The 67,605-nt window shown below is 41.6% G+C and overlaps 2 protein-coding genes across 2 annotated transcripts in view; one reads left to right on the top strand and one right to left on the bottom strand.

Annotated features, from left to right (window-relative positions):
- Positions 1-7,713: 7,713 nt before the first annotated feature.
- On the bottom strand, positions 7,714-27,531 carry actr5 (actin related protein 5). The gene is made up of 9 exons (XM_061889249.1): positions 27,110-27,531; positions 18,530-18,756; positions 15,274-15,443; positions 12,105-12,322; positions 11,889-12,053; positions 11,745-11,828; positions 11,365-11,504; positions 11,173-11,305; positions 7,714-8,442 (listed from the first exon to the last, which is right to left on the bottom strand). The coding sequence occupies exons 1-9, from the start codon at positions 27,485-27,487 to the stop codon at positions 8,203-8,205; spliced, it is 1,755 nt and encodes a 584-aa protein (XP_061745233.1). The 5' UTR covers positions 27,488-27,531; the 3' UTR covers positions 7,714-8,202.
- A 24,235-nt stretch (positions 27,532-51,766) lies between these two features.
- Positions 51,767-67,605, top strand: part of LOC133544536 (vesicular inhibitory amino acid transporter-like) — a 21,927-nt gene continuing 6,088 nt past the window's right edge. Inside the window, exon 1 of the mRNA XM_061889979.1 lies at positions 51,767-52,461. Within this exon, the coding sequence (XP_061745963.1) occupies positions 52,090-52,461 (372 nt within the window). The 5' untranslated portion in view covers positions 51,767-52,089. The remainder of the gene's footprint in view (positions 52,462-67,605) is intronic.

The raw sequence follows: 67,605 nt of genomic DNA, 5'->3' as shown, positions 1-67,605 counted from the left end.
ACAAGGTGCCGCAGGAACAAAGACACTACAGTCCTCACATGCTCTAGTACACCATAGTACAGCAAAGTACAGTCTAGTACAGTAAAAGTACAGTCTAGTACAGTAAAAGTACAGTCTAGTACAGTAAAAGTACAGTCTAGTACAGTAAAAGTACAGTCTAGTACAGTCCAATACTGGCAAAGGACATTCAAGGACAAGAAAGTACAGTCAATTACAGTCTAATAGGGTAAAATACACTCTAGTACAGTCTAGTAGAGTATAATAAGTACAGTCTAGTAGAGTAAAGTACAGGCTAGTACAATCGAGTAGAGTATAGTAAAGTACAGACTAGTAAAGTAAAGTACAGTCTAGTAGAGTCCAGTACAGTCTAATAGAGTAACTTAAGGTCTAGTACAGTTTAGTAAAGTCTAGTAGAGTAAAGTACAAGCTAGTACAGTCTAGTAAAGTACAGTCTAGTACAGGCTAGTATAGTCAAGTACCCTCTAGTACAGTCAATTACATTTTAGTAGTCAAGTACAGTCTAGTAGAGTCAATAGAGTATAGTACAATTTAGAACAGTCTAGTACAGTCAGAGTACAGTCCAGTAGTCTAATAGTGTAACTTAAGGTCTAGTACAGTTTAGTACAGTCTAGTACAGTAAAGGTACAGGCTAGTACAGTCTAGTAGAGTCAGTTAAGTAGAGTAGTACAGTCAACTACCGTTTAGTAGAGTAAAATAGTGGCTAGTACAGTGTAGTACAATCTAGTAGAGTAAAGTACAGTCTAGTGGAGTCTAGTAAAGTACAATCTAGTACAGGCTAGTATAGTGAAGAACAGTCTATTACATTCTAGTAGAGTCAAGTACAGTCTAGTAGAGTCAGTAGAGTCTAGTACAGTTTAGTACAGTCTAGTACAGTCAAAGTGCAGTCCAGTACAGTCTAATAAAGTACTGTCTAGTAGAGTCAGTAGTGTAGCACAGTCTAGTAGAGTGTATTAGAGTCAAGTACAGAGTAGTACAGTCTAACAGAGTAATGTACTGTCTAGTACAGTCTAGTAAAGTAGCATGTAGCACAGTCTAGTAGAGTGTATTAGAGTCAAGTACAGTCTAGTACATCTAGTACAGTCAAGGTGCAGTCCAGTACAGAAAAGTAAAGGCTAATGCAGTCTAGTAGAGTCTAGTACAGTGTAGTACAATACAGTACAGCCTAGTACAGTCTAGTAGTGTAAAGTACAGACTGGTACAGTCTAGTAGAGTCTAGTAAAGTAGAGTCTACTCCAGTCTAGTACAGTTAAGCACAGGCTAGTACAGTCTACTAAAGTGCAGTCTTGTACAGTCTAGTAGAGCAAAGTACAGACTAGTACAGTCTAGTAAATAAGTGTCTACTACATTAGTACATAAATACTTACATCATGTATATATTACATATTATGCTACAAGATTACTTATATACTTAAAGTATGATGAAAATATGTAAATATGACATGTTATTATGAATGTTACTAAATACTCCATATATACTTACAGTATGATGAAAATATGTAAATATTAAATATTATGAATGTTACTACATGACATACAGTATGATGAAAATATGTAAATATGACATGTTATTATGAGTGTTACTAGATACTACATATATACTTACAGCATGTATATATTACATGTTATTATGAATGTTACTACATGACATATATACTTACATCATGTATATATTACATGTTATTATGAATGTTACTACATGACATATATACTTACATCATGTATATATTACATGTTATTATGAATGTTACTACATGACATATATACTTACATCATGTATGTATTACATGTTATTATGAATGTTACTACATGACATATATACTTACATCATGTATATATTACATGTTATTATGAATGTTACTAGATACTACATATATACTTACATCATGTATATATTACATGTTATTATGAATGTTACTAGATACTACATATATACTTACATCATGTATATATTACATGTTATTATGAATGTTACTACATGACATATATACTTACATCATGTATATATTACAAGTTATTATGAATGTTACTAGATACTACATATATACTTACATCATGTATATATTACATGTTATTATGAATGTTACTACATGACATATATACTTACATCATGTATATATGACATGTTATTATGAATGTTACTAGATACTACATATATACTTACATCATGTATATATGACATGTTATTATGAATGTTACTAGATACTACATATATACTTACATCATGTATATATTACATGTTATTATGAATGTTACTAGATACTACATATATACTTACATCATGTATATATTACATGTTATTATGAATGTTACTACATGACATATATACTTACATCATGTATATATTACATGTTATTATGAATGTTACTACATGACATATATACTTACATCATGTATATATTACATGTTATTATGAATGTTACTACATGACATATATACTTACATCATGTATATATTACATGTTATTATGAATGTTACTAGATACTACATATATACTTACATCATGTATATATTACATGTTATTATGAATGTTACTACATGACATATATACTTGCATCATGTATATATTACATGTTATTATGAATGTTACTAGATACTACATATATACTTACATCATGTATATATTACATGTTATTATGAATGTTACTACATGACATATATACTTACATCATGTATATATTACATGTTATTATGAATGTTACTAGATACTACATATATACTTACATCATGTATATATTACATGTTATTATGAATGTTACTACATGACATATATACTTACATCATGTATATATGACATGTTATTATGAATGTTACTAGATACTACATATATACTTACATCATGTATATATGACATGTTATTATGAATGTTACTAGATACTACATATATACTTACATCATGTATATATTACATGTTATTATGAATGTTACTACATGACATATATACTTACATCATGTATATATTACATGTTATTATGAATGTTACTAGATACTACATATATACTTACATCATGTATATATTACATGTTATTATGAATGTTACTACATGACATATATACTTGCATCATGTATATATTACATGTTATTATGAATGTTACTAGATACTACATATATACTTACATCATGTATATATTACATGTTATTATGAATGTTACTACATGACATATATACTTACATCATGTATATATTACATGTTATTATGAATGTTACTACATGACATATATACTTACATCATGTATATATTACATGTTATTATGAATGTTACTACATGACATATATACTTACATCATGTATATATTACATGTTATTATGAATGTTACTACATGACATATATACTTACATCATGTATATATTACATGTTATTATGAATGTTACTACATGACATATATACTTACATCATGCATATATGACATTATGAATGTTACTAGATATTGCATATATACTTATATCATGTATATATTACATGTTATTATAAAAGTTACTACAAACTCTGTTTCCATATGAGTTGGGAAATGGTGTTAGATGTAAATATAAACAGAATACAATGATTTGCAAATCCTTTTCAAGCCATATTCAGTTGAATATGCTACAAAGACAACATATTTCATGTTCAAACTCATAAAAATGTTGTTGTTGTTGCAAATAATCATTAACTTTACAATTTGATGCCAGCAACATGTGACAAAGAAGTTGGGAAAGGTGGCAATAAATACAGATAAAGTTGAAGAATGCTCATCAAACACTTATTTGGAACATCCCACAGGTGTGCAGGCTAATTGGGAACAGGTGGGTGCCATGATTGGCTATAAAAGCAGCTTCCATGAAATGCTAAGTCATTCACAAACAAAGATGGGGTGAGGGTCACCACTTTGTAAGCAAATTGTCAAACAGTTTTAGAACAACATTTCTCAACAAGCTATTGCAAGGAATTTAGGGATTTTACCATCTACGGCAGTGGTCCCCAACCACAGGGGGGCCGCCGCCCAATTTTTATTAAAAAAAACATATATATATATATATATATATATATGTTTATATTTTTTTTATCAAGCCAGCATAAAAAACACAATATACACTTACAATTAGTGCACCAAACACAAAAACCTCCCTTTTTCATGACAAAAAAAAAAAAAAGGATTCTCTTTGGGGTGCATTAGTGGCCAAGGCATGGGTAACTTACACATGTGTGATGGTATGGGGGTGTATTAGTGCCCAAGGCATGGGTAACTTACACATCTGTGAAGGCACCATTAATGCTGAAAGGTACATACAGGTTTTGGAACAACATATGCTGCCATTTAAGCGCCGTTTTTTTCATGGACGCCCCTGCTTATTTCAACAAAACAATGCCAAGCCACATGTTACAACAGCGTGGCTTCGTAGTAAAAGAGTGCGGGTACTTTCCTGGCCCGCCTGCAGTCCAGACCTGTCTCCCATGGAAAATGTGTGGCACATTATGAAGCGTAAAATAGGACAGCGGAGACCCCGGACTGTTGAAGGACTGAAGCTCTACATAAAACAAGAATGGGAAAGAATTCCACTTTCAAAGCTTCAACAATTAGTTTCCTCAGTTCCCAAACGTTTATTGAGTGTTGTTAAAAGAAAAGGTGATGTAACACAGTGGTGAACATGCCCTTTCCCAACTACTTTGGCACGTGTTGCAGCCATGAAATTCTAAGTTAATTATTATTTGCAAAAAAAAAATAAAGTTTATCAGTTTGAACATCAAATATGTTGTCTTTGTAGCATATTCAACTGAATATGGCTTGAAAAGGATTTGCAAATCATTGTATTCTGTTTATATTTACATCTAACACCATTTCCCAACTCATATGGAGACAGGGTTTGTACGTTATATATATGTAAATATGACATGTTATTATGATTTTATTAGATACTACAGATATGCGTAGAGTGTGTTATAAAACCTTGATGGAGATGCTTTATAGACGCAACAGAATGATTCCTATTACCTCCATTGTTAGCTGACTCTTGCTAACTTCTTTTCCACTATTTACGAGACATAAGAAAAAAGGCAAATGTCTTCTTGTCTCACATAAGGAGAATGAATGACAGGCAACATTCAAAAGTACATCTTCACCATCAGACTGCAGAACATTGTGTTGACTTCCTCATGAATGTTAGCTTCTTCTTCTTCTTTCATCTCAGACTAAACATCCTGCAGTCACATCACCGCCGCTAGGCTACGATTAGACTCTCTCTGACCCTCTATTTGCACCCCCCCGTGTACGTGTGTGTACGTGTGTGTACGTGTGTGTGCGTGCGTGTGTACGTGTGTGTGTGTGTGTGTGTGTGTGTGTGTGTGTGTGTGTGTGTGTGTGTGTGTGTGTGTGTGTGTGTGTGTGTGTGTGTGTGTGTGTGTGTGTGTGTGTGTGTGTGTGTGTGTGTGTGTGTGTGTGTGTGTGTGTGTGTGTGTGTGTACGTGTGTGTGTGCGTGCATGCGTGCGTGTGTCTTGAGGAGAAACAGTACAAGCCGGCAGAAGGTTTGAAGTCTGAGCTGTCACAGTTTAATATTATTATCACACGTCTGCTGTACTTTAATAAGTGAATAATAATCTCAGACGTGTGCTCTACTTGATATTTGTGTTAAATAGTGTTTGGCTCCCCCTGCAGGTTTTAGGTGGAATGCTTCAAAGTGCAGGTAATGGCCTGGAAAAGACCAACTATTATTGTTATTGTCCCGACAAGGTGTGAGGTCAGAAAAGTCCCACAGACGTCATTGGAGTTATTGTCAGGAGCATGCGTTACACCTGTCGTCCAGGTGGGGGCAGTGATGGGCTCACTAGAGGGCGTGCAGTGTCCGGCCAGACGGCCATGAAGAAGAAAGCTGATTTAAGAAGAGAAACTTTGCCAAATTTGAAGGCGCTAAAGTAAGAACATTTTATTTGTTTTATTACTGACACGTTAATGTGTTGATGTAATGTGGAATTATGTCATATTTCACCATATATTTGTACAAAAGCAGTGAAGTAGTCAGCTTGTGTAAATGCTAAATAAAAAGAGAATACAACAAATCCTTTTCAACTTATATTAAATTGAATAGACTGCAAAGACAAGATATTTCATCTTCACACTTTCTTTTTTTTTTTTTGCAAATATTAGTGCATTTGGAATTTGATGCCTGCAACATGTTTCAAAAAAGCTGGCACAAGTGGCAAAAAAGAGTGAGAAAGTTGAGGGATGCTCTTATTTGGAACATCCCACAGGTGAACAGGCTAATTGGGAACAGGTGGGTGCCACGATTGGCTATAAAAGCAGCTTCCATGAAATGCTCACTCATTCACAAACAAGGACGGGGTGAGGGTCACCACTTTGTCAACAAATGCCTGAGCAAATTGTTTAAGAACAACATTTCTTAACAAGGAATTTAGGGATTTCACCATCTACGCTCCGTAATATCATCAAAAGGTTGAGAGAATGTGGAGAAATCACTGCATGTAAGCCATGATATTACACACCTTGGATCCCTCAGGCATCAAAAAGCCAGATCAGTGTGTAAAGGATATCACCACGTGGGCTCAGGAACACTTCAGAAAACCACTATCAGTAAGTAAAGTTGGTCACTACATCTGTAAGTGCAAGTTAAAGCTCTACTATGCAAAGCCAAAGCCATTTATCAACAACACCCGGAAACCCTTTGCTGGGCCCAAGCTCATCTAAGATGGACTGATCCAAAGTGGAAAAGTGTTCTGTGGTTTGACGAGTTTACATTACAAATTGTTTTTGGAAACTGTGGACCAAAGAGGAAAAGAACCATGGGGACTGTTGTAGGGTGAAAGTGTTCTAGGCAGCATGTGTGATGGTATGGGGGTGTATTAGTGCCCAAGGCATGGGTAACTTACACATCTGTGAAGGCACCATTAATGCTGAAAGGTACATACAGGTTTTGGAGCAACATATGTTGCCATCCAAGCATCGTTATCATGGACGCCCCTGCTTATTTCAGCAAGACAATGCCAAGCCAGGTGTTACAACAGCGTGGCTTCATAGTAAAAGAGTGCAGGTACTAGACTGGCCTGCCTGTAGTCCAGACATTGAAAATGTGTGCAGGCTAAAATATGAGGCAGGAGACTGTTGAACAACTTAAGCTGTACATCAAGCAAGAATGGGAAATAATTCCACTTCAAAAATGTGTCTCCTCAGTTCCTAAACCTTTACTGAGTGTTGTTCAAAGCAAAGGCCATGTAACACACTGGTAAAAATGCATTTTTTGCAATGTGTTGCTGCCATTACATTCTAACTTCATGATTATTTGCAAAAAAAAAAAAAAAGTATGTCAGTATGAACAGTAAATATCTTGTCTTTGCAGACTATTCAATCGAATATAAGTTGAAAAAGATTTGTTGTATTCTCTTTTTATTTAGCATTTACACAACTTGACTACTTCACTGCTTTGGAGCTTTTTAGATACAGTAGTATTGTACATTCAGTAGTAATGTAGGTACAACTCTATTGTACATACAACTGTATTGTAGAGACATTTGTATGGAATACACAGTAGTATTGTAGATACAGTAGTATTGTAGATACAGTAGTATTGTAAGCACAGTAGTATTGTAGCTACAGTATTGCAGTTTCAAAGTTGTCACAATAACACTGAAGAGTCAAACAATAACCTAGTGAGTGTAGTTTTATACTGGCACTTTTAAATTGGCGGATGTAAAAACCAACATGGGGTGACACTTTGTCTTGTTTATTCACATGTACACAAATATTAATCATGTTTATTTACATGTACACAATTATTAATCATGTTTATTTACATGTACACAATTATAATACCCTGATATTTCATCCCCACTTAGGAGTAGAAACATGTCTAAGTGGAAATACACAGCACAGATATGAATGGACATATATACATACACATATATATATATATATATATATATATATATATATATAAATAAAATGTACTGTACTTTATATCTGACTTAGATGTAATAATATTTGAGTTAATGTACAGTGAATGTCTGTGATTCAGTGTACACTTGCTACATCTAGTGGTGAAACCATGGTACTGCACATGTGTAAAAGTCCATATAGTTGAAGAGTCAAGTGTGTATTTACAAAAGTACAAACATGGTACCTGTCTGCTGATTGGCCGGGAGACATCACATGGCTGCGAGGGCGTCCATTTTGCATGTCGCTGTACTCCCACACTCATCACAAAGGGGATGTTACCATGGCGACGGGAGCTTCAAGCGGCCGAGCGGGGACATTTCTGTTGACCTTGATGGGGACGTAGACGTTGGAGGCGCAGTGCTCACTAAGATACTCGCCTCCTTTCTCCTCGTAGTCCTGCCGGCTGATCCAGCCCTCCCCCCCGCCACCAGGGGGGTGCTCCAGGGCCCAGTCCCTGGCCCCCAGCCAGGCGTCCAGGGCCGGCCGTGTCGCCATGGTTACCTGGGACAGGACGGACACAAATACTGTCAACTACTGCTTGATGGAAGCTGAAAAGCTAGCATGCTAATGATAGCATGTAAGAATGGCAACAGTTAGCATACATGCAAGTTGGAGACAATTCTATAAATCCTTCAATTCTGGGGTTTGTACCTTAAAGTGTGACTGAAAGGGTCTGATAGTGGAGTGTGTACCTTAAAGTGTGACTGAAAGGGTCTGATAGTGGAGTGTGTACCTTAAAGTGTGACTGAAAGGGTCTGATAGTGGAGTGTGTACCTTAAAGTGTGACTGAAAGGGTCTGATAGTGGAGTGTGTACCTTAAAGTGTGACTGAAAGGGTCTGATAGTGGAGTGTGTACCTTAAAGTGTGACTGAAAGGGTCTGATAGTGGAGTGTGTACCTTAAAGTGTGACTGAAAGGGTCCGATAGTGGAGTGTGTACCTTAAGTGTGACTGAAAGGGTCTGATAGTGGAGTGTGTACCTTAAAGTGTGACTGAAAGGGTCTGATAGTGGAGTGTGTACCTTAAAGTGTGACTGAAAGGGTCTGATAGTGGAGTGTGTACCTTAAAGTGTGACTGAAAGGGTCTGATAGTGGAGTGTGTACCTTAAATAGTGACTGAAAGGGTCTGATAGTGGAGTGTGTACCTTAAAGTGTGACTGAAAGGGTCTGATAGTGGAGTGTGTACCTTAAAGTGTGACTGAAAGGGTCTGATAGTGGAGTGTGTACCTTAAAGTGTGACTGAAAGGGTCTGATAGTGGAGTGTGTACCTTAAAGTGTGACTGAATGGGTCTGATAGTGGAGTGTGTACCTTAAAGTGTGACTGAAAGGGTCTGATAGTGGAGTGTGCACCTTAAAGTGTGACTGAATGGGTCTGATAGTGGAGTGTGTACCTTAAATAGTGACTGAAAGGGTCTGATAGTGGAGTGTGTACCTTAAATAGTGACTGAAAGGGTCTGATAGTGGAGTGTGTACCTTAAAGTGTGACTGAATGGGTCTGATAGTGGAGTGTGTACCTTAAGTGTGACTGAAAGGGTCTGATAGTGGAGTGTGTACCTTAAATAGTGACTGAAAGGGTCTGATAGTGGAGTGTGTACCTTAAAGTGTGACTGAAAGGGTCTGATAGTGGAGTGTGTACCTTAAAGTGTGACTGAAAGGGTCTGATAGTGGAGTGTGTACCTTAAATAGTGACTGAAAGGGTCTGATAGTGGAGTGTGTACCTTAAAGTGTGACTGAAAGGGTCTGATAGTGGAGTGTGTACCTTAAATAGTGACTGAAAGGGTCTGATAGTGGAGTGTGTACCTTAAAGTGTGACTGAAAGGGTCTGATAGTGGAGTGTGTACCTTATAGTGTGACTGAAAGGGTCTGATAGTGGAGTGTGTACCTTAAAGTGTGACTGAAAGGGTCTGATAGTGGAGTGTGTACCTTAAAGTGTGACTGAAAGGGTCTGATAGTGGAGTGTGTACCTTAAAGTGTGACTGAAAGGGTCTGATAGTGGAGTGTGTACCTTAAAGTGTGACTGAAAGGGTCTGATAGTGGAGTGTGTACCTTAAAGTGTGACTGAAAGGGTCTGATAGTGGAGTGTGTACCTTAAAGTGTGACTGAAAGGGTCTGATAGTGGAGTGTGTACCTTAAAGTGTGACTGAAAGGGTCTGATAGTGGAGTGTGTACCTTAAAGTGTGACTGAAAGGGTCTGATAGTGGAGTGTGTACCTTAAAGTGTGACTGAAAGGGTCTGATAGTGGAGTGTGTACCTTAAAGTGTGACTGAAAGGGTCTGATAGTGGAGTGTTTACCTTAAAGTGTGACTGAAAGGGTCTGATAGTGGAGTGTGTACCTTAAAGTGTGACTGAAAGGGTCTGATAGTGGAGTGTGTACCTTAAAGTGTGACTGAAAGGGTCTGATAGTGGAGTGTGTACCTTAAAGTGTGACTGAAAGGGTCTGATAGTGGAGTGTGTACCTTAAAGTGTGACTGAAAGGGTCTGATAGTGGAGTGTGTACCTTAAAGTGTGACTGAAAGGGTCTGATAGTGGAGTGTTTACCTTAAGTGTGACTGAAAGGGTCTGATAGTGGAGTGTGTACCTTAAAGTGTGACTGAAAGGGTCTGATAGTGGAGTGTGTACCTTAAAGTGTGACTGAAAGGGTCTGATAGTGGAGTGTGTACCTTAAAGTGTGACTGAAAGGGTCTGATAGTGGAGTGTGTACCTTAAAGTGTGACTGAAAGGGTCTGATAGTGGAGTGTTTACCTTAAAGTGTGACTGAAAGGGTCTGATAGTGGAGTGTGTACCTTAAAGTGTGACTGAAAGGGTCTGATAGTGGAGTGTGTACCTTAAAGTGTGACTGAAAGGGTCTGATAGTGGAGTGTGTACCTTAAAGTGTGACTGAAAGGGTCTGATAGTGGAGTGTGTACCTTAAAGTGTGACTGAAAGGGTCTGATAGTGGAGTGTGTACCTTAAAGTGTGACTGAAAGGGTCTGATAGTGGAGTGTGTACCTTAAAGTGTGACTGAAAGGGTCTGATAGTGGAGTGTGTACCTTAAAGTGTGACTGAAAGGGTCTGATAGTAGAGTGTGTACCTTAAAGTGTGACTGAAAGGGTCTGATAGTGGAGTGTGTACCTTAAAGTGTGACTGAAAGGGTCTGATAGTGGAGTGTGTACCTTAAAGTGTGACTGAAAGGGTCTGATAGTGGAGTGTGTACCTTAAAGTGTGACTGAAAGGGTCTGATAGTGGAGTGTGTACCTTAAAGTGTGACTGAAAGGGTCTGATAGCCAGCAGCTCTCTCTCCATCCTCTCCTTCATGCCAGGATACTGCATGTTTCCTCCAGTCAGGAAGACGTTGCTCACCAGCGCCTCCTGCTGCTCAGGAGTGTACCTGAACACAGCCTTTGAATGGGACCTGGTGTTTGGGCGCCGGCGGCCATGTTTGTTTACCTGGCCAGCACGTACTGCAGCGTCTCCATCAGGCCCATCTGGTCCTCCCCGGTCAGCGAGGGCTGGAAGAGGATCTCAGGGCAGCGCAGACGCTCCGTGCCCACAAACAGTTGGTGATATTCGGCCATGTTGAAGGCCGGCTGCAGCGGGTGTGATGGAGGAAGGAAATACACCAACAACAGGAAATAGTCACAGTGATACAACTCAACACACCAACAATAGGAAATATATATACACATACAGTACATTAATATATACATACATACATATTTATATGCATATATACGCATACAGTAGATACATATATATATACACACACACACACACACACACACACACACACACACAGGAAGATTATTTCTGGAAATGATTATTTGTACCTGCAGCACATGAGCAGCTTTCTCTGGCAGCGTGTCCTCAGGGAAGTCGGCGTACATGTTGTCACCCTCCTCCAGCTCAGACGCCTGACAGGAAGTAGAAAGCCCCTCAGGTCACATGACAGGCCTGAGGGTGTAGAGGCCTACCTCGGTCTTTGCCTCTGCCGTGTCACTGTGCAGCAGCTTGTGTCTGCTCTGCTCCACCGCCTGCTGGAGCTTGGTGATGTAGGACTGCAGCTCCTCGGCAGAGTCCATGTTGAGTTCCTGCAGACTCTTGTGGAAGTGGTCCAGCAGGCCGTCCTCCAGCAGCTCCTGCACACACCTCGATGACTATTCATTTGAAAGTGATCTCCAGACTCTCACCTGCACCGCCGTCAGTCTGTCCAGCCTCTCCTGGTCCTGCTGCAGCTTCTCTCCACGCCGCCGAGCGTTGATGTCCTGAAGGCGCCTCAGCTGCTGGGCCCGCCTCTCCTGCCTCTCCTCGGCACTCACGCAGCCGCCGGGGAGCTTGCCCGAGAAGGGGAGCTGCATCCTGTGGACCTCGCGCTCGTAGAACTCCGGGCTGCGCCACTTTTCTAGTTCTGACACAAGGAAACATCAAGTCTTAGACACGCTCTACATTCCACTTCCACCTTTTAACGACCATATTTGGCATTAATCCCCATCATTATCTTTTTTTTTAATAACTACAGCAGCAGATACTACACACATACATACACACACAAACATATATATGTGTATATATACACACACACACATACATATATACATATAACAGGGTTTCCCACACATACATTTATTTGTGGCGGCCCACCACGAAAGAGTTACGGCCGCCACAAAACAAAAACTTTTTTTCTTTTTTTTTTCCGGCTTTTGACTTGCTTGATCGCTCATAAAAGCAATGGGACTCTGTCTGTGAATGGAGCTTGTAGTTACATATTATATAAATATGTACATAAAGTGTTGTGATTATATTCCAACTCCGCGTTCTTCTTGGTCATCGCCGCCGCCTCACCTGCCACCAGGTGGCTTAACCATGAGATGTTACAAAACAAAGTAATAAAATAAAACAAGTTTTAGTATTTCTCTTTTGGTTTATGCTTTATGTGATTTTGGTGTGGTTCCTGTATATTTTGACAATTTTCATGGTCAAAATCACGGAAATTCCATGTTTCCTGATCAGAACAATGCAGCAGATAAGAAGTGAGGCAGACACAGGCGGTGCCTCCACGGCTACACACCGTGTGTATTGGGCGTGCGTGCTAGGGGGCGCATGCTTGTTGCCATGGGGAAAAGGCAGGTCTTGAGGCAGCAAGTACCTCTGCCTCAAGGTATGGGGCGATACATTGTCAACTTGCAGTTGAATGCTTCAACAGAAGAAGTAGGAGAAGTGGGGGCGCTCAAGCTAGCAGACACAGGTCTCTTCAGCGGAAGCCAGCATTTTTTTTTTTGTTTTTGTTTTTTCAACTGTATTTATAACAAACATGGCATTTTTATTAGAGTAAGCGAGCGTTTATGGTTGTTTTTTGTCAGATACAAAAATATTGTTCAATTTCTTGGAATGAAATTGAAATAAATGAATGTGTCTGCCAATGTGGAGGATTATATACTGTATCCAAGATGAAATACTTCTCTAAACTGGACTTTAAGACAAAATGAATGCGATCATACAAAGTACGTTTTCATGGATGATAGCTATTGCTGCTTCACATACAAATACAGAAAGGTAATATACACTCACAATACTTGATTTATTTTGTTAAAACCAAATGGGACCAAAAAGTATTAATAACAACTTTATCAAATAGTTTTTGGACCCATTTACCATATCATAATATCATGATGATTTTATATATATATATATATATATATATAAATATATATGTATATATATATATATATATATACACACACATATATACATACATACATATATATATACATACATATATATACACACATACATATATATATACACACACACACACATATACATACATATATATACACACACATGTATACATACATATATATACACACATATATATATATATACACATATACATATATACTTTATATATATACTTATATATATATATATATATATATATATATATATATATACATATACTTCTATTGTCATGCCTATTAAGCAAGGTTTATGTTTTGTCATGTTATGTTTTGATTTTGGACATTCAGTCATGTTTTGCACTTCCTGGTTTTGTTTGTTTCCATGCCAAGCCATTAGTTTCCACCTGGTCCCCTTAAGTCGCGCCCCGATCCTCAGCCTCTCACACCTGTTTTCTATTACCACAGCCAGTACTTAAGTCATTTGCTTTCTGTTCATCATTCTGGGAACTTTGCCTTTTGTAGATGCCTGCATATTTTGACCACGACCACGCACTCTTCATGCCTTGCCATGCTGCTACTTTATTTTGACTACGCCACGTAAGCCTTTTGTATTTTTTGCCTCAGTGCTAGTTTTTGGTTTATTGAGTATCGTTGATAGTATCTTTTGTTTATTCATTATCATTCATGCCAATACAGCAAGTGTTCTTGTTTATATTTTTGTAGCCAAGTTCTGTACCTCATTATGAGCACCCTTAGTTTGTTTATTTTTTATTATAGTGTTTAAATAAACAAATATGTACCTGAACTCATGCCTGCCACGCCTTAGTCCTGACATATATATATACATATACATATATATATATATATATATATATATATATATATATATATATATATATATATATATATACATATATACATACATACATACATACATACACACATTTGGAATCAGTTGAAAAATTATGTTGACGTAGCAACAGTTTGAAATGACAATAGGTATTTCGAAATTCCTGGAATTTCAGGAAAATGTGAATGTTGGACATTTACACATAATAATCATAACATCAATAATAATAAATATATGATTTTGGGGGGCTTCGCGGTGGCAGAGGGGTTAGTGCGTCTGCCTCACAATACGAAGGTCCTGCAGTCCTGGGTTCAAATCCAGGCTCGGGATCTTTCTGTGTGGAGTTTGCATGTTCTCCCCGTGAATGCGTGGGTTCCCTCCGGGTACTCCGGCTTCCTCCCACTTCCAAAGACATGCACCTGGGGATAGGCCCCTCCCACCTCCAAAGACATGCACCTGGGGATAGGTTGATTGGCAACACTAAATTGGCCCTAGTGTGTGAATGTGAGTGTGAATGTTGTCTGTCTATCTGTGTCGGCCCTTCCATGAGGTGGCGATTTGTCCAGGGTGTACCCCGCCTTCCGCCCGATTGTAGCTGAGATAGGCGCCAGCGCCCCCCGCGACCCCAAAAGGGAATAAGCGGTAGAAAATGGATGGATGGATGATTTTGGGGTGTAGAATATTATATATATGATATTATATATATGATATTATATTCATGGTGTGAATGTCCGAACATTGACACCATGAATATTGAGCCTAAATATCTTCTGGTGTGCCTTGACTACAACTACTGTACACCCCCTCTCCTGCCCTGGGGTGGTGCCACACCTTGTTGATAGTCCACAGCGGTGTAGCTGTGGCCGTGCAGCAGCTCCTCCATGCGGCTGAGTGTGATGGCGGCCAGGTGACCTGGGTACTTCAGCTGCAGGAGCCTCTGCAGGTAAGCTGCCGCCTGGCCTCCGGCGACGTTCACGCGCTTGCAGTTCACCCCGTCCAACCTAGGGGGCACACCACAAGACACCATTCAACAAATACATATCTACAATATTCATTTAACATGAGAATCTGGAGAAATCACTCTACGTAAGCGGCATTGCTGGAAACCAACATTGAATGACCGTGACCTTCCATCCCTCGGACAGCACTGTATCAAAAACCCACATCAATCTCTAAAGGATATCACCACATGGGCTCAGGAACACTTCAGAAAACCACTGTCACTAAATACAGTTGGTCGCTACATCTGTAAGTGCAAGTTAAAACTCTATTATGCAAAGCAAAAGCTATTTATCAACAACATCCAGAAACGCCGCCGGCTTCTCTGGGCCCACGAGTTCATCTAAGATGGACTGAAGCAAAGTGGAAAAGTGTTCTGTGTTCTGACGAGTCCACTTTTCAAATTGTTTTTAGAAATATTCGACATCGTGTCATTCAGACCAAAGGTGAAGCGAACCATCCAGACTGTTATGGACGCAAAGTTGAAAAGCCAGCATGTGTGATGGTATGGGGGTGCATTAGTGCCCAAGGCATGGGTAACTTACACATGTGTGAAGGCACCATTAATGCTGAAAGGTACATACAGGTGTGTATATATATATATATATATATATATATATATATACATAGTAGGGATGCACCGAAATGAAAATTTGTGGACGAAGCCGAATAAAATTTAAACTCTTGGCCGAAGGCCGAATACCGAATAATGAATGCAGTTTTTCACAATTTTTTTATATTGCATAAATAGCCTAGAATAAATATTCAGACATGTTTTTCAAATAAAGTAATTTTTTTATTGAATATTGACATTTTTTAAATAATCCAGTAGCCTTTGCTTTTCAAAAAAAGCACAAAGTTTTTCATTTATATTAGGCCTTCAAACAAAACATGCATTGCAAAAAAAAATAAAAGTGCATTAAAGTGGATAAACCCACAACAAATGAATTATTGTCCTTTTGGCAAAAGTCTGCTTAGCCACAGTAGATATGCTAATAATGTAAACAGAAGGCTCAAGTAAATCTCAATAAGTGTGTGCTTGTAACCTCATACACTTATACAGGTAGCCTACACAACAGGCTAATAATGTAAACAGAAGGCTCAAGTAAATCTCAATAAGTGTGTGCTTGTAACCTCATACACTTATACAGGTACACAACATATCCCAATGTAACCTCATACACTTATACAGGTACACAACATATCCCAATGTAACCTCATACACTTATACAGGTACACAACATATCCCAATGTAACCTCATACACTTATACAGGTACACAACATATCCCAATGTAACCTCATACACTTATACAGGTACACAACATATCCCAATGTAACCTCATACACTTATACAGGTACACAACATATCCCAATGTAACCTCATACACTTATACAGGTACACAACATTGTAACCTCATACACTTATACAGGTACACAACATTGTAACCTCATACACTTATACAGGTACACAACATATCCCAACGTCACTGCACGTTGGTCGATTGCGTCACTGCGTCAAAAAATTGCGTCACACGCCACTATTCGGCCTTGTTTTTAACTCATTCCACCGAAGGCCGAATGTAGCTTTTTTTGCCATATTCGGCCGAATATACTCGGTTACCGATTAATCGGTGCATCCCTAATTTATAGATATACATTTTTTATTTTTTTGGGGGGGGGAACAACATATGCTACCATCTAAGTGCTGTCTTTTTCATGGACGCCCCTGCTTATTGCAGCAAGACAATGTTAAGCCACATTCAGCACGTGTTACAACAGCGTGGCTTCGTAGTAAAAGAGTGCGGGTACTTTCCTGGCCCGCCTGCAGTCCAGACCTGTCTCCCATAGAAAATGTGTGGCGCATTATGAAGCATAACATACGACAGCGGAGACCCCGGACTGTTGAAGGACTGAAGCTCTACATAAAACAAGAATGGGAAAGAATTCCACTTTCAAAGCTTCAACAATTAGTTTCCTCAGTTCCCAAACGTTTATTGAGTGTTGTTAAAAGAAAAGGTGATGTAACACAGTGGTGAACATGCCCTTTCCCAACTACTTTGGCACGTGTTGCAGCCATGAAATTCTAAGTTAATTATTATTTGCAAAAAAAAAATAAAGTTTATGAGTTTGATTATCAAATATCTTGAATATGGCTTGAAAAGGATTTGCAAATCATTGTATTCCGTTTATATTTACATCTAACACAATTTCCCAACTCATATGGAAAGAGATTTTGGATATATATATATATATATATATATATATATGTATATATATACATATATATATATGTGAATATATATATATCTATATATATATATACATATATAAATATATATATGTATATATATACTGTATATATATACATATATATATGTGAATATATATACATGTATATATATATATATATACATGTGTATATATATATATGTATATATATATATATATATATATATTCACATATGTATATATATATATGTATATATATATATATATATATATTCACATATATATATATATATATGTCTTGGATTAGATGGATTAGATAATACTTTATTCCTTTAGAAGAGTTCCTTCAGGAAAATTAAAATTTTCAGTTATATATACACACATAGTTTTAAATTAAACATTTAAATAAAAAGTAATAATTTGTCAATGTTCAATAAAATGAATTAAATTAAACTCTGCTGGAAAATAAATATGACTATTAAATAAAGTGTTTTTAACATATTTGACAGTTTTTTTTTTTTAATGTTGCATAAAATAAATGAACATTATATTTCCAAATAAATATTGGATGTATAAATGTAGCTAGTGTTCAATAAAAGAAATTAATTCAATTTCAATGAACACATAACTGTGACATATTGGACAATAAACTATTTTAGATGTTCTGTCAAATAAATGAACATTTTATTCCCAAATAAATGAAGTGTATAAAGTGTGCTGGACAATAATGTGTTGATGTTCATCAAGCAGGAGACAAATATGTGACATATTGACATGTTTTCTTTGCATATAAGACATGAAGAAGGATCCTTGTGTGAATATTCAGTATGTATGAGGATGGAAGATGGAGGCCCTCACCTTCCGTCCAGCACAGGCAGGATGTGAGAGCAGTGGTACCCTGAGGACAAGACCACGCCCGTCTGGGGCGGCTGCCTGTTGTTGTGATGGAAGCTGTAGAGGGCGTCCACGCCGTAAGACACGTGAGGGACGCCGTAGCACTCGAACAGCAACTCTGACATCATCTGCCGGCAGTGCAGGGGGTTGCAGGGCGCCTCCGTCAGCACGATGGGGTGATCCACGCAGCCCTGGGACCCCAGAGGAGGAAGGTCAGAGGTCAAACAAGCTAACTTTCTTTCTTCATGTGATTGACACATTTGATATATCCATCCATTTTCAACCGCTTATTCCCTTTGGGGCGCTGGTGCCTATCTCAGCTACAATCTGGCGGAAGGCGATGTACACCCTGGACAAGTCGCCACCTCATCGCAGGGCCAACACAGATAGACAGACAACATTCAAACACTAGGGACAATTTAGTGTTGCCAATCAACCTATCCCCAGGTGCATGTCTTTGGAGGTGGGAGGGGCCTATCCCCAGGTGCATGTCTTTGGAGGTGGGAGGGGCCTATCCCCGGGTGCATGTCTTTGGAGGTGGGAGGGGCCTATCCCCAGGTGCATGCCTTTGGAGGTGGGAGGGGCCTATCCCCAGGTGCATGTCTTTGGAGGTGGGAGGAAGCAGGAGTACCCGGAGGGAACCCACGCATTCACGGGGAGAACATGCAAACTCCACACAGAAAGATCCCGAGCCCGGGATTGAACCCTGACTACTCAGGACCTTCGTATTGTGAGAAAGACACATTAACCCCTCTTCCACCATGCTGCCATATATATATATATATATATATATATATATATATATATTTTTTTTTTTTGCCCCACTGTGTGTATATATATATATATATATATATACATGTTAATTTTTTTTAGGGCTGTCAAAACTAATCACAATTTAGCTTTTGGATTAATCACAATTAATCACAATGTGGAGTGTGGATTAATCTTGTTTAATCACAATTTGGAGTTTGGGTTGATCACAATTAATCACAATATAGAATTTGGATTAATCACAATTAGAAATTTGGATTAATCACAATTTAAACATTTCGGTTATCGCGATTAATCACAAAATAGAATTTGGATTAATCACAATTAGGATTTTGGATTAATCATGATTACTCAAAATTTGGAATTTGGATTAATCACAATTTGGAATTTGGATTAATCATGATTACTCATAAAATTTGGAATTTGGATTAATCACAATTTGGAATTTGGATTCATCAGAATTTGGAATAATCAGAATTTGGAATTTGGGATGATCACGATTAATCACAATTTGGAATTTGGACTAATCACGATTTAAAATTTCGATCCATCATGATTAATCACAATTTGGAATTTGGATTATACACCATTTGGAATTTAGATTAATCGTGATTAATTACAATTTGGATTATACACAATTTGGATTAATTGCGATTAATCACAATTTAGAATTTGGGTTATTCACGATGAATTTCAATTTGGAATTTACGGTGGCAGAGGGGTTAGTGCGTCTGCCTCACAATACGAAGGTCCTGCAGTCCTGGGTTCAAATCCAGGCTCGGGATCTTTCTGTGTGGAGTTTGCATGTTCTCCCCGTGACTGCGTGGGTTCCCTCCGGGTACTCCGGCTTCCTCCCACCTCCAAAGACATGCACCTGGGGATAGGCCCCTCCCACCTCCAAAGACATGCACCTGGGGATAGGCCCCTCCCACCTCCAAAGACATGCACCTGGGGATAGGCCCCTCCCACCTCCAAAGACATGCACCTGGGGATAGGCCCCTCCCACCTCCAAAGACATGCACCTGGGGATAGGCCCCTCCCACCTCCAAAGACATGCACCTGGGGATAGGCCCCTCCCACCTCCAAAGACATGCACCTGGGGATAGGTTGATTGGCAACACTAAATGGTCCCTAGTGTGTGAGTGTGAATGTTGTCTGTCTATCTGTGTTGGCCCTGCGATGAGGTGGCGACTTGTCCAGGGTGTACCCCGCCTTCCGCCCGATTGTAGCTGAGATAGGCGCCAGCGCCCCCCGCGACCCCTAAAAGGGAATAAGCGGTAGATTAATCACAATTTGGAATTTAGATTAATCACAATTCCAAATTGTGATTAATTATAATTAATCACAATTTGGAATATGGATTGATTGCGATTAGTCACGATTAAGAATTTAGATTATCATAATTAATTCCAATTTGGATTATTCACGATATGGAATTTGGATTAATTACAGGTGATTACTTGCTTGCGTAATTAAAATTTGCTTAAAAAATATTTGTACAAAAACGCAATTATATTGTCAGAAAGTCATCCAGGGAGGTTTTTAAATGTTTTACTTGAAAGCATGACATTTATTTGCACAATACTTGGTGACACTTTGAGCTAAAGTCCTTTCAGGATGTGTGTTGGAGTGACAGTTGTATGACATTGTTGTATGTGATATATGACATTGTTGTATGTGATATATGACATTGTTGTATGTGATATATGACATCTATGACATTGTTGTATGTGATATATGACATCTATGACATTGTTGTATGTGATATATGACATCTATGACATTGTTGTATGTGATATATGACATCTATGACATTGTTGTATGTGATATATGACATCTATGACATTGTTGTATGTGATCTATGACATTGTTGTATGTGATATATGACATCTATGACATTGTTGTATGTGATATATGACATCTATGACATTGTTGTATGTGATATATGACATTGTTGTATGTGATATATGACATCTATGACATTGTTGTATGTGATATATGACATCTATGACATTGTTGTATGTGATCTATGACATCTATGACATTGTTGTATGTGATCTATGACATCTATGACATTGTTGTATGTGATCTATGACATCTATGACATTGTTGTATGTGATCTATGACATCTATGACATTGTTGTATGTGATCTATGACATCTATGACATTGTTGTATGTGATATATGACATCTATGACATTGTTGTATGTGATCTATGACATCTATGACATTGTTGTATGTGATCTATGACATCTATGACATTGTTGTATGTGATCTATGACATCTATGACATTGTTGTATGTGATCTATGACATCTATGACATTGTTGTATGTGATATATGACATCTATGACATTGTTGTATGTGATATATGACATCTATGACATTGTTGTATGTGATATATGACATCTATGACATTGTTGTATGTGATATATGACATCTATGACATTGTTGTATGTGACATCTATGACATTGTTGTATGTGACATATGACATCTATGACATTGTTGTATGTGATATATGACATCTATGACATTGTTGTATGTGATCTATGACATCTATGACATTGTTGTATGTGATCTATGACATCTATGACATTGTTGTATGTGATCTATGACATCTATGACATTGTTGTATGTGATCTATGACATCTATGACATTGTTGTATGTGATCTATGACATCTATGACATTGTTGTATGTGATATATGACATCTATGACATTGTTGTATGTGATCTATGACATCTATGACATTGTTGTATGTGATCTATGACATCTATGACATTGTTGTATGTGATCTATGACATCTATGACATTGTTGTATGTGATCTATGACATCTATGACATTGTTGTATGTGATATATGACATCTATGACATTGTTGTATGTGATATATGACATCTATGACATTGTTGTATGTGATATATGACATCTATGACATTGTTGTATGTGATATATGACATCTATGACATTGTTGTATGTGACATCTATGACATTGTTGTATGTGACATATGACATCTATGACATTGTTGTATGTGACATATGACATCTATGACATTGTTGTATGTGACATCTATGACATTGTTGTATGTGACATCTATGACATTGTTGTATGTGACATCTATGACATTGTTGTATGTGACATCTATGACATTGTTGTATGTGATATATGACATCTATGACATTGTTGTATGTGATATATGACATCTATGACATTGTTGTATGTGATATATGACATCTATGACATTGTTGTATGTGATCTATGACATCTATGACATTGTTGTATGTGATATATGACATCTATGACATTGTTGTATGTGATCTATGACATCTATGACATTGTTGTATGTGATATATGACATCTATGACATTGTTGTATGTGATATATGACATCTATGACATTGTTGTATGTGATATATGACATTGTTGTATGTGATATATGACATCTATGACATTGTTGTATGTGATATATGACATCTATGACATTGTTGTATGTGATCTATGACATCTATGACATTGTTGTATGTGATCTATGACATCTATGACATTGTTGTATGTGATCTATGACATCTATGACATTGTTGTATGTGATCTATGACATCTATGACATTGTTGTATGTGATCTATGACATCTATGACATTGTTGTATGTGATATATGACATCTATGACATTGTTGTATGTGATCTATGACATCTATGACATTGTTGTATGTGATCTATGACATCTATGACATTGTTGTATGTGATCTATGACATCTATGACATTGTTGTATGTGATCTATGACATCTATGACATTGTTGTATGTGATATATGACATCTATGACATTGTTGTATGTGATATATGACATCTATGACATTGTTGTATGTGATATATGACATCTATGACATTGTTGTATGTGACATCTATGACATTGTTGTATGTGACATATGACATCTATGACATTGTTGTATGTGATATATGACATCTATGACATTGTTGTATGTGATCTATGACATCTATGACATTGTTGTATGTGATCTATGACATCTATGACATTGTTGTATGTGATCTATGACATCTATGACATTGTTGTATGTGATCTATGACATCTATGACATTGTTGTATGTGATCTATGACATCTATGACATTGTTGTATGTGATATATGACATCTATGACATTGTTGTATGTGATCTATGACATCTATGACATTGTTGTATGTGATCTATGACATCTATGACATTGTTGTATGTGATCTATGACATCTATGACATTGTTGTATGTGATCTATGACATCTATGACATTGTTGTATGTGATATATGACATCTATGACATTGTTGTATGTGATATATGACATCTATGACATTGTTGTATGTGATATATGACATCTATGACATTGTTGTATGTGATATATGACATCTATGACATTGTTGTATGTGACATCTATGACATTGTTGTATGTGACATATGACATCTATGACATTGTTGTATGTGACATCTATGACATTGTTGTATGTGACATCTATGACATTGTTGTATGTGACATCTATGACATTGTTGTATGTGACATCTATGACATTGTTGTATGTGACATCTATGACATTGTTGTATGTGATATATGACATCTATGACATTGTTGTATGTGATATATGACATCTATGACATTGTTGTATGTGATATATGACATCTATGACATTGTTGTATGTGATATATGACATCTATGACATTGTTGTATGTGATATATGACATCTATGACATTGTTGTATGTGATATATGACATCTATGACATTGTTGTATGTGATATATGACATCTATGACATTGTTGTATGTGATATATGACATCTATGACATTGTTGTATGTGATCTATGACATCTATGACATTGTTGTATGTGATATATGACATCTATGACATTGTTGTATGTGATATATGACATCTATGACATTGTTGTATGTGATATATGACATCTATGACATTGTTGTATGCGATATATGACATCTATGACATTGTTGTATGTGATATATGACATCTATGACATTGTTGTATGTGATATATGACATCTATGACATTGTTGTATGTGATATATGACATCTATGACATTGTTGTATGTGATATATGACATCTATGACATTGTTGTATGTGATATATGACATCTATGACATTGTTGTATGCGATATATGACATCTATGACATTGTTGTATGCGATATATGACATCTATGACATTGTTGTATGCGATATATGACATCTATGACATTGTTGTATGTGATCTATGACATCTATGACATTGTTGTATGTGATATATGACATCTATGACATTGTTGTATGCGATATATGACATCTATGACATTGTTGTATGTGATCTATGACATCTATGACATTGTTGTATGTGATATATGACATCTATGACATTGTTGTATGCGATATATGACATCTATGACATTGTTGTATGTGATATATGACATCTATGACATTGTTGTATGTGATATATGACATCTATGACATTGTTGTATGTGATATATGACATCTATGACATTGTTGTATGTGATCTATGACATCTATGACATTGTTGTATGTGATATATGACATCTATGACATTGTTGTATGTGATATATGACATCTATGACATTGTTGTATGTGATATATGACATCTATGACATTGTTGTATGTGATATATGACATCTATGACATTGTTGTATGTGATATATGACATCCTTGACATTGTTGTATGTGATATATGACATCTATGACATTGTTGTATGTGATATATGACATCTATGACATTGTTGTATGTGATATATGACATCTATGACATTGTTGTATGTGATATATGACATCTATGACATTGTTGTATGTGATATATGACATCTATGACATTGTTGTATGTGATATATGACATCTATGACATTGTTGTATGTGATATATGACATCTATGACATTGTTGTATGTGATCTATGACATGCAGGTTTCAGAGTTACAAAAAGTAGGAATAAGAATAAATGAAAAAACAAGTTGGAGAAAAGTGTGTCAAATGGAGTTAATCAGCTTAAAAGCTCCATAAAAGAGTTAGTTCCCAGTAGAAGTGACTAGAAGACTATTAGTTGCCGGTATAAGTGGCTAGAAGACTACCAAGTTCCCAGTAGAAGTGACTAGAAGACTACTAGTTCCCAGTAGAAAAGCCTAAAAGACTACTAGTTCCCAGTAGAAGTGACTAGAAGACTACTAGTTCCCAGTAGAAAAGACTAAAAGACTATTAGTTCCCAGTAGAAGTGACTAGAAAACGACTAAAAGTGACTAAAAGACTACTAGTTCCCAGTAGAAGTGACTAGAAGTCTACTACTTCCCAGTAGAAGTGATTAGAAGACTACTAGAAGTGACTAAAAGACTGCGAATTCCCGGTAGAATACTACTAGTTCCCGGTAGAAGTGACTAGAAGACTACTAGTTCCCAGTAGAAAAGACTAAAAGAATACTAGTTTCATTAGAAGTGACTAGAAAACTACTAAAAGTGACTAAAAGACTACTAGTTCCCGGTAGAAGTGACTAGAAGTCTACTACTTCCCAGTAGAAGTGACTAGAAGACTACTAATTCCCAGTAGAAGTGACTAGAAGACTATTACTTCCCTGTATAAATGACTAGAAGACTACTTGTACCTGGTAGAAGTGACTAGAAGACTACTAGTTCCCAGGAGAAGTGACTAGAAGACTACTAGTTCGCAGTAAGTGTGACTAAAGACTAATACTTCCCAATAGAAGTGACTAGAAGACTAGTAGTTTTCGATAGAAGTGACTAAAAGACTACTAGTCCCCAATATAAGCAATCAACACACTACTTGTTCCCGATAGAAGCGACGAGAAGACTACAAGTTCCCAGTAGAAGCAACGAAAAGACTACAAGTTCCCAGTAGAAGCAACGAAAAGACTACAAGTTCCCAGTAGAAGCGACGAGAAGACTACTAGTCCCCAGTATAAGCAATCAACAGACCACTACTCCCCGATAGAAGCGACTAAAAGACTGTTAGTCCCTGATAGAAGCGACTACAAGACTACTAGTTCCCGATAGAAGGGACTAGAAGACTAATAGTTCTGGGTAGAAGTGAGTACAAGACTAGTAGTCCTGGGTAGAAGTGAGTAGAAGACTAGTAGTTTTGGGTAGAAGTGAGTAGAAGACTAGTAGTTCTGGGTAGAAGTGAGTAGAAGACTAGTAGTTCTGGGTAGAAGTGAGTAGAAGACTAGTAGTTCTGAGTAGAAGTGAGTAGAAGACTAGTAGTTTTGGGTAGAAGTGAGTAGAAGACTAGCAGTTCTGGGTAGAAGTGAGTAGAAGACTAGTATTTCTGGGTAGAAGTGAGTAGAAGACTAGTAGTTCTGAGTAGAAGTGAGTAGAAGACTAGTAGTTCTGGTAGAGGTGAGTAGAAGACTTGTAGTTCTGGGTAGAAGTGAGTAGAAGACTAGTAGTTCTGGTAGAGGTGAGTAGAAGACTAATAGTTCTGAGTAGAAGTGAGTAGAAGACTAGTAGTTCTGAGTAGAAGTGAGTAGAAGACTAGTAGTTCTGGGTAGAAGTGAGTAGAAGACTAGTAGTTCTGAGTAGAAGTGAGTAGAAGACTAGTAGTTCTGAGTAGAAGTGAGTAGAAGACTAGTAGTTCTGGGTAGAAGTGAGTAGAAGACTAGTAGTTCTGGGTAGAAGTGAGTAGAAGACTAGTAGTTCTGAGTAGAAGTGAGTAGAAGACTAGTAGTTCTGAGTAGAAGTGAGTAGAAGACTAGTAGTTCTGAGTAGAAGTGAGTAGAAGACTAGTAGTTCACCTCCGAGGTGACGTGGAGGTGGCTGAAGACGTGGTCGAAGATGAGCTCCTGGACCTCCAGGTTGACCACCACATTGCGGTCGAACTGGCTCTTGAGCAGCCAGCGCAGAGGCTCCATGTTGGGGATGTCGTTGCCGACCTGGACCTGCGTGTGGCTGCGGGCGGAACCTCTGCTGCGCGCCGCCACCGACCTGAAGAGCAGCCGGGGAGCTCCGGCGTCCCGCGTCGCCCAGTCGGCCCTCGTCTGGAAGGAGCCATTGTCGATGACGATGGGGCACATCGATCCGCAGGAGGCCGGGGGGTGGAAGCTGGGGTCCGGGGAGGCTTTGCGGTCTTGGAAGGAGAACACCTGGCACACCGCGCTCTGCTGGGCGGCCATCTTGGAGTGGTGTCGCAGCAAAATAGGCACACCGCGCGCTGCCGGGCGGCCATCTTGGAGTGGTGTCGCAGCAAAATAGGCACACCGCGCGCTGCTGGGCGGCCATCTTGGAGTGGTGTCGCAGCAAAATAGGCACACCGCGCGCTGCCGGGCGGCCATCTTGGAGTGGTGTCGCAGCAAAATAGGCACACCGCGCGCTGCCGGGCGGCCATCTTAGAGTGGTGTTGCAGCAAAATAGGCACACCGCGCTCTGCTGGGCAGCCATCTTGGAGTGGTGTCGCAGCAAAATAGGCACACCGCGCTCTGCTGGGCGGCCATCTTGGAGTGGTGTCGCAGCAAAAAAGGCACACCGCGCGCTGCTGGGCGGCCATCTTGAAGTGGTGTCGCAGCAAAATAGAGCCGAGTCCAAACTGGCTTTAAGGCGCACTTTCTCTCCGGATGAGCCAAATGTTTGTTCGAAACAACAACGAAATATCATGTCAACGGCATTTACACGATCTACAAAAGTTTAACAAATTACAATTTGTTGAGCTTGTTTGGATTGATTGATTGATACTTTTATTAGTAGATTGCACAGTACAGTACATATTCCCTACAATTGACCACTAAATGGTAACACCCCAATAAGTTTTTCAACTTGTTTAAGTCGGGGTCCACATTAATCAATTCATGGTACAAATATATACTATCAACATAATACAGTCATCACACAAGTTAATCATCATAGTATGTACATTGAATTATTTACATTATTTACAATATTTACAATAAATACATCAATTTGACAGCCATTTACTTTATTATTTTTCGTTTATTCTTGTTTCTTCGGTCAGTGGTCAATGAAATAAAGAGACAGTCGGACATAAACAAACATTTGTACATTCATACATTGAAAATGTTGCAAAACGAAAGGGTTTAGGTTGGACTTGAACACTTATTGTGCCTAACCCTATAAACAATGTCAAATACAAGATGAGCTTCCTAAAAATATGACATTTCCTTTGCACAACATATTATAAATACACAACATAAACACTGTTCAATTATATACGCAATAAAGACATGTAAAATATCCTTGTACACGTCTTAGTTTAACCGTTGTATCATCCATCCATCCATTTTCTACCGCTTATTCCCTTTCGGGGTGGCGGGGGGCGCTGGCGCCTATTGTATCAATTATATACAAATAATTATACTTCCATTATATCCCACATTTAGTTTGTAATTAACATGGATCATAATATTAACTGCAATGTTGAGTCAATATTGATATATTTTTCCAAGACATTGGTCTAAAAGTGTTTTTTAAATATGTGAATGGAAGTGGAACATTTGAAGCAATGATCCAAGCTGTTGACAGGAACACATCTACTTTTGAAGCTCCTTCTTAGGTTTGCTTTGTGAAAGCCAGCTGAAGCACTGAGGTCGCAGGTCGTAGGTCGCAGGTCGTAGGTCGCAGGTCGTAGGTCGCAGGTTGTAGGTCGTAGGTCGCAGGTCGTAGGTCGTAGGTCGTAGGTGGTAGGTTGTATGTCGCAGGTCGCAGGTTGTAGGTCGTAGGTCGCAGGTCGCAGGTCGTAGGTCGCAGGTCGTAGGTCGCAGGTTGTAGGTCGTAGGTCGTAGGTCGCAGGTCGTAGGTCGTAGGTGGTAGGTTGTATGTCGCAGGTCGCAGGTTGTAGGTCGTAGGTCGCAGGTCGTAGGTGGTAGGTTGCAGGTTGTATGTCGCAGGTTGTAGGTCGTAGGTCGCAGGTCGTAGGTCGTAGGTGGTAGGTTGTAGGTTGTATGTCGCAGGTCGCAGGTTGTAGGTCGTAGGTCGCAGGTCGTAGGTCGCAGGTCGTAGGTGGTAGGTTGTAGGTTGTATGTCGCAGGTCGCAGGTTGTAGGTCGTAGGTCGCAGGTTGTAGGTCGCAGGTTGTAGGTCGCAGGTCGCAGGTTGTAGGTCGTAGGTTGTAGGTCGCAGGTCGCAGGTTGTAGGTCGTAGGTCGCAGGTTGTAGGTCGCAGGTCGCAGGTCGCAGGTTGTAAGTCGCAGGTTGTAGGTCGCAGGTTGTAGGTCGCAGGTCGCAGGTCGTAGGTCGCAGGTCGTAGGTGGTAGGTTGTAGGTTGTATGTCGCAGGTTGTAGGTCGTAGGTCGCAGGTCGTAGGTCGTAGGTGGTAGGTTGTATGTCGCAGGTCGCAGGTTGTAGGTCGTAGGTCGCAGGTCGTAGGTGGTAGGTTGCAGGTTGTATGTCGCAGGTTGTAGGTCGTAGGTCGCAGGTCGTAGGTCGTAGGTGGTAGGTTGTAGGTTGTATGTCGCAGGTCGCAGGTTGTAGGTCGTAGGTCGCAGGTCGTAGGTCGCAGGTCGTAGGTGGTAGGTTGTAGGTTGTATGTCGCAGGTCGCAGGTTGTAGGTCGTAGGTCGCAGGTTGTAGGTCGCAGGTTGTAGGTCGCAGGTCGCAGGTTGTAGGTCGTAGGTTGTAGGTCGCAGGTCGCAGGTTGTAGGTCGTAGGTCGCAGGTTGTAGGTCGCAGGTCGCAGGTCGCAGGTTGTAAGTCGCAGGTTGTAGGTCGCAGGTTGTAGGTCGCAGGTCGCAGGTCGTAGGTCGCAGGTCGTAGGTGGTAGGTTGTAGGTTGTATGTCGCAGGTTGTAGGTCGTAGGTCGCAGGTCGTAGGTCGTAGGTGGTAGGTTGTATGTCGCAGGTCGCAGGTTGTAGGTCGTAGGTCGCAGGTCGTAGGTGGTAGGTTGCAGGTTGTATGTCGCAGGTTGTAGGTCGTAGGTCGCAGGTCGTAGGTCGTAGGTGGTAGGTTGTAGGTTGTATGTCGCAGGTCGCAGGTTGTAGGTCGTAGGTCGCAGGTCGTAGGTCGCAGGTCGTAGGTGGTAGGTTGTAGGTTGTATGTCGCAGGTCGCAGGTTGTAGGTCGTAGGTCGCAGGTTGTAGGTCGCAGGTTGTAGGTCGCAGGTCGCAGGTTGTAGGTCGTAGGTTGTAGGTCGCAGGTCGCAGGTTGTAGGTCGTAGGTCGCAGGTTGTAGGTCGCAGGTCGCAGGTCGCAGGTTGTAAGTCGCAGGTTGTAGGTCGCAGGTTGTAGGTCGCAGGTCGCAGGTCGTAGGTCGCAGGTTGTAGGTCGCAGGTCGCAGGTTGTAGGTCGCAGGTCGCAGGTTGTAGGTCGTAGGTCGCAGGTTGTAGGTCGCAGGTCGTAGGTCGCAGGTTGTAGGTCGCAGGTTGTAGGTCGCAGGTCGTAGGTCGCAGGTTGTAGGTCGCAGGTTGTAGGTCGCAGGTCGTAGGTCGCAGGTCGCAGGTTGTAGGTCGTAGGTCGTAGGTTTGAAGCGGTCCTGCAGACACCCAGGCAGCATGTGCTGATGAGCTTTATAGACGTCACAAGAGCAGTGCCGAGGTCAACAAGATTGTGCACTTTTAATGTTTTTAATTTGCTAAAGAGAGCATTGGTATAGTCTTGATAATCTGCATCATTTACAATTCCAATGGCTTTCTTTTGAAGTAAGAACATAGAGTTGATGTTAAAGTTCAAGTATCTATGATAGTCACACACACACACACACTAGGTGTGGTGAAATTTGTTCTCTGCATTTGACCCAACCACTCGTTCACCCCCTGGGAGGTGAGGGGAGCAGTGGGCAGCAGTGGTGCCCCGCCCGGGAATAGTTTTTGGTGATTTAGTTTGATTTGTAATTGTTACCCCAGATTTCAACACAATAATCAAGACATGGGAGTACGAAATAATTGTATAACATGTTAAGAGCCTTTTGATTTACATTATTTTTGATTTTATGTAACATCGCAATATTTTTTGCCATTTTTGTGTCAGGTTCAAACACCAAACTATCTATTAAAGGAATCATGCAGAGACAGAGTTCAATTTGGCTCAATGAGGAGAGACGTATTGGGCTGTACACTTAGTTACAGGTCTAACCTACGCTCTAAGGTCCTGTCCCACGTGCTCCTCTATTTATTTGGGAGGTCCCTGGTTACATCACTGAGGCTGCTGCTCAAGGAAGGGGGGGTCATTTCAGCAGCCCCAGTTGGACACAATATATGATTATTCAGAAATGCAAATGTGCTAATACTCGTGATATCGCCCTGTCTCTGCTTTGTCTGCGGCACGGTACTCGATGTCCCGGACACAATCACTGATCTGAGTCGACTCGCAATCTTGGATTCCAAGTTGTACCATGAATTCATTAACGTGGACCCCGACTTAAACAAGTTGGAAAACCTGTTGGGGTGTCAGCATTTAGTGGTCAGTTGTACGGAATATGTACTGTACTGTGATAAAAGTATATTTTGTTGATGTCCTATAAAATATATTAATTAACCAAATATTACAACCATAAGACGTAAACAATATCTTGTATTTCTTATTTAAATTTAAGATTTTCATATCAAATATATGAAAAAATACAATTATTATTATTATGTATTACTTGACATGATTAAATGTGAATGAATGTATTTATTCTTCATGATGAGGGTGATGATGGTGCAGTTGCATCACCTCTTTTTAGTCACACAGATGATGGTGCAGTTGCATCACCTCTTTTTAGTCACACAGATGATGGTGCAGTTGCATCACCTCTTCTTAGTCACACAGATGATGGTGCAGTTGCATCACCTCTTCTTAGTCACGCAGATGATGGTGCAGTTGCATCACCTCTTTTTAGTCACACAGATGATGGTGCAGTTGCATCACCTCTTCTTAGTCACGCAGATGATGGTGCAGTTGCATCACCTCTTTTTAGTCACACAGATGATGGTGCAGTTGCATCACCTCTTCTTAGTCACACAGATGATGGTGCAGTTACATCACCTCTTTTTAGTCACACAGATGATGGTGCAGTTGCATCACCTCTTTTTAGTCACACAGATGATGGTGCAGTTGCATCACCTCTTCTTAGTCACACAGATGATGGTGCAGTTGCATCACCTCTTCTTAGTCACACAGATGATGGTGCAGTTGCATCACCTCTTTTTAGTCACACAGATGATGGTGCAGTTGCATCACCTCTTTTTAGTCACACAGATGATGGTGCAGTTGCATCACCTCTTTTTAGTCACACAGATGATGGTGCAGTTGCATCACCTCTTCTTAGTCACACAGATGATGGTGCAGTTGCATCACCTCTTTTTAGTCACACAGATGATGGTGCAGTTGCATCACCTCTTCTTAGTCACGCAGATGATGGTGCAGTTGCATCACCTCTTTTTAGTCACACAGATGATGGTGCAGTTGCATCACCTCTTCTTAGTCACACAGATGATGGTGCAGTTGCATCACCTCTTTTTAGTCACACAGATGATGGTGCAGTTGCATCACCTCTTTTTAGTCACACAGATGATGGTGCAGTTGCATCACCTCTTTTTAGTCACACAGATGATGGTGCAGTTGCATCACCTCTTCTTAGTCACACAGATGATGGTGCAGTTGCATCACCTCTTCTTAGTCACACAGATGATGGTGCAGTTGCATCACCTCTTTTTAGTCACACAGATGATGGTGCAGTTGCATCACCTCTTTTTAGTCACACAGATGATGGTGCAGTTGCATCACCTCTTTTTAGTCACACAGATGATGGTGCAGTTGCATCACCTCTTCTTAGTCACACAGATGATGGTGCAGTTGCATCACCTCTTTTTAGTCACACAGATGATGGTGCAGTTGCATCACCTCTTCTTAGTCACGCAGATGATGGTGCAGTTGCATCACCTCTTTTTAGTCACACAGATGATGGTGCAGTTGCATCACCTCTTCTTAGTCACACAGATGATGGTGCAGTTGCATCACCTCTTTTTAGTCACACAGATGATGGTGCAGTTGCATCACCTCTTTTTAGTCACACAGATGATGGTGCAGTTGCATCACCTCTTTTTAGTCACACAGATGATGGTGCAGTTGCATCACCTCTTCTTAGTCACACAGATGATGGTGCAGTTGCATCACCTCTTCTTAGTCACACAGATGATGGTGCAGTTGCATCACCTCTTTTTAGTCACACAGATGATGGTGCAGTTGCATCACCTCTTTTTAGTCACACAGATGATGGTGCAGTTGCATCACCTCTTTTTAGTCACACAGATGATGGTGCAGTTGCATCACCTCTTCTTAGTCACACAGATGATGGTGCAGTTGCATCACCTCTTTTTAGTCACACAGATGATGGTGCAGTTGCATCACCTCTTCTTAGTCACGCAGATGATGGTGCAGTTGCATCACCTCTTTTTAGTCACACAGATGATGGTGCAGTTGCATCACCTCTTCTTAGTCACACAGATGATGGTGCAGTTGCATCACCTCTTTTTAGTCACACAGATGATGGTGCAGTTGCATCACCTCTTTTTAGTCACACAGATGATGGTGCAGTTGCATCACCTCTTTTTAGTCACACAGATGATGGTGCAGTTGCATCACCTCTTCTTAGTCACACAGATGATGGTGCAGTTGCATCACCTCTTCTTAGTCACACAGATGATGGTGCAGTTGCATCACCTCTTTTTAGTCACACAGATGATGGTGCAGTTGCATCACCTCTTTTTAGTCACACAGATGATGGTGCAGTTGCATCACCTCTTTTTAGTCACACAGATGATGGTGCAGTTGCATCACCTCTTCTTAGTCACACAGATGATGGTGCAGTTGCATCACCTCTTTTTAGTCACACAGATGATGGTGCAGTTGCATCACCTCTTCTTAGTCACGCAGATGATGGTGCAGTTGCATCACCTCTTTTTAGTCACACAGATGATGGTGCAGTTGCATCACCTCTTCTTAGTCACACAGATGATGGTGCAGTTGCATCACCTCTTTTTAGTCACACAGATGATGGTGCAGTTGCATCACCTCTTTTTAGTCACACAGATGATGGTGCAGTTGCATCACCTCTTTTTAGTCACACAGATGATGGTGCAGTTGCATCACCTCTTCTTAGTCACACAGATGATGGTGCAGTTGCATCACCTCTTCTTAGTCACACAGATGATGGTGCAGTTGCATCACCTCTTTTTAGTCACACAGATGATGGTGCAGTTGCATCACCTCTTTTTAGTCACACAGATGATGGTGCAGTTGCATCACCTCTTTTTAGTCACACAGATGATGGTGCAGTTGCATCACCTCTTCTTAGTCACACAGATGATGGTGCAGTTGCATCACCTCTTTTTAGTCACACAGATGATGGTGCAGTTGCATCACCTCTTCTTAGTCACGCAGATGATGGTGCAGTTGCATCACCTCTTTTTAGTCACACAGATGATGGTGCAGTTGCATCACCTCTTCTTAGTCACACAGATGATGGTGCAGTTGCATCACCTCTTTTTAGTCACACAGATGATGGTGCAGTTGCATCACCTCTTTTTAGTCACACAGATGATGGTGCAGTTGCATCACCTCTTTTTAGTCACACAGATGATGGTGCAGTTGCATCACCTCTTTTTAGTCACACAGATGATGGTGCAGTTGCATCACCTCTTCTTAGTCACACAGATGATGGTGCAGTTGCATCACCTCTTCTTAGTCACACAGATGATGGTGCAGTTGCATCACCTCTTTTTAGTCACACAGATGATGGTGCAGTTGCATCACCTCTTTTTAGTCACACAGATGATGGTGCAGTTGCATCACCTCTTTTTAGTCACACAGATGATGGTGCAGTTGCATCACCTCTTTTTAGTCACACAGATGATGGTGCAGTTGCATCACCTCTTTTTAGTCACACAGATGATGGTGCAGTTGCATCACCTCTTTTTAGTCACACAGATGATGGTGCAGTTGCATCACCTCTTTTTAGTCACACAGATGATGGTGCAGTTGCATCACCTCTTTTTAGTCACACAGATGATGGTGCAGTTGCATCACCTCTTTTTAGTCACACAGATGATGGTGCAGTTGCATCACCTCTTCTTAGTCACACAGATGATGGTGCAGTTGCATCACCTCTTCTTAGTCACACAGATGATGGTGCAGTTGCATCACCTCTTTTTAGTCACACAGATGATGGTGCAGTTGCATCACCTCTTTTTAGTCACACAGATGATGGTGCAGTTGCATCACCTCTTTTTAGTCACACAGATGATGGTGCAGTTGCATCACCTCTTTTTAGTCACACAGATGATGGTGCAGTTGCATCACCTCTTCTTAGTCACACAGATGATGGTGCAGTTGCATCACCTCTTCTTAGTCACACAGAAATAGGCACATATGCTGATAAAAGTATATTCAACACAATATTTTTTTAAGTAAAAAGAAATTCCTGAAAAAAATCATAAAAATAATTGTACTAACCAGAAGACGTGAACAAATATATTTCATTGAATATTTATATATTTGGTGATGATTAATTAGAATTGTTTGCACGGACATCAACAGATGATGACAGCACGTAACTAAGCAGGAATATTTGAACACTAAATTAACACGATTGAAATAAATAGCTTGCCATTTGTTGAGCTGTTTTGGAATAACAACACAGCAATTTGACTGGGATTTATTATTTGTTATTGTTATTGGTCATTAATGTGAGAAAACTGCTGTGAGGGTGAAAAGTCATAATATATTATTATGATAATGATTCCGAAGTTATAAATTATCTTCTTATATGGAGCATTTAAATGCAACATTAATAACAAACTACTGAATACATCAAAACATGACGTCATGCTTGATTCGGAGCCTTGATGCAATTATTTACAGGTAGTACAGTATATTGTGGTGTACTACATACTATTCACCACTAGAGGTCGCAGTCTAACAAGCCTGGGGAACTATTTGGAAATCATCGCCGCATTTTATTTGATCATGTGCACTCATTCATGCACTCATTTCATGCACTCATTTCATGCACTCACTGCTCCAGCTGAGCCTCATGCAAGGGCCATAACACACACACACACGTGTGTGTATGTGTTTGTGTGTGTATATATATATATATATATATATATATATATATATATATATATATATATATATATATATATATATATATATATATATATATACATCTGTGAAGGCACAATAAATGCTGAAAGGTACATACAGGAACTTGGGCAAAGAAAAAACATGTTTTGTGTTTGTTATGTGTGAAGAGTAGTGTGTGTGTGTGTGTGATTGAAAGGTCAGAATCAGGTTTAAAAGATGTTGCAAAATGTTGAGAATTGAGGGCATTGTAGAACTATGAATATGTTCATTCATTTGAATGAGAATTTCCTGGAAATGTGGGAATTTTGGAAAGAAACAGCAATGCTGAAAATGTTTATATTACTACAATTGTCCAAGATGATCTGAATGTGTTGGTGTTGGAATTTTTCGAATTGATTGAAAACTGTTGACTTAGTAACAGTTTGAATTGAGGATGAGTGTACTGGAATTCCAGGAATTTCAGGAAAACAGGAAATTTGTAAGGAAAAAAAAATGCGAACTTTTGTTGTCCCAAATGATGAGAGACATTTTAGTGGTGGAATTGTTTTGAATTGGTTAAAAATTGTGGACTGTGAAAATGTTCCAGGAAGAGGTGAAAATAGAGTTTTGGCAATTCCTGGAATTTTGTTGTCCATCCATTTTCTACCGCTTATTCCCTTTTTGGGGTCGCGGGGGGCGCTGGCGCCTACCTCAGCTACAATTGGGCGGAAGGCGGGGTACACCCTGGACAAGTCGCCACCTCAACTTGTAAAATGCTAGTCAGATTGTCTGGTGTGAGGCTGGAAGGCTTGCAATCGGGTGAGAAATGTGGGAATTGTGGAAGTTTGAAAAATGGCCCATTCATTTTCAATATTGGCAAATTCCAGGAATATATTTGTGTCAATGCCCAAGTGCTCACATAATGTTGACAATCTGAAGAATCAAAACGTTCGCCTCGACCGGGAATCATGTGCTCACCAAAACAAAATGTTCCAAAATATCCCAGATGAGCCAGAATTGCTGCTCTTCCAGGATATTTTTCCCATTGAAAAATGAAAGGGGCATTTTTTGAAGTTGTGCAACTCTCACATTTCTCACCTGATTGGAAGACTTCCAGCATCCACACACTCGCCTCACCTTGGACGATCAAACTATTCTTTTCCAAGTTGAAAAAACAGTTCCAGGAATTTCCAAAGCCCTATTTTCAACTCTTTCTGGAAAGTTTCCACAGTCCAAATGTTCCCTTCCACCAGCAAAACATTCCTCTTAGTTTGAGACAACAAAAGTTAGTTGTTGCTTTTTTTTTTGTACAAATTCCCAGATTTTGCAAAAGTCCAGGAATTCCAGGATCCTCATCCTCAATTTGAACTTTTACTATTTGAACAGTTTTCAATCGATTCGAAAAATTCCAACACCAACTCATTATCACCTCGGACAATTGTGCTAGAATCAAAATTTTCAGCATTGCTGTTTTCCTGAAAGGCTCACTTTTCCAGGAAATCCCAAATTATATTCATATTTCTGGAATGCACTCAATTCTCAGCATGTTGCACCTTTTTAAAAGACCTATTCTGACCTTCCATCCATCCAGCCATCCATCCATCTTCTTCCGCTTATGCGAGGTTGGGTCGCGGGGACAGCAGCCTAAGCAGGGAAGCCCAGACTTCCCTCTCCCCAGCCACTTGGTCTAGCTCTTCCCGGGGGATCCTGAGGTGTTCCCAGGCCAGCCGGGAGACATAGTCTTCCCAACGTGTCCTGGGTCTTCCCCTATTCTCACCTTTCAACCGCAAAACATGTTTGTTACTTTCCAAAAGTCTTGGTTTTCCTGGAATTTCCAGGAATCCCCCACCGCCCCCCCCCCCCCCCCCCCCATAACCCCTACCCAATCACAATGAATGGGCACCAAAGCTCTCCACATCCCACATATCTCATCTCTTTTGAAGCCTTCCAACATCCACACCCTCCAACCACCCTGGACATTCAAGCTGGCATGTTTTGGAAAATTCCCTGATTACCTGGAATTATTAGACCCCCCCCCCCTTAAAAATGAATGGGTAATCTACACACACACTCACACACATGTATATATATATATATATATATATATATATATTATTAGCGGAATTGCAATTTGTAGTTTCATTTGCATTTTGCATTATATTGAAGCAATGGCGATACAGACTCTGCACTTAACGATATTGTGTCACAACTATCATTTTTGTCTGTTGGTTCACTTTTTTTGAGATGATTGACAACAAACTTGTGACGTGATGGAACTTGACTGACAAATAATGAGTCACATCCATGCCGCTTTCATTCTTTTCAGGGCACTGGAGAGAAAGCGGAAGGAAACTCTCTGTGTGTGTGTGTGTGTGTGTGTGTGTGTGTGTGTGTGTGTGTGTGTGTGTGTGTGTGTGTGTGTGTGTGCGTGTGTGTGTGTGTGTGTGTGTGTGTGTGTGTGTGTGTTACTGTACAATGGTGTGTCAGAGAAACAGGAGCACACTTGACTGCTCGGGCACAAAGCTGCAAGTGACTGATGCCCACCCCCTCCTGATGCTAATAAGCAGATCTGGGTCAACTCACCCTCAAACACACACACACACACACACACGTACACACACACACACACGCACACACACACGCACACGCACAAACAGGTCAGCAGCAGAGAAAGATGCCCTGGGCATCCCCAGAGTCGGGGTGCCCCTCCGAGGCGTGACATGCATGCTGCTTACAGCTTTTGTCATTCCTCCATTTTGTGGCCACAAAAGGGACAAGAAGATGAAGGAGGGGAGGAGCCAGAGCACAAAGTGGGCGTGTCAAGAAATAACCAGAAGCGGTCAAAATGAGATGGACTGCAGGTGAGAAAGGTAAACAACTGACACATGCAAACTGTAAACAACTTTGGATTCTATAAATGTTGTCATATTGCAATCCTTCAACATGGAGGACAGGATACAACATAAACAACAAACATGATACAACATAGACAACAAACATGATACAACATAAACAACAAACATGGTACAAGATAAACAACAAAGATGATACAACATAAACAACAAACATGGTACAAGATAAACAACAGACATGGAGGACAGGATACAACATAAACAACAAACATGATACAACATAAACAACAAACATGATACAACATAAACAACAAACATGATACAAGATAAACAACAAACATGGAGGACAGGATACAACATAAACAACAAACATGATACAAGATAAACAACAAACATGGAGGAAAGTATACAACATAAACAACAAACATGATACAACATAAACAACAAACATGGTACAACATAAACAACAAACATGATACAAGATAAACAACAAACATGATACAACATAAACAACAAACATGATACAAGATAAACAACAAAGATGGAGGACAGGATACAACATAAACAACAAAGATGGACTGGAGGTGCGGATGTGGACTGCAGGTGTGGACTGGGGTTGCAGGTGTGGAATGGAGGTGTGGACTGGAGGTGCAGGTGTGGACTGGAGGTGCAGGTGTGGACTGGAGGTGTGGACTGGAGGTGCAGGTGTGGACTGGAGGTGCAGGTGTGGACTGGAGGTGCAGGTGTGGACTGGAGGTGCAGGTGTGGACTGGAGGTGCAGGTGTGGACTGGAGGTGCAGGTGTGGAATGGAGGTGCAGGTGTGGACTGGAGGTGCGGATGTGGACTGGAGGTGCGGATGTGGACTGGAGGTGCGGATGTGGAATGGAGGTGCAGGTGTGGACTGGAGGTGCGGATGTGGACTGGAGGTGCGGATGTGGACTGCAAGTGTGGACTGGAGGTGCAGGTGTGGACTGGAGGTGCAGGTGTGGAATGGAGGTGCAGGTGTGGACTGGAGGTGCGGATGTGGACTGCAAGTGTGGACTGGAGGTGCAGGTGTGGACTGGAGGTGCAGGTGTGGAATGGAGGTGCAGGTGTGGACTGGAGGTGCGGATGTGGACTGGAGGTGCGGATGTGGACTGGAGGTGCGGATGTGGAATGGAGGTGCAGGTGTGGACTGGAGGTGCGGATGTGGACTGGAGGTGCGGATGTGGACTGCAAGTGTGGACTGGAGGTGCAGGTGTGGACTGGAGGTGCGGATGTGGACTGGAGGTGCGGATGTGGACTGGAGGTGCGGATGTGGACTGGAGGTGCAGGTGTGGAATGGAGGTGCAGGTGTGGACTGGAGGTGTGGACTGGAGGTGCGGATGTGGACTGGAGGTGCAGGTGTGGAATGGAGGTGCAGGTGTGGACTGGAGGTGTGGACTGGAGGTGCGGATGTGGACTGGAGGTGCGGATGTGGACTGGAGGTGCAGGTGTGGACTGGGGTTGCAGGTGTGGAATGGAGGTGTGGACTGGAGGTGCAGGTGTGGACTGGAGGTGCAGGTGTGGACTGGAGGTGTGGACTGGAGGTGCAGGTGTGGACTGGAGGTGCAGGTGTGGACTGGAGGTGCAGGTGTGGACTGGAGGTGCAGGTGTGGACTGGAGGTGCAGGTGTGGAATGGAGGTGCAGGTGTGGACTGGAGGTGCGGATGTGGACTGGAGGTGCGGATGTGGACTGGAGGTGCGGATGTGGAATGGAGGTGCAGGTGTGGACTGGAGGTGCGGATGTGGACTGGAGGTGCGGATGTGGACTGCAAGTGTGGACTGGAGGTGCAGGTGTGGACTGGAGGTGCAGGTGTGGAATGGAGGTGCAGGTGTGGACTGGAGGTGCGGATGTGGACTGCAAGTGTGGACTGGAGGTGCAGGTGTGGACTGGAGGTGCAGGTGTGGAATGGAGGTGCAGGTGTGGACTGGAGGTGCGGATGTGGACTGGAGGTGCGGATGTGGACTGGAGGTGCGGATGTGGAATGGAGGTGCAGGTGTGGACTGGAGGTGCGGATGTGGACTGGAGGTGCGGATGTGGACTGCAAGTGTGGACTGGAGGTGCAGGTGTGGACTGGAGGTGCGGATGTGGACTGGAGGTGCGGATGTGGACTGGAGGTGCAGGTGTGGAATGGAGGTGCAGGTGTGGACTGGAGGTGTGGACTGGAGGTGCGGATGTGGACTGGAGGTGCAGGTGTGGAATGGAGGTGCAGGTGTGGACTGGAGGTGTGGACTGGAGGTGCGGATGTGGACTGGAGGTGCGGATGTGGACTGGAGGTGCAGGTGTGGAATGGAGGTGCAGGTGTGGACTGGAGGTGCGGATGTGGACTGGAGGTGCGGATGTGGACTGCAAGTGTGGACTGGAGGTGCAGGTGTGGACTGGAGGTGCAGGTGTGGACTGGAGGTGCAGGTGTGGACTGGAGGTGCGGGTGTTGCAATGGCTTCATGCCTTCTTTTACGCTTCCTGGCCCGTTGATCTCCTCGCTCCTCCTCAAGCTTACGACCTCCTTGTTGGAGCAGCTTCGGCCAGGTGGAGCGCTGGGCTGCAGTGTCCTCCAGGTGGGTCGGGTTCAGGCCACATTTCTTCAAGACAGTCTTCATTTGATCTTTCTAATGCTTTTTTGGAGCTCCTGCCTCGTGGTGACCAAGATGAAGCTGACCATGAAGCACCTTGCGTGGTGAGCCTTCTTCTGGCATCCTGACAACGTGGCCCAGCCAGTAAAGTTGGTGCTGGGTGACTGCGGCCTCCACACTGGTGCCCTTGGTCTTGCAGAGTATTTCAGTGTGAGGACTCTGCCCTTCCAGGATGTCCCCAGGATGCATTGTAAGCACCTGATGTGGAAAGCCTCCAGCATCCTGAGGTGGTGGCTGTACAGGGTCCACACTTCACAGCTGTAGAGGAGGGTCGTCATGACCACAGCTAAATGGACTGCTACTTTGATATGTAGTTTAAGGTCTTTGTTCTAAAAGACCCTTACCCTGAGTCTGCCAAAAGATGCTAACGCCTGCTTGATGCTGTTTTCAACCAAACTGTCGATACTGCAATCGTCAGAGAGAAAGCTGCCAAGATATTTGAAAGAGTCCACAACTGCAAGTGGTTTGTCGATGGTGAAGGTTGCTGGATGAGGTGGAGGAGTGGATGCCCACTGGCATATTACCTCGGTTTTTGCCACGTTAACAGAGAGGTCCAGTCTACCATAAACACTTGCAGCAGTTGAGAGGGTAGCTTGCAGCGTCTCCGGTGTGTGGGCCACAACTGTGCAGTCATCTGTGTTTTGGAGTTGGATGACTTGCACTGGTGGGACTTTTGTGATTGTTTGGAGCCTCCGGATCCCTTCTTGATCCTCTCATGGAGCGGCAGCGTCACACACAGGAGGAAGATATTAAACAAGACTGGAGCGAAGACGCATCCCTGGTGTTCACCGGTGCACACCTTAAAGGGTTCTGATTCCTGGCCGCCAATCGTCACACCAGACATCATCCTTTCATAGAATTGCCTTAGGATGTTGACAAACTTCTGTGGGCAGCCCAACTTCAAGAGGATATTCCAGACAAGCTCCCAGTTGACAGTGTCAAAAGCCTTCGACAGATCAATGAAGGCAACAAAGAGGTCCTGGTGCTGCTCCCTACACTTCTCCTGAAGCTGCCCTGTTGTGAACACCATGTCCACAGTGCTCCTGTTCTTCCTAAAACCACATTGTGACACCGGCAACAGGTCTTCCGTGATGTTGTTCACCAACCTGTGTAGCATGACTTAAGCCAGGACTTTACCAGCAACAGCCAGAAGGGAAAAGCCACGACTGTTGCCACAGAGGGACTTGCCCCCCGTGCCTTTGTAGATGGTGATAATGTTGGCATCCCTCCACTGTTGAGGGACAGTTTCATGCTTCCACACGAGGCTGATGCCAAGGAAAAGGGCACGGAAGGAAAGGTAGCTTGAAGATCTCTGCAGGAATGCTGTCAGGACCAGGGGTCTTGTTGTCTTTTAGAGACCTTATTGCACTCTTAACCTCTCCAATGGTTGGTGGAAGGTCAAGGTCATGATGGTTGGGTAGTCAGGTAGTTTCTCCAGAACTGAGGGGTCTGTTGGGGGAGGCTGATTTAGCAGAGTTTCAAAATGTTCTTCCCATCTTTTGGTGATGAGCTTCCGGTCTTTTATGAGGGTTGTACCATCGTTAGACTTCAGCGGGGAGACAACGCAGATTCTTGGGCCGTAGATGGTTTTCACTGCACGGTAAAAGTTGTGCATATCATTTTTGTTGGCATGAGATTGTATTTCAGCTGCCTTTGATACCCACCACTCATTCTTCAGGGCATGCACCTCCCTTCTGGATGTTTGCCATTGCTGTCGGAGCACAGCTGAAGTGGGGTTGTGGAGTACAGCATCGTGTGCATGTGTTGGAGCTTGGTGGGGGTTGTGGCTGTGTGCTCATCAAACCCGTCCTGATGCTTTCTGTGCTTATAGCCAATGGATCGGAATGCTGCCTCATAGAGCCTGGAGCTGATAGATGTCCATTTGGCATCATTGGAGTCATCGCTCTCCTGAATATGCTCGATGTCTTCCAGGTTTTCAGCCAGAGAGAGATGGAGATTGTCCCGAACCACAGGATCTGCTCGCCGGGTTCTTCCCTGACTTTTGAAGACAGACTGCAGGGTGTCCTTGCGGTGGTCGGTCCAACACTCAGCTCCTCTCATCGCACGAGTTAGTGACACGTATTTTATGTACAATGACGTAATCAATCAGGTGCCAATGTTTGGAGCGTGGGTGCATCCAGGATGTTTTGTGCTTATTTTTTAGTTGGAAGATGGTGTTTGTGATGGTCGAGTCATGCTCAGCACAGAGGCTTAGCAGCCGTAGGCCGTTAGCATCGGCTTGTCCTATGACGTACCTGCCGATAAGCCCACTCCCCACCTTGTTGTCCAATGACGTGCCTGCCGATAAGCCCACTCCCCACCTTGTTGTCCAATGACGTGCCTGCCGATAAGCCCACTCCCCACCTTGTTGTCCAATGACGTACCTGCCGATAAGCCCACTCCCCACCTTGTTGTCCAATGACGTGCCTGCCGATAAGCCCACTCCCCACCTTGTTGTCCAATGACGTGCCTGCCGATAAGCCCGCTCCCCACCTTGTTGTCCAATGACGTGCCTGCCGATAAGCCCACTCCCAACCTTGTTGTCCAATGACGTGCCTGCCGATAAGCCCACTCCCCACCTTGTTGTCCAATGACGTGCCTGCCGATAAGCCCACTCCCCACCTTGTTGTCCAATGACGTGCCTGCCGATAAGCCCACTCCCAACCTTGTTGTCTAATGACGTGCCTGCCGATAAGCCCACTCCCCACCTTGTTGTCCAATGACGTGCCTGCCGATAAGCCCACTCCCCACCTTGTTGTCCAATGACGTGCCTGCCGATAAGCCCACTCCCCACCTTGTTGTCCAATGACGTGCCTGCCGATAAGCCCACTCCCCACCTTGTTGTCCAATGACGTACCTGCCGATAAGCCCACTCCCCACCTTGTTGTCCAATGACGTGCCTGCCGATAAGCCCACTCCCCACCTTGTTGTCCAATGACGTGCCTGCCGATAAGCCCACTCCCCACCTTGTTGTCCAATGACGTGCCTGCCGATAAGCCCACTCCCCACCTTGTTGTCCAATGACGTGCCTGCCGATAAGCCCACTCCCCACCTTGTTGTCCAATGACGTGCCTGCCGATAAGCCCACTCCCAACCTTGTTGTCTAATGACGTGCCTGCCGATAAGCCCACTCCCCACCTTGTTGTCCAATGACGTGCCTGCCGATAAGCCCACTCCCCACCTTGTTGTCCAATGACGTGCCTGCCGATAAGCCCACTCCCCACCTTGTTGTCCAATGACGTGCCTGCCGATAAGCCCACTCCCCACCTTGTTGTCCAATGACGTGCCTGCCGATAAGCCCACTCCCCACCTTGTTGTCCAATGACGTGCCTGCCGATAAGCCCACTCCCAACCTTGTTGTCTAATGACGTGCCTGCCGATAAGCCCACTCCCCACCTTGTTGTCCAATGACGTGCCTGCCGATAAGCCCACTCCCCACCTTGTTGTCCAATGACGTGCCTGCCGATAAGCCCACTCCCCACCTTGTTGTCCAATGACGTGCCTGCCAATAAGCCCACTCCCCACCTTGTTGTCCAATGACGTACCTGCCGATAAGCCCACTCCCCACCTTGTTGTCCAATGACGTGCCTGCCGATAAGCCCACTCCCCACCTTGTTGTCCAATGACGTGCCTGCCGATAAGCCCGCTCCCCACCTTGTTGTCCAATGACGTGCCTGCCGATAAGCCCACTCCCAACCTTGTTGTCTAATGACGTACCTGCCGATAAGCCCACTCCCCACCTTGTTGTCCAATGACGTGCCTGCCGATAAGCCCACTCCCCACCTTGTTGTCCAATGACGTGCCTGCCGATAAGCCCACTCCCCACCTTGTTGTCCAATGACGTGCCTGCCGATAAGCCCACTCCCCACCTTGTTGTCCAATGACGTGCCTGCCGATAAGCCCACTCCCCACCTTGTTGTCCAATGACGTGCCTGCCGATAAGCCCACTCCCCACCTTGTTGTCCAATGACGTGCCTGCCGATAAGCCCACTCCCCACCTTGTTGTCCAATGACGTGCCTGCCGATAAGCCCACTCCCCACCTTGTTGTCCAATGACGTGCCTGCCGATAAGCCCACTCCCCACCTTGTTGTCCAATGACGTGCCTGCCGATAAGCCCACTCCCCACCTTGTTGTCCAATGACGTGCCTGCCGATAAGCCCACTCCCCACCTTGTTGTCCTCCCCCACTCAACCACTGAAATGGCCCGACAAGACGATCTTGTCCTCCTTAGGGGTGTGACGGAGGGCCTCACCTAATGCCCGGTAGAAGCGGTCCTTCACATCTTCCTCTGATGGTAGCGTTGGTACATAGGCACGAAGAAGGGTGGCATGTCTTTTCTCAGCCAGATGGATCCTGAGGGACATGAGCCTTTTACTTCTGCCAACCGTTTTTTCTGGGAGTTTTGATAGAAGGCTGTTTTTTATCGCAAGTCCCACACTGTGCTGATGCTCCCCTCCTGGAGGCTGGAGGGTCTCCTTTCCAGACAAAAGTGTAGCCTTGAGGGATCCTTCATCCAGGTGTCTGGTTTCACTATGTGCAGCAATATCAACGTTGTAGCGGTTCAGTTCCACTGCGATGAGTGCAGTTCTGCGCTGGGGACTATCAGGCGTGATGCTAGAGTCCAGGAGTCTCCTTCTGTTCCGTGATGCCAGTTGAAGAGGGATTATTTTCTTTGCTTTATTTCCACTGCAGAGTGGAACTCCCGGCAGGTGCGGTAGCCTTTCCAGGATGGTTTTGAGGTGGGCAATGTTTGGGCTACCTTTTCTAGGCCCTTCCCCAGTTGGGGTGAACAGTGCGGTCCTAAATAGGGCTGCTCTGACGTAGAGGGGTCTGCCGAGAGCAGCTACCACTCAACTTCAGCTGGCGACCATAGATAGCCCTGTGCTATGCCGCTGATGTGCAGGGTTCTGACCAGGAGCTTCCGGTGCATTCATACCTGCTCCCGTCATCAGGGACCCCATCCCCAGCAGACTTTGTTGCACTTCCGGTAGCTGGGGTCACCCAGGCAGAGATGAATACTGCACAGAGGAGCTTGTTTAAAGTGCTGCTGGGGGTGTGCATGTCTCAGCAGCACTTCTTCACTGTGGGAGGGGGGATCCCGGGGCAAGTGGAACCCAGGACCACCGGCACTCTTCCACAACACACACACACCATGTCCAATTACTGTAACCATGGCAACTATCAGAGATTATTGCTGCCAGTCAGCATTGTGAGAAGATGCAGCTATAAGCCCCTCCGTTTCACACACACACACACACACACACACACACACACACACATACACACACACACACACACACACACACACACACACACACACACACACACACACACACACACAGTTTAATCCTTCCTTTTTGTAGCATAGAAGCTCAATTGGTCGCCATGGTAACCTAATGAAAGAAGACAACTCCAAACATTATTTTCGAGTCAGCAGAAAAAAATAACTTATGATTTGTACAAAACATACTTGCATGCCGAAAATATATAAACTATATATATTTATATATCAAGTATAGTAGCATAGTTTGTAGATAGTTTGAGAAGAATAAATAGACTCCTCTAATGAAGAAATATTTATAGAATATAAGATTTCACTCTTTCAAATATGTAGAAATAAATACAAATTAAGCATCCATCCATCCATTTCGCATTCAGGCGGAAGGCGGTCTACACCCTGGACAAGTTGCCACCTCATCACAGGGCCAACACAGATAGACAGACAACATTCACACACTAGGGACCATTTAGTGTTGCCAATCAACCTATCCCCAGGTGCATGTCTTTGGAGGTGGGAGGGGCCTATCCCCAGGTGCATGTCTTTGGAGGTGGGAGGAAGCCGGAGTACCCGGAGGGAACCCACGTATTCACAGGGAGAAAGATCCTGAGCCCTGGATTGAACTCACGACTACTTAGGTCCTTCGTATCGTGAGGCACCTGCACTAACCCCTGTGCCACTGTGCTGCCACAAAAGAAACAATCATATTCAAATAAGGTATACGTTGCAAATGCAAGAGGCATGCACTTAGTGTGTGTGTGTGTGTGTGCGTGTGACATTTGCAGCAGATCCAGTGCGTGCATGATGTGAGGGTGATGAGCAAAAGGAGGAATGGAGGGGGAGGGGCAGACGCCTGAAGGACTGTGGCTATCTCACACAGGCAGTCAGACGCGGTGACACACTCCGTGTTAGCAGCTGCGTGCATGCAAAGTCCAGCATGAAAATGTGCTCAGTTTGAGGCTGAATAGTCCTCATCAAATCCATGTTACTCTGCTGTTGACTTCCCACTGGTGCTACACACCTGTGAGGACAAATGAAAGGTCGTATTCCTCTTGGGAACATAACATCTTATTCTCATGGCCACCTTTCACACCACAAAACATCTGGCATGCAAGCGCAGCGGAAGGTTTATGTGGGAGGACGCTGGCTTATTGCTGCGGGCCTTCTTGCTCATCATGGCGGCAACCAGTCGCCTTGTTGCACATCTGGATTGTACACAACATGCATGCACATCTGGAATGTGCACACTTCATGCATGCACATCTGGAATGTACACAACATGCACGCACATTTGGATTCTACACAGCATCCATGCACATCTGGCATGTACACAACATGCATGCACATCTGGATTGTACGCAACATGCATGCACATTCGGCATGTACACAACATGCATATCTGAAATGTACACACTTGATGCATGCACAACTGGAATGTACACACTTGATGCATGCACAACTGGAATGTACACACTTGATGCATGCACATCTGGAATGTACACACTTGATGCATGCACATCTGGAATGTACACACTTGATGCATGACATCTGGAATGTACACAACATGCATGCACATCTGGAATGTACACAACATGCATGCACGTCTGGAATGTACACAACATGCATGTACATCTGGAATGTACACAACATGCATGCATGACATCTGGAATGTACACAACATGCACGACATCTGGAATGTACACAACATGCATGCACATCTGGAATGTACACAACATGCATGCACGTCTGGAATGTACACAACATGCATGCACATCTGTAATGTACACAACATGCATGCATGACATCTGGAATGTACACAACATGCACGACATCTGGAATGTACACAACATGCATGCACATCTGGAATGTACACAACATGCATGCACATCTGTAATGTACACAACATGCATGCACATCTGGAATGTACACAACATGCATGCACATCTGGAATGTACACAACATGCATGCACATCTGTAATGTACACAACATGCATGCACATCTGTAATGTACACAACATGCATGCACATCTGTAATGTACACAACATGCATGCACATCTGTAATGTACACACTTGATGCATGACATCTGGAATGTACACAACATGCATGCACATCTGTAATGTACACAACATGCACGCACATCTGGAATGTACACAACATGCATGCACATCTGGAATGTACACAACATGCATGCACATCTGTAATGTACACAACATGCATGCACATCTGTAATGTACACAACATGCATGCACATCTGTAATGTACACACTTGATGCCTGCACATGTGGATAAGTAGTGTATAAATATGACATTAGTGTAGAAATATATAGTATAGAAATATGAGTGCAGAAGTAGATTTGAGGTGGTAAACAGTTGAGTGTGCGAGTGAGCATCCTCTGGTCAGCGAGTGTTGGCCTATCTTGGATGCTGTGCAGCACATGCGCAGTAAAAATGACAAGCAAAGATTCAGTGAAATCAAAAATGGAGCACTTTCATTTGGGAAGTGGCGCCAAAATGGCCGCTGCCCTGTGAGTCACGTGACCCCTGTCAGGCGGCACTCAAGTCACGTGACCTGATGGCTGCTTGACAGGGGTCATGTGACTCCTGTGAACCAACCAGCAAACACAGGGAAATGTACACAATATTACAAAGATTTGTATGATGACGACTAACACAATGATGATGATTATTACTATCATGTACAATAACACAATGATGATGATTATTACTATCATGTACAATATAATAACACAATGATGATGATTATTACTATCATGTACAATATAATAACACAATGATGATGATTATTACTATCATGTACAATATAATAACACAATGATGATGATTATTACTATCATGTACAATATAATAACACAATGATGATGATTATTACTATCATGTACAATATAATAACACAATGATGATGATTATTACTATCATGTACAATATAATAACACAATGATGATGATTAGATGTATAGATAGTATTTTATTGAGGAGAGTTCCTTCAGGAAAATGTAAAATTCCAGCCTGAGTCTACAGAGTTGAGATCATTTTATAAAGTAAAAAGTAAATAATGGAGGTACAAATGGAAACAAAATTGAAAAATATAACAATAAGCATAAAAATAAAAATCAACAATGGGAATACAAATACAACAGTAAAATAAGAATATAACAAGAGAAACTAGGCAGTGGTGACCATGTTATGTTATTACATGTTTATTACTATCATGTATGCTATAATAACATGACGATGATGATGATGACTATCATGTACATAATTCAATAATAACAAGATTGAAAGAGGAAGTCACATGACAAGATGCAGGAAAGAGGAGACGAGTGTTCAATGTACTCAGTCATAGAAAGTTCTAGACATCAGTCGTGAGCCCTGACTGGAGGGCGAGGCAGGCAGGAATAACAAACCTGATTGGCACGTGCCAGCAGGTGTGTCAGGCTGCCAGTCAGGCACAGGTGAGACATGCAGGAAGTGGAACCAAAATAAGAGCACTGACAGGAAATAAAGACAAACTAAGGAAACATAATCAGACATGAAGTGACAGAGCAGCACACTTTTATCAATATTGTCTTGTATTTAAATATATATATGAATATAAATACATATGCATAAATAATAATACATGAATACATATGAATATAAATATTAATATATGTATAGACATGCACCTGGGGATAGGCCCCTCCCACCTCCAAAGACATGCACCTGGGGATAGGCCCCTCCCACCTCCAAAGACATGCACCTGGGGATAGGCCCCTCCCACCTCCAAAGACATGCACCTGGGGATAGGCCCCTCCCACCTCCAAAGACATGCACCTGGGGATAGGCCCCTCCCGCCTCCAAAGACATGCACCTGGGGATAGGCCCCTCCCACCTCCAAAGACATGCACCTGGGGATAGGCCCCTCCCACCTCCAAAGACATGCACCTGGGGATAGGCCCCTCCCACCTCCAAAGACATGCACCTGGGGATAGGCCCCTCCCACCTCCAAAGACATGCACCTGGGGATAGGCCCCTCCCACCTCCAAAGACATGCACCTGGAGATAGGCCCCTCCCACCTCCAAAGACATGCACCTGGGGATAGGTTGATTGGCAACACTAAATGGTCCCTAGTGTGTGAATGTTGTCTGTCTATCTGTGTTGGCCCTGTGATGAGGTGGTGACTTGTCCAGGGTGTACACTGCCTTCCGCCCGATTGTAGCTGAGATAGTCACCAGTGGCCCTGCGACCCCAAAAGGGAATAAGCGGTAGAATGGATGGATGGATGGATGGATATTTATATATAACAATAATATAAATATAATAAGTGGTAGAAATGGATGGATGGGTGTGTGTGTGTGTGTGTGTATATATATATATATATATATATATATATATATACATATATATATACATATATATGTATAAAACAATATGTGAATATAGAGATGATAGTCCAATAAAAATAAGTTGATGTTAATGATATGTAAATATTCGGATGAATATGTAAATCGTGTAGACCGGAAGTCAAGTGTTGTCTTTAATTGTGTCGTTTTTTACACGTCATTTGTCGTGACTGCCCCCCCCCCCCTCTCTCTCTCTCTCTCTCTCTCTCCCCCAGTGCGCGCAACACCAATTCCTCCTCCTCCTCCTCATCATCATCTTCATCTTCTTCTCCTCCTCCTCCTCCTCCTCCCTCTTCTCCCCTCCTGATGCCACCGAGGTCATCTTCGGATTGATTTCCCACACGTGAGTTTTTTGGTTTGTTTTCCCGCGGACGGACGGACGGACGGAGATGTCCGAGGGCGCGGAGAGGATTCCTTCGTCCGCCGCGGACACGAGCAGCGCGGCCCGCCAACATTAATTGGAGGAGAAGAAGGATCGTCAGAAAGTCCCGCGGCTCGCTGACCCCCCCCTTGACCCCCCCAGTGTGATCGCGGGAAGATGGCGCACCTGATCCGCCACAAGCTGACCAACAAGCTGACCAACGCGGCCCACACGGTGTCCAACAAGTCCCAGGCCAAGGTCAGCGGCGTGTTCGCCCGCCTGGGCTTCCAGGCCGCCACGGACGAGGAAGGCCTGGGCTTCGCCGAGTGCGACGACCTGGACTATGACTACCGGCAGGGCGTGCAGATGGACGTCCTGCAGGCCGGGGACGACTACGGCCCGCTGGGCGGAGAAGGAGGCCCGGAGGCCGGGGACAGTCGCTACCAGCGGGACGCCACCGGGGCCCTCAAGAGCGCGGGCTCCGTGGACGAGGACAAGCCCAAGATCACGTCGTGGGAGGCCGGCTGGAACGTCACCAACGCCATCCAGGTATGCGCGCGCGTGCACGGCGGCCGAGGCCCAAAGTCACCTTGGACGCAATTACAGGCGCCCTCGCACGCATGCGCACTTGGAACAATTAACGCCACTCATCAAAAACTAACGGAACGGTTGTTGTCTAAAACAATGAAGCACAATACAAGATCATCTTTGTATATAAAGAATGCAACAAAGTACAATTGAATGAGCTTTATTTAAAAACAATACAACGAATTACAATAGAAATGTTTATGTAAAAATAAAACGAATGACAATAGAATTATGTTTATATAAAAACAAAACGATTTACTGTATTTATGTTTATATAAAAACGATACAACGAATTACAATTGAATTATGTGTTTATAAAAAAAACAATAAAACCAATTATAAATTGAATGATGTTTATTTAGGAAACAATACAACGAATTAATATATAATTATGTTTATACAAAAATAATAAAACAAATTACAGTTGAATAATCCTTATTTCAAAAAACAAAACGAATTACAATTGAATTATGTTTATACAAAAATAATAAAACCATTCACGACATAATTGTATAAAAACAACAAAAACGAATTACAATATAAAAAAAACATTGTTTTTATGTAGACATAAATATATTGTAATTCCTTGTATACAACGAATTACAATTGAATTATATTTCTAAAAAAACATTAAAACGAAATGCAATTAAATAATGTTATTTAAAAAACGAATTACAATAGAATCATGTATATAAAAACAATAAAACAAATTACAACTGAATTATATTTTTCAAAACAAGAAACCAAATTGCAATTGAATTTTATTGATAAAAAGAACTAGTTACATTTATAACAATAAGCACACAAAATGTAATTGAATTATATGCATAGCGACAAAGTTACAATTAATGACATCAATATGCAAACAAAAACAAATCATGTTCATATAAACACCACCAAATGAGGATAATAACGAAATAAAGATTCATAAACAAATCAAATGTGTGATTTCACAACGAATTATGGCATCAAAAGCAAGTCAAATTTTATTTTGATGAATTTGAAGTTGACTTAAAGGAAGATTTTGTTACGCAACTAAAACTAATATGCAGCACTCATATAGACATCATTCTAATAAACACTATCTAATAATACCATATATACACACATTATATTAAATATACACATATATATATATATACATATATGTATATATATATATATATATATACACACATACATACATACATACATACATATATATATATATATATATATATATATATATATATATATATATATATATATATGTATGTATATATATATATATATATATATATGTATATATATATATATATATATATGTATGTGTGTTGTCTTTATTTGAAATAGAAAATAGTTATATTGAGTAAAAGAATGGATAAGCATGAGAGCGATTTGGTGTTTTTATAAATGGATGTAAAAAAGATGCAAACAATGATGTATTTGACATAAATGACGAGGCGACCTGCATGAAGGTGTGAATGTGTGATAAGACTAATTATGTAAATCCTCTCATGCATGTTGGCTGCGTGGGGGAGGGGCGCCCACTCTTCTTCTCAAACAGAAAGGCACTGCAATAAAAGATATTTGAATTTTTTTTTTTTCCAGATTTTCATGTGAATTTGTGTTATGTTCATTAAATGTCGTAAATAAAAATCACTTCAAACATGATTTTAATAAGCAGATTCTCCTAAAGCTCTAATGGGCCTGCACTGCTAACCTTAGCATGCTAACACTTTCTGCTAGCCTTCAAGCTAATTATGTTTAAAGCTAACATTCATGCATGCAAATGTCTTCATTTTGTTTGTTTCAACTACAAAAGCAGTCAAGTTGTCACCTTGTGTAAATGCTAAATAAAAAAGGGATACAACAAATGATTTTCAACTTCTATTCAATTGAATAGAAAGTAGAGACAAGATATTTCATCTTCACACTGACAAACTTTGCTATTTGTTGCAAATATTAGCTCATTTGGAATTTGATGCCTGCAACATGTTTCAAAAAAGCTGGCACAAGTGGCAAAAAAAGAGTGAGAAAGTTGAGAAATGCTCATCAAAGACTTTTTCGGAACATCTCACAGGTGAACATGCTAATTGGGAACAGGTGGGTGCCATGATTGGTGATCAATCACACAATCAATCAATCAATCATTTAATCAATCAATCCAATCAATCAATCAATCAATCAATCCAATCAATCCATCAATCGTTTATTTATGTAGCCCTAAATCACAAGTGTCTCAAAGGGCTGCACAAGCCACAACAACATCCTCGGTCCAGCGGCCACATAAGGGCAAGGAAAAACTCACAACCCAGTGGGACTATGAGAAACCTTGGAGACAAAGGGTAGACCGGATACAATGGACGTCGAGTGGGTCTGACATAATATTATGGAAGTCCAGTCCATAGTGGATCCAACATAATAGTGAGAGTCCAGTCCATAGTGGATCTAACATAATAGTGTGAGAGTCCAGTCCATAGTGGATCTAACATAATAGTGAGAGTCCAGTCCTTAGTGGATCTAACATAATAGTGAGAGTCCAGTCCATAGTGGATCTAACATAATAGTGTGAGAGTCCAGTCCATAGTGGATCTAACATAATAGTGAGAGTCCAGTCCATAGTGGATCTAACATAATAGTGAGAGTCCAGTCCTTAGTGGATCTAACATAATAGTGAGAGTCCAGTCCATAGTGGATCTAACATAATAGTGTGAGAGTCCAGTCCATAGTGGATCTAACATAATAGTGTGAGAGTCCAGTCCATAGTGGATCTAACATAATAGTGAGAGTCCAGTCCATAGTGGATCTAACATAATAGTGAGAGTCCAGTCCATAGTGGATCTAACATAATAGTGTGAGAGTCCAGTCCATAGTGGATCTAACATAATAGTGTGAGAGTCCAGTCCATAATGGATCTAACATAATAGTGAGAGTCCAGTCCTTAGTGGATCTAACATAATAGTGAGAGTCCAGTCCATAGTGGATCTAACATAATAGTGTGAGAGTCCAGTCCATAGTGGATCTAACATAATAGTGAGAGTCCAGTCCATAGTGGATCTAACATAATAGTGAGAGTCCAGTCCATAGTGGATCTAACATAATAGTGTGAGAGTCCAGTCCATAGTGGATCTAACATAATAGTGTGAGAGTCCAGTCCATAGTGGATCTAACATAATAGTGAGAGTCCAGTCCATAGTGGATCTAATATAATAGTGAGAGTCCAGTCCATAGTGGATCTAACATAATAGTGAGAGTCCAGTCCATAGTGGATCTAACATAATAGTGAGAGTCCAGTCCATAGTGGATCTAACATAATAGTGTGAGAGTCCAGTCCATAGTGGATCTAACATAATAGTGAGAGTCCAGTCCATAGTGGATCTAACATAATAGTGAGAGTCCAGTCCATAGTGGATCTAACATAATAGTGAGAGTCCAGTCCATAGTGGATCTAACATAATAGTGAGAGTCCAGTCCATAGTGGATCTAACATAATAGTGAGAGTCCAGTCCATAGTGGATCTAACATAATAGTGAGAGTCCAGTCCATAGTGGATCTAACATAATAGTGAGAGTCCAGTCCATAGTGGATCTAACATAATAGTGAGAGTCCAGTCCATAGTGGATCTAACATAATAGTGAGAGTCCAGTCCATAGTGGATCTAACATAATAGTGAGAGTCCAGTCCATAGTGGATCTAACATAATAGTGAGAGTCCAGTCCATAGTGGATCTAACATAATAGTGAGAGTCCAGTCCATAGTGGATCTAACATAATAGTGTGAGAGTCCAGTCCATAGTGGATCTAACATAATAGTGAGAGTCCAGTCCATAGTGGATCTAACATAATAGTGAGAGTCCAGTCCATAGTGGATCTAACATAATAGTGTGAGAGTCCAGTCCATAGTGGATCTAACATAATAGTGAGAGTCCAGTCCATAGTGGATCCAACATAATAGTGAGAGTCCAGTCTATAGTGGATCTAACATAATAGTGAGAGTCCAGTCCATAGTGGATCTAACATAATAGTGAGAGTCCAGTCCATAGGGGATCTAACATAATAGTGAGAGTCCAGTCCATAGTGGATCTAACATAATAGTGAGAGTCCAGTCCATAGTGGATCTAACATAATAGTGTGAGAGTCCAGTCCATAGTGGATCTAACATAATAGTGAGAGTCCAGTCCATAGTGGATCTAACATAATAGTGTGATAGTCCAGTCCATAGTGGATCTAACATAATAGTGAGAGTCCAGTCCATAGTGGATCTAACATAATAGTGTGAGAGTCCAGTCCATAGTGGATCTAACATAATAGTGAGAGTCCAGTCCATAGTGGATCCAACATAATAGTGAGAGTCCAGTCTATAGTGGATCTAACATAATAGTGAGAGTCCAGTCCATAGTGGATCTAACATAATAGTGAGAGTCCAGTCCATAGTGGATCTAACATAATAGTGAGAGTCCAGTCCATAGTGGATCCAACATAATAGTGTGAGAGTCCAGTCCATAGTGGATCTAACATAATAGTGTGAGAGTCCAGTCCATAGTGGATCTAACATAATAGTGAGAGTCCAGTCCATAGTGGATCTAACATAATAGTGTGAGAGTCCAGTCCATAGTGGATCTAACATAATAGTGTGAGTCCAGTCCATAGTGGATCTAACATAATAGTGTGAGAGTCCAGTCCATAGTGGATCTAACATAATAGTGAGAGTCCAGTCCATAGTGGATCTAACATAATAGTGAGAGTCCAGTCCATAGTGGATCTAACATAATAGTGTGAGTCCAGTCCATAGTGGATCTAACATAATAGTGTGAGTCCAGTCCATAGTGGATCTAACATAATAGTGAGAGTCCAGTCCATAGTGGATCTAACATAATAGTGTGAGTCCAGTCCATAGTGGATCTAACATAATAGTGTGAGAGTCCAGTCCATAGTGGATCTAACATAATAGTGTGAGAGTCCAGTCCATAGTGGATCTAACATAATAGTGAGAGTCCAGTCCATAGTGGATCTAACATAATAGTGAGAGTCCAGTCCATAGTGGATCTAACATAATAGTGTGAGTCCAGTCCATAGTGGATCTAACATAATAGTGTGAGAGTCCAGTCCATAGTGGATCTAACATAATAGTGTGAGAGTCCAGTCCATAGTGGATCTAACATAATAGTGAGAGTCCAGTCCATAGTGGATCTAACATAATAGTGTGAGAGTCCAGTCCATAGTGGATCTAACATAATAGTGAGAGTCCAGTCCATAGTGGATCTAACATAATAGTGAGAGTCCAGTCCATAGTGGATCTAACATAATAGTGTGAGAGTCCAGTACATAGTGGATCTAACATAATAGTGAGAGTCCAGTCCATAGTGGATCCAACATAATAGTGAGAGTCCAGTCTATAGTGGATCTAACATAATAGTGAGAGTCCAGTCCATAGTGGATCTAACATAATAGTGAGAGTCCAGTCCATAGTGGATCTAACATAATAGTGAGAGTCCAGTCCATAGTGGATCTAACATAATAGTGAGAGTCCAGTCCATAGTGGATCTAACATAATAGTGAGAGTCCAGTCCATAGTGGATCTAACATAATAGTGTGAGAGTCCAGTCCATAGTAGATCTAACATAATAGTGTGAGAGTCCAGTCCATAGTGGATCTAACATAATAGTGAGAGTCCAGTCCATAGTGGATCTAACATAATAGTGAGAGTCCAGTCCATAGTGGATCTAACATAATAGTGAGAGTCCAGTCCATAGTGGATCTAACATAATATTATGGAAGTCCAGTCCATAGTGGATCTAACATAATAGTGTGAGAGTCCAGTCCGTAGTAGATCTAACATAATAGTGAGAGAGTCCAGTCCATAGTGGATCTAACATAATAGTGAGAGTCCAGTCCATAGTAGATCTAACATAATAGTGAGAGTCCAGTCCATAGTGGATCTAACATAATAGTGAGAGTCCAGTCCATAGTGGATCTAACCTAATAGTGAGAGTCCAGTCCATAGTGGATCTAACATAATAGTGAGAGTCCAGTCCATAGTGGATCTAACATAATACTGAGAGTCCAGTCCATAGTGGATCCAACATAATAGTGAGAGTCCAGTCTATAGTGGATCTAATAGTGAGAGTCCAGTCCATAGTGGATCTAACATAATAGTGAGAGTCCAGTCCATAGTGGATCTAACAATAGTGAGAGTCCAGTCCATAGTGGATCTAACATAATAGTGAGAGTCCAGTCTATAGTGGATCTAACATAATAGTGAGAGTCCAGTCTATAGTGGATCTAATAGTGAGAGTCCAGTCCATAGTGGATCTAACATAATAGTGTGAGAGTCCAGTCCATAGTGGATCTAACATAATAGTGTGAGAGTCCAGTCCATAGTGGATCTAACATAATAGTGTGAGAGTCCAGTCCATAGTGGATCTAACATAATAGTGTGAGAGTCCAGTCCATAGTGGATCTAACATAATAGTGTGAGAGTCCAGTCCATAGTGGATCTAACATAATAGTGTGAGAGTCCAGTCCATAGTGGATCTAACATAATAGTGAGAGTCCAGTCCATAGTGGATCTAACATAATAGTGTGAGAGTCCAGTCCATAGTGGATCTAACATAATAGTGAGAGTCCAGTCCATAGTGGATCTAACATAATAGTGAGAGTCCAGTCCTTAGTGGATCTAACATAATAGTGAGAGTCCAGTCCATAGTGGATCTAACATAATAGTGTGAGAGTCCAGTCCATAGTGGATCTAACATAATAGTGTGAGAGTCCAGTCCATAGTGGATCTAACATAATAGTGAGAGTCCAGTCCATAGTGGATCTAACATAATAGTGAGAGTCCAGTCCATAGTGGATCTAACATAATAGTGTGAGAGTCCAGTCCATAGTGGATCTAACATAATAGTGTGAGAGTCCAGTCCATAGTGGATCTAACATAATAGTGAGAGTCCAGTCCTTAGTGGATCTAACATAATAGTGAGAGTCCAGTCCATAGTGGATCTAACATAATAGTGTGAGAGTCCAGTCCATAGTGGATCTAACATAATAGTGAGAGTCCAGTCCATAGTGGATCTAACATAATAGTGAGAGTCCAGTCCATAGTGGATCTAACATAATAGTGTGAGAGTCCAGTCCATAGTGGATCTAACATAATAGTGTGAGAGTCCAGTCCATAGTGGATCTAACATAATAGTGAGAGTCCAGTCCATAGTGGATCTAATATAATAGTGAGAGTCCAGTCCATAGTGGATCTAACATAATAGTGAGAGTCCAGTCCATAGTGGATCTAACATAATAGTGAGAGTCCAGTCCATAGTGGATCTAACATAATAGTGTGAGAGTCCAGTCCATAGTGGATCTAACATAATAGTGAGAGTCCAGTCCATAGTGGATCTAACATAATAGTGAGAGTCCAGTCCATAGTGGATCTAACATAATAGTGAGAGTCCAGTCCATAGTGGATCTAACATAATAGTGAGAGTCCAGTCCATAGTGGATCTAACATAATAGTGAGAGTCCAGTCCATAGTGGATCTAACATAATAGTGAGAGTCCAGTCCATAGTGGATCTAACATAATAGTGAGAGTCCAGTCCATAGTGGATCTAACATAATAGTGAGAGTCCAGTCCATAGTGGATCTAACATAATAGTGAGAGTCCAGTCCATAGTGGATCTAACATAATAGTGAGAGTCCAGTCCATAGTGGATCTAACATAATAGTGAGAGTCCAGTCCATAGTGGATCTAACATAATAGTGTGAGAGTCCAGTCCATAGTGGATCTAACATAATAGTGAGAGTCCAGTCCATAGTGGATCTAACATAATAGTGAGAGTCCAGTCCATAGTGGATCTAACATAATAGTGTGAGAGTCCAGTCCATAGTGGATCTAACATAATAGTGAGAGTCCAGTCCATAGTGGATCCAACATAATAGTGAGAGTCCAGTCTATAGTGGATCTAACATAATAGTGAGAGTCCAGTCCATAGTGGATCTAACATAATAGTGAGAGTCCAGTCCATAGTGGATCTAACATAATAGTGAGAGTCCAGTCCATAGGGGATCTAACATAATAGTGAGAGTCCAGTCCATAGTGGATCTAACATAATAGTGAGAGTCCAGTCCATAGTGGATCTAACATAATAGTGTGAGAGTCCAGTCCATAGTGGATCTAACATAATAGTGAGAGTCCAGTCCATAGTGGATCTAACATAATAGTGTGATAGTCCAGTCCATAGTGGATCTAACATAATAGTGAGAGTCCAGTCCATAGTGGATCTAACATAATAGTGTGAGAGTCCAGTCCATAGTGGATCTAACATAATAGTGAGAGTCCAGTCCATAGTGGATCCAACATAATAGTGAGAGTCCAGTCTATAGTGGATCTAACATAATAGTGAGAGTCCAGTCCATAGTGGATCTAACATAATAGTGAGAGTCCAGTCCATAGTGGATCTAACATAATAGTGAGAGTCCAGTCCATAGTGGATCCAACATAATAGTGTGAGAGTCCAGTCCATAGTGGATCTAACATAATAGTGTGAGAGTCCAGTCCATAGTGGATCTAACATAATAGTGAGAGTCCAGTCCATAGTGGATCTAACATAATAGTGTGAGAGTCCAGTCCATAGTGGATCTAACATAATAGTGTGAGTCCAGTCCATAGTGGATCTAACATAATAGTGTGAGAGTCCAGTCCATAGTGGATCTAACATAATAGTGAGAGTCCAGTCCATAGTGGATCTAACATAATAGTGAGAGTCCAGTCCATAGTGGATCTAACATAATAGTGTGAGTCCAGTCCATAGTGGATCTAACATAATAGTGTGAGTCCAGTCCATAGTGGATCTAACATAATAGTGAGAGTCCAGTCCATAGTGGATCTAACATAATAGTGTGAGTCCAGTCCATAGTGGATCTAACATAATAGTGTGAGAGTCCAGTCCATAGTGGATCTAACATAATAGTGTGAGAGTCCAGTCCATAGTGGATCTAACATAATAGTGAGAGTCCAGTCCATAGTGGATCTAACATAATAGTGAGAGTCCAGTCCATAGTGGATCTAACATAATAGTGTGAGTCCAGTCCATAGTGGATCTAACATAATAGTGTGAGAGTCCAGTCCATAGTGGATCTAACATAATAGTGTGAGAGTCCAGTCCATAGTGGATCTAACATAATAGTGAGAGTCCAGTCCATAGTGGATCTAACATAATAGTGTGAGAGTCCAGTCCATAGTGGATCTAACATAATAGTGAGAGTCCAGTCCATAGTGGATCTAACATAATAGTGAGAGTCCAGTCCATAGTGGATCTAACATAATAGTGTGAGAGTCCAGTACATAGTGGATCTAACATAATAGTGAGAGTCCAGTCCATAGTGGATCCAACATAATAGTGAGAGTCCAGTCCATAGTGGATCTAACATAATAGTGAGAGTCCAGTCCATAGTGGATCTAACATAATAGTGAGAGTCCAGTCCATAGTGGATCTAACATAATAGTGAGAGTCCAGTCCATAGTGGATCTAACATAATAGTGAGAGTCCAGTCCATAGTGGATCTAACATAATAGTGTGAGAGTCCAGTCCATAGTAGATCTAACATAATAGTGTGAGAGTCCAGTCCATAGTGGATCTAACATAATAGTGAGAGTCCAGTCCATAGTGGATCTAACATAATAGTGAGAGTCCAGTCCATAGTGGATCTAACATAATAGTGAGAGTCCAGTCCATAGTGGATCTAACATAATATTATGGAAGTCCAGTCCATAGTGGATCTAACATAATAGTGTGAGAGTCCAGTCCGTAGTAGATCTAACATAATAGTGAGAGAGTCCAGTCCATAGTGGATCTAACATAATAGTGAGAGTCCAGTCCATAGTAGATCTAACATAATAGTGAGAGTCCAGTCCATAGTGGATCTAACATAATAGTGAGAGTCCAGTCCATAGTGGATCTAACCTAATAGTGAGAGTCCAGTCCATAGTGGATCTAACATAATAGTGAGAGTCCAGTCCATAGTGGATCTAACATAATACTGAGAGTCCAGTCCATAGTGGATCCAACATAATAGTGAGAGTCCAGTCTATAGTGGATCTAATAGTGAGAGTCCAGTCCATAGTGGATCTAACATAATAGTGAGAGTCCAGTCCATAGTGGATCTAACAATAGTGAGAGTCCAGTCCATAGTGGATCTAACATAATAGTGAGAGTCCAGTCTATAGTGGATCTAACATAATAGTGAGAGTCCAGTCTATAGTGGATCTAATAGTGAGAGTCCAGTCCATAGTGGATCTAACATAATAGTGTGAGAGTCCAGTCCATAGTGGATCTAACATAATAGTGTGAGAGTCCAGTCCATAGTGGATCTAACATAATAGTGTGAGAGTCCAGTCCATAGTGGATCTAACATAATAGTGTGAGAGTCCAGTCCATAGTGGATCTAACATAATAGTGTGAGAGTCCAGTCCATAGTGGATCTAACATAATAGTGTGAGAGTCCAGTCCATAGTGGATCTAACATAATAGTGAGAGTCCAGTCCATAGTGGATCTAACATAATAGTGAGAGTCCAGTCCATAGTGGATCTAACATAATAGTGAGAGTCCAGTCCATAGTGGATCAAACATAATAGTGAGAGTCCAGTCCATAGTGGATCTAACATAATAGTGAGAGTCCAGTCCATAGTGGATCTAACATAATAGTGTGAGAGTCCAGTCCATAGTGGATCTAACATAATAGTGAGAGTCCAGTCCATAGTGGATCTAACATAATAGTGAGAGTCCAGTCCATAGTGGATCTAACATAATAGTGAGAGTCCAGTCTATAGTGGATCTAACATAATAGTGAAAGTCCAGTCCATAGTGGATCTAACATAATAGTGAGAGTCCAGTCCATAGTGGATCTAACATGATAGTGAGAGTCCAGTCCATAGTGGATCTAACATAATAGTGAGAGTCCAGTCCATAGTGGATCTAACATAATAGTGAGAGTCCAGTCCATAGTGGATCTAACATAATAGTGAGAGTCCAGTCCATAGTGGATCTAACATAATAGTGTGAGAGTCCAGTCCATAGTGGATCTAACATAATAGTGAGAGTCCAGTCCATAGTGGATCTAACATAATAGTGAGAGTCCAGTCCATAGTGGATCTAACATAATAGTGAGAGTCCAGTCCATAGTGGATCTAACATAATAGTGAGAGTCCAGTCCATAGTGGATCTAACATAATAGTGTGAGAGTCCAGTCCATAGTGGATCTAACATAATAGTGTGAGAGTCCAGTCCATAGTGGATCTAACATAATAGTGTGAGAGTCCAGTCCATAGTGGATCTAACATAATAGTGAGAGTCCAGTCCATAGTGGATCTAACATAATAGTGTGAGAGTCCAGTCCATAGTGGATCTAACATAATAGTGAGAGTCCAGTCCATAGTGGATCTAACATAATAGTGAGAGTCCAGTCCATAGTGGATCTAACCTAATAGTGAGAGTCCAGTCCATAGTGGATCTAACATAATAGTGAGAGTCCAGTCCATAGTGGATCTAACATAATAGTGTGAGAGTCCAGTCCATAGTGGACCGAACATAATACTGAGAGTCCAGTCCATAGTGGATCCAACATAATACTGAGAGTCCAGTCCATAGTGGATCCAACATAATAGTGAGAGTCCAGTCTATAGTGGATCTAACATAATAGTGAGAGTCCAGTCCATAGTGGATCTAACAATAGTGAGAGTCCAGTCCATAGTGGATCTAACATAATAGTGAGAGTCCAGTCCATAGTGGATCTAACATAATAGTGAGAGTCCAGTCTATAGTGGATCTAATAGTGAGAGTCCAGTCCATAGTGGATCTAACATAATAGTGTGAGAGTCCAGTCCATAGTGGATCTAACATAATAGTGTGAGAGTCCAGTCCATAGTGGATCTAACATAATAGTGTGAGAGTCCAGTCCATAGTGGATCTAACATAATAGTGTGAGAGTCCAGTCCATAGTGGATCTAACATAATAGTGTGAGAGTCCAGTCCATAGTGGATCTAACATAATAGTGTGAGAGTCCAGTCCATAGTGGATCTAACATAATAGTGTGAGAGTCCAGTCCATAGTGGATCTAACATAATAGTGTGAGAGTCCAGTCCATAGTGGATCTAACATAATAGTGAGAGTCCAGTCCATAGTGGATCAAACATAATAGTGAGAGTCCAGTCCATAGTGGATCAAACATAATAGTGAGAGTCCAGTCCATAGTGGATCAAACATAATAGTGAGAGTCCAGTCCATAGTGGATCTAACATAATAGTGAGAGTCCAGTCCATAGTGGATCTAACATAATAGTGTGAGAGTCCAGTCCATAGTGGATCTAACATAATAGTGAGAGTCCAGTCCATAGTGGATCTAACATAATAGTGAGAGTCCAGTCCATAGTGGATCTAACATAATAGTGAAAGTCCAGTCCATAGTGGATCTAACATAATAGTGAGAGTCCAGTCCATAGTGGATCTAACATAATAGTGAGAGTCCAGTCCATAGTGGATCTAACATAATAGTGAGAGTCCAGTCCATAGTGGATCTAACATAATAGTGAGAGTCCAGTCCATAGTGGATCTAACATAATAGTGAGAGTCCAGTCCATAGTGGATCTAACATAATAGTGTGAGAGTCCAGTCCATAGTGGATCTAACATAATAGTGAGAGTCCAGTCCATAGTGGATCTAACATAATAGTGAGAGTCCAGTCCATAGTGGATCTAACATAATAGTGAGAGTCCAGTCCATAGTGGATCTAACATAATAGTGTGAGAGTCCAGTCCATAGTGGATCTAACATAGTAGTGAGAGTCCAGTCCATAGTGGATCTAACATAATAGTGAGAGTCCAGTCCATAGTGGATCTAACATAATAGTGGGAGTCTAAAAGAGGCTATAAAAGCAGCTTCCATGAAATGCTCACTCATTCACAAACAAGGACGGGGTGAGGTCACCACTTTGTCAACAAATGCCTGAGCAAATTGTTTAAGAACAACAAAGCATTTAGGGATGTCAGCATCTACACTCTGTAATGTCATCAAAAGGTTGAGAGAATGTGGAGAAATCACTGCATGTAAGTCATGATATTACACACCTTGGATCCCTCAGGCATCAAAAAGCCACATCACTGTGTAAAGGATATCACCACATGGGCTCATCTAAGATGGACTGATGCAGAGCGGAAAAGTGTTCAGTGGTCTGACGAGTCCACATTTCTAATAGTTTTTGGAAACTGTGGACCAAAGAGGAAAAGAATCATGGGGACTGTTCTAGGGTGAAAGTGTTGTAGTCAGCATGTGTGATGGTATGGGGGTGTATTAGTGATTGTTGTAGGGTGAAAGTGTTGTAGTCAGCATGTGTGATGGTATGGGGGTGTATTAGTGATTGTTGTAGGGTGAAAGTGTTGTAGTCAGCATGTGTGATGGTATGGGGGTGTATTAGTGATTGTTGTAGGGTGAAAGTGTGGTAGTCAGCATGTGTGATGGTATGGGGGTGTATTAGTGATTGTTGTAGGGTGAAAGTGTGGTAGTCAGCATGTGTGATGGTATGGGGGTGTATTAGTGATTGTTGTAGGGTGAAAGTGTTGTAGTCAGCATGTGTGATGGTATGGGGGTGTATTAGTGATTGTTGTAGGGTGAAAGTGTTGTAGTCAGCATGTGTGATGGTATGGGGGTGTATTAGTGATTGTTGTAGGGTGAAAGTGTTGTAGTCAGCATGTGTGATGGTATGGGGGTGTATTAGTGATTGTTGTAGGGTGAAAGTGTTGTAGTCAGCATGTGTGATGGTATGGGGGTGTATTAGTGATTGTTGTAGGGTGAAAGTGTGGTAGTCAGCATGTGTGATGGTATGGGGGTGTATTAGTGATTGTTGTAGGGTGAAAGTGTGGTAGTCAGCATGTGTGATGGTATGGGGGTGTATTAGTGATTGTTGTAGGGTGAAAGTGTTGTAGTCAGCATGTGTGATGGTATGGGGGTGTATTAGTGATTGTTGTAGGGTGAAAGTGTTGTAGTCAGCATGTGTGATGGTATGGGGGTGTATTAGTGATTGTTGTAGGGTGAAAGTGTTGTAGTCAGCATGTGTGATGGTATGGGGGTGTATTAGTGATTGTTGTAGGGTGAAAGTGTTGTAGTCAGCATGTGTGATGGTATGGGGGTGTATTAGTGATTGTTGTAGGGTGAAAGTGTGGTAGTCAGCATGTGTGATGGTATGGGGGTGTATTAGTGATTGTTGTAGGGTGAAAGTGTGGTAGTCAGCATGTGTGATGGTATGGGGGTGTATTAGTGATTGTTGTAGGGTGAAAGTGTTCTAGGCAGCATGTGTGATGGTATGGGGGTGTATTAGTGATTGTTGTAGGGTGAAAGTGTTGTAGTCAGCATGTGTGATGGTATGGGGGTGTATTAGTGATTGTTGTAGGGTGAAAGTGTTGTAGTCAGCATGTGTGATGGTATGGGGGTGTATTAGTGATTGTTGTAGGGTGAAAGTGTTCTAGGCAGCATGTGTGATGGTATGGGGGTGTATTAGTGATTGTTGTAGGGTGAAAGTGTTGTAGTCAGCATGTGTGATGGTATGGGGGTGTATTAGTGATTGTTGTAGGGTGAAAGTGTTGTAGTCAGCATGTGTGATGGTATGGGGGTGTATTAGTGATTGTTGTAGGGTGAAAGTGTTCTAGGCAGCATGTGTGATGGTATGGGGGTGTATTAGTAATCGTTGTAGGGTGAAAGTGTTGTAGTCAGCATGTGTGATGGTATGGGGGTGTATTAGTGATTGTTGTAGGGTGAAAGTGTGGTAGTCAGCATGTGTGATGGTATGGGGGTGTATTAGTGATTGTTGTAGGGTGAAAGTGTTGTAGTCAGCATGTGTGATGGTATGGGGGTGTATTAGTGATTGTTGTAGGGTGAAAGTGTTGTAGTCAGCATGTGTGATGGTATGGTGGTGTATTAGTGATTGTTGTAGGGTGAAAGTGTTGTAGTCAGCATGTGTGATGGTATGGGGGTGTATTAGTGATTGTTGTAGGGTGAAAGTGTTGTAGTCAGCATGTGTGATGGTATGGGGGTGTATTAGTGATTGTTGTAGGGTGAAAGTGTTGTAGTCAGCATGTGTGA

The sequence above is a fragment of the Nerophis ophidion genome, linkage group LG27 (assembly GCF_033978795.1).
Source record: "Nerophis ophidion isolate RoL-2023_Sa linkage group LG27, RoL_Noph_v1.0, whole genome shotgun sequence".
NCBI lineage: Eukaryota > Metazoa > Chordata > Actinopteri > Syngnathiformes > Syngnathidae > Nerophis > Nerophis ophidion.
This window is presented reverse-complemented; position numbering and strand designations above follow the sequence as displayed.

Coding starts and splice junctions, on each gene's coding strand:
- actr5 (XM_061889249.1), bottom strand. CDS start 27,487: ATGGCCGCCCAGCAGAGCGCGGTGTGCCAGGTGTTCTCCTTCCAAGAC. Junction 15,444..18,529: donor CTGCCTGTGCTGGACGGAAG/GTGAGGGCCTCC, acceptor TGTGCCCCCTAG/GTTGGACGGGGTGAACTGCA. Junction 8,443..11,172: donor CCTTTCAGTCACACTTTAAG/GTACACACTCCA, acceptor GTCCTGTCCCAG/GTAACCATGGCGACACGGCC.